Source organism: Hypanus sabinus, chromosome 12 (genome assembly GCF_030144855.1).
Source record: "Hypanus sabinus isolate sHypSab1 chromosome 12, sHypSab1.hap1, whole genome shotgun sequence".
In the NCBI taxonomy this organism is placed as follows: domain Eukaryota; kingdom Metazoa; phylum Chordata; class Chondrichthyes; order Myliobatiformes; family Dasyatidae; genus Hypanus; species Hypanus sabinus.
The window spans coordinates 64,659,460-64,731,548 of NC_082717.1; the positions used below are offsets into that span (position 1 = coordinate 64,659,460).

General features: G+C 41.6%; 1 protein-coding gene and 1 non-coding gene across 4 annotated transcripts; both read right to left on the minus strand.

The window, feature by feature from the left end:
- Nucleotides 1–36,676: 36,676 nt before the first annotated feature.
- On the minus strand, nt 36,677–36,759 carry trnal-uaa (transfer RNA leucine (anticodon UAA)). The gene has a single exon. It is a non-coding gene; the product is annotated as a tRNA-Leu (tRNA).
- An 11,437-nt stretch (nt 36,760–48,196) lies between these two features.
- stx11a (syntaxin 11a) lies at nt 48,197–60,460 on the minus strand. Of its 3 annotated transcripts, none has more exons than XM_059986093.1 (3): nt 59,860–60,460; nt 56,134–56,303; nt 48,197–50,118 (listed from the first exon to the last, which is right to left on the minus strand). In XM_059986093.1, exon 3 carries the CDS (start codon nt 50,111–50,113, stop codon nt 49,256–49,258), a length of 858 nt encoding a protein of 285 aa, XP_059842076.1. In that variant the 5' UTR covers nt 50,114–50,118; nt 56,134–56,303; nt 59,860–60,460; the 3' UTR covers nt 48,197–49,255. The 3 variants fall into 3 exon arrangements, with proteins under 3 accessions (XP_059842076.1, XP_059842074.1, XP_059842077.1); XM_059986091.1 differs by having other exon boundaries at nt 56,134–56,306; XM_059986094.1 differs by lacking the exon at nt 59,860–60,460 and adding an exon at nt 59,768–59,831 and having other exon boundaries at nt 56,134–56,306.
- Nucleotides 60,461–72,089: the final 11,629 nt, after the last annotated feature.

Here is a 72,089-nt window from a genome sequence, read left to right on the forward strand (position 1 = left end):
TAAGATCACAAGATTTCAGAGCAGAAATTGAGTCATTGAGTCTACTCTGCCATTCAATCAAGGCTGATGATTATTTTTAATCTCTTTTTCCTGCTTTCTGATGGAAGTCCAACAGTCCACCTGGTCTACCCTGCTTATTCAGTACCCATTTACACTAATTCAATGCCAGTGCTTTCACAACATTTCCATCAGCTTCCATAGATTTGACAAGTTGCTTACATTCTACAATCTGCGCCTCTCTTAACCCCTTAACTAACGAAGGACCTATCAAGTTCTGCCTTATACACACCCATCACCTTGACCTCCCACAGCCCTCTGTAGAAACAAATTCCACAGGTTTACCACAGCATGGCAGCATAGCAGTTAGCACAAAGCTTTACAGAGCTAATGATCACCAATCGAGGTTCAATACCCGCTATCTGTATGGAGCCTGTATGACCCCCCCCCCCCCACCCACTCGTCACAATGACCACATGGATTTCCCTTTCCCCCAGGTACTACAGTTTTCTCCACCTTCCAAAACAAGATGTACAGTTAGGGTTAGTGAGATGTGGACATGCTGTGTTGGTGCTGGAAGTGTGGCAACACTTGCAGCCACCATGCTCTGACGGTGCTGGTCATTGACACAATAAACCTTAGGATAGGTTTCGATTTACAGTTGACAAATAAAGCAAATCAAATCATCTGTATCCTTTGGATGAAGAGGTTACTCATTTCAATTTTAAAGAGGCATCTCATTCTTAGCTTGTGCCTCAGATCCAAGACTCTCACACCAATGGAAACACCCTCTATCCAAACCTTTCAGTATTTCCTCCAGATGTTCACTCAAGCCGACAGGCAAATTCATCACTGTAAACTGCCCCTAGTATGTCACGATTTCTACCAATTACTTTTGTTGATGTGGTGCTTCCATTGGTTTACCAATTTTTAATTGTGGATTGGTGGTGGAAGGAATTAACAGCTTCAAATTCTTCTGAATGAACGTCTCCAAAGACCAGTCACAAAGATGACACCCAACACTTCTGCTTTTTTAGATCTTAAAAATGTTTAGCATGTCACTAGATCCTTCAACAAAATCATATAGATGCAATCATTGTACATGATATCCTGACTGGTTGCCTGGTATGGTACAGCAATTCCAATGAACAGAAACACAAAGGGCCATATATCTGTGTGCACAGATTGCTTCATCGTGGTCATAACCACTTGTACCAAAAACATTGACGTGGATCCTATCTCAAGTAAGGAGCATGCATTTCAATGAACCCTGATTTCCAGATCATGCACTCTTCCCACCGTTACTATTAGACCAAAGTTACAGCAATCTGTAGAAGCATTGGAAAGGGTACAGAGGAGATTTACCAGGATTGATTGCTGCCTGGATTAGAGAGTATGCATTATAACCAGAGATTAAAGGAGCTAGGGCTTTACTCTTTGGAGAGAAGGAGGATCAGAGGAGACATGATAGAGGTGTACAAGATATTAAGAGGAATAGATAGAGTGGACAGCCAGCGCCTCTTCCCCAATACAAGAGGACATGGCTTTAAGGTAAGGGGTGGGAAGTTCAAGGAGGATATTAGAGGAATGTTTTTTACTCAGAGAGTGGTTGGTGTGTGGAATGCACTGCCTGAGTCAGTGGTGGAGGCAGATACACTAGTGAAATTTAAGAGACTACTAGACAGATATACGGAGGAATTTAAGGTGGGGTATTATATGGGAGGCAGGGTTTAAGGGTCGGCACAACATTGTGGGACGAAGTGCCTGTACTGTACTGTGCTGTACTATTCTATATTCTATGTTCTAACCTGATGTCCCACATCACCAGGTTCTGGAATAGTTGCTTTCTTACAACCATCAGTTTCTTGAATCAATCAATACAACTCTAGTCCAATCTCAAAAATGTAACATTACTGACTACTGACTTGTTTCTAATTGTGTTTTTGCACTAATGACTTACTTTGAAGTCTTTTTTATTGTCTTGTATAATTTACAGTATATTCAATGGTGTTGTCTGAATCTTGTGCCTATGACAACAAACTCAAATTTAAACGTGGACTGAGTTCCAAATAATTTATTAAACAAATGCTGATTCTATGTTGGTGCTTTTGGCTCAGATCAGCTTTACCCCAAACAATTACTTACACCCAATATGGCCCTTCTTTATCATAATCTACTTCTCCATGATTACATTAAGCCTCTCCCAGAGTTGTGAGACATTATAAATTTTCCTAAATTCTTCCAACACTTGCAACGTAATACCATAATTTTCATTTTAATTTATTAAAATTATTCAATTTCCACATTTTGGAGAAAAAATGCAAAATCTCTTCGCAATTTTTAAAACTTACATCACCCTCTAAGTGATTCCTCTTCGCAACCCAAGATTACTCAAGCTTTGCAAATTGTTGTACCCCCTTAATTCTGTCACAATTGCAGCAAATTGTTCTTGCTCTTTTGACAATGCTTCAACCATCTATGGTAAAGAAACCCACAAAAAGTACATGATAATGAGAGTAGCACACACAAAATGCTGGAGGAACTGATCAGGTCACACCGTAAAGAGGGTTCCTGATGAAGGACTTTGGTCTGAAACATCAGCAGTTTATTCCCCCTCCATAAATGGTGACAGACCTGCTGAGTTACTGCAACATTTTGTCTTTGTCATTTTTGTCATTTCCAACATCTGCAGAATTGCTTGTATTTTTTTTCTTCACAATATAAAGTATATTGTGAAGAATAATTATTGAAAAATAACAATTCTTCTCAATATAAAACATATTGAGAATAAATTGGACAATAAAGTGGGCAAAATTAAATACAACAAAATTTGCATTTAAGTATCTACCACAGCATCTCCAACACCATCACACTGAGCACAGGGGCCCCCCAGGGCTGTGTGCTCAGTCCACTGCTATTCACTCTGCTGACCCACGACTGTGCTGCAACACACAGCTCGAACCACATCATCAAGTTCACCAATGACACAGCCGTGTCATCAGCGAGAATGACAAGTCAACACACAGAGAGGAGGTGCAGCGGCTAACGGACTGGTGCAGAGCCAACAACCCGCCTCTGAATGTGATCAAAAGAGATGGTCGTTGACTTCAGGAGGGCACGAAGTGAACACTCTCCGCTGAACATCGAGGGCTCCTCGGTAGAGATCGTTAAAAGCACCAAATTTCTTGGTGTTCACCTGGCGGAGAATCTCACCTGGTCCCTCAACACCAGCTCCATAGCAAAGAAAGCCCAACAGCGTCTCTACTTTCTACAAAGGCTGAGGAAAGTCCATCTCTCACCCCCCATCCTCATCACATTCTACAGGGGTTGTATTGAGAGCATCCTGAGCAGCTGCATCACTGCCTGATTCGGAGATTGCACCACCTCAGATCGCAAGACCCTGCAGTGGATAATGAGGTCAGCTGAGAAGATCATCTGGGTGTCTCTTCCCGCCATTACAGACATTTACACCACACATTGCATCCACAAAGCAAACAGCATTATGAAGGACCCCACACACCCCTCATTAAAACCCTTCTCCCTCCTGCCATCTGTGAAAAGGCATTGAAGCATTCAAGCTCTCACAACCAAACTATGTAACAGTTTCTTCCCCCCAGCAATCAGACCCCTCAATACCCAGACCTTGGACTGACACCAACTTACTGCCCTCTACTGTGCCTATTGTCTTGTTTATTATTTATTGTAATGCCTGCACTGTTTTGTGCACTTCATGCAGTCCTGCAGTCTGTAGTCTAGTGTAGTTTTTGTGCTGTTTTACATAGTTCAGTGTAGTTTTTGTATTGTTTCATGTAGCACCATGGTTCTGAAAAACATTATCTCATTTTTACTGTGCAATGTACCAGCAATTATGGTCGAATGGACAATAAAAAGTGACTTGACGTGACTTGAAATATCTGCTCCTCACTTTGTTAATTATTTTCTGAGGATATACATCTTGGTTTTATACACTTTGCAAGAGAACAAAGATGTTCAAGATATCAAGCAATTTGCCTGCCTGTTCCTCAAGCTCAATTTTGTCTTCTGTATTTGAGTGCAATTTTCCACATTATGAGTCACATCCTTCTAAGTTGCCTTGTGTTCCAAATTTTAAAATCATACCTCCAATCTTCAAGTCAACCATAATGTCAATATTAAGCTTCAGTAATCACTATACAAACACTACATCCCATCTTTAAATAGTCAATGAAGTTTCCCTTCATTAATATCATATGTTTTGGTACAGCAATTGCTTCTTTTATCCTTTTTATCTGACACCCAACTCAAACCACTGTCTTACACAGTAATTAGCTGATTTTACTCAGTTTGCTGAAAGCAAGATATGACCAGGCCATGGTAATGCTCTACCAATGGTCCAGTTTCAAATAATCAGGATCCTATGTGGGGAAAACAGACAAAAAGCAAAATGTTCTATCAGAGAAAACTCAACCCCTCAGATCAGAAATGTTAAAGATTTTGCAATATATTCAATCTAATTCCCCTTATTTTGGACCAACTCTCTAATTCCATTTAACACCATCTGGGTTCTGCAATCCAGCACTTATTTTACCAGTGTGCCCAAAATGTAGGCAAATATATTAGAATAGCTGGCTGGAAAAGTGGCAGGCTTATCATTCTTGGTATGGTCAGTACCCAAAAGACAAGAACAGTTTGTAAAAATATTCTGTATTCAAATGTATTTGTTTTAGATTAATACGAAATCAGTCCTTAACTATTAGTCACTAGTGACAAAGTCAAAATTACTTAGGCACAATGTAACTGAACAAGATCAAACTCTGCTTTTGGGTTAACACCATTTGAGTTCCCACCTTCTCTAGCCAATAAACCTAAGGGTAGTGAGAAAATGCTGCACTAGAAAGAAATCCTGTCTTTCGATGATATATTAAACCCAGGCTCCGTCTCAAGTTAAAAAATAACAGATCCCATGGCACCAAAGATAAACAGGAGTTTATCCTGATACTCTGACCAATGCTTAAGTTTGTGCAATTTTGCAGTGGTGCACAAATTGGTTCCCACACAGTTTACAATATTCATTATGCTTGCAAAGCACATCAGTAGCTCCAAAGTTTATTAGGATGAACTCAAATTGTGAAAATACTAAGAAATTTCTTTGACTCCAAGTGGAGGTAGACTTCTGGCAGTATCATCCCAAGCACTAAAAAACTGTGGTTTGAAACACTGAGCAAGTTTTATTTCTCCCTGCAAATGGAGTAATAAGATTTCATGTATTGTGAGAGGTTTGATCCAGCAGAGAATTATACACAAGTACTGAAAAAATACTTAGACTTATAAACACAAATAAAATGAGTATATTAAAAGAGTAGTGAACAATTAAGATTTTAGGAAATTTGAAGTTTAGTTTCATTAAAGCTATTTCTTCTCAAGCAATTCTTCTTCGATATGTCTAATGACAACATTGTTTTATTGGTACCACGATGGGGACAAACCCTGCTGGTGGTCAGCATCTTCAGAATGAATCTTTCGCCTGCCTGGGATTCACCACACAAAGCAGCTCTTGAATCTCCACTCACTCAAGTCTGCCCACCAACTCCGAGTAACAATGACTTGTCTCGGTTAAAACCTGTGCCTTAATATTAAGAATCAATCCCAAGTCATTGTACCAACATCTCTCACAGACAAAAACAAAGCAGCAAAATATTCAAGTTGACAGAGATAGGGCTGTCAAACAACCCAGGACAATTGAAAATTGATGTTGACACCATACCCTGAAATATACTTTGCAATGTAAATGAATTCAAACCAAAATATATTTGGATCACCAAGGCAGAAATCTTACTTCCCCAAACACAGCAACAGTGAAATAAAATATGAGAAAACGCCTTTCGTAGGTCGCAAAATTGTTAACAAGCCTTCAAATGAGGAAGTTGAGCAAAGTCTTAAGACTGTGTCTGTTTAATAGTTCAAATGGCAAAAAACACAAGCCCTTCTAAAATATGAAATCTACTGCAATGATTTATGGGCTGCTCGTACTATTCTACAGTTCACTTCTCAGCTTATCTTCACTCGTCGCCCCAGTCCATACAGTTTTCTTCAGTTTATCAGATCCTTAGCTAACCACTGCTCTCCACACTACTGAAGTCCTGTTCTCAACTTGCATCGAGTCTAAACCTTAAACACGAAAACACTTTAAAAACTCAACACTGTCTCTTTAAACTTCCAGATCTGGGACCAAGGCTGCTCCCCAAATGGATATCAATGACTGACAAAGCACCAATCAAGAAGCAACCAGCATTTACTCCCCCTACAAATTAAATGGCCAGGACTGGAGAGAAAGTAGAGATCAGGTGGAAATTAGTTACGTTCAACTATAAACCATCAACAAATGACCTCTGCCAGAAACAAAACAACATCAACCACAAGTTGCTTCAAGTATTGTCATCACTTACATCACAACAAAAAGGAAATTCAGTACAAAGACAAAGTGTTTCCACAGCTCCAGGAACCTAGGTTCAGACCTGGCTCTGAGTATTATTTGCAGGTTTGCTTCCTCCTCCATCCCAGGGCTGTGCTGATAACCAGACACTGCAAATTACCCCTCAGTGGCAACAAGTGAAAAAGAAATTAACGTAGAGTTGATGGGCAAACAAGAGAACAACTTGCAAGGGTACAGAGAAGAGATGGGAATGGGACTGATGTGATTTCTCTATTAGAAGGTGCCATGGACCTGATGGACGCAATGACTTTCTTTGCGTATCGTACTAGTACGTTCACCATTAAGTTGCATTGTTAATGTGTTCAGGCATCAATTTTACATTATTAATCTCAACTGAGTTAAATAAACCCAAGCTGAAATGGTCATATACAATCATTTCTGAATGGCTACCTTTAATCATTTCCCCAACAGTTTTCTCACCATATCTCAACAATAAACTGTAGGCAGAACAGAACGACAGATCAATGTCTTCAAACAACATCAGCTCCACTCCAGAAGCATGAACAAGCCATCAATCTACATGCAGAGATGACACGTGCACTCATGTACATCATGTAAATCATTATCTTCACAGAGTGTGCCATACTTTAAGACATCCACAAAAGATGCTTTACCAATATGCCCACTACAGAGCATAAGGCCAAATGACTACCTAGAGCAGCATTTGGTCAGCTCTATTGGCCCATCACTAGATTCTCAAAACAGGCACTGTATATGGAGTTCTGTCATAGCAAAGGATTAAATGGATAGAGAAATGTTTCGAAAACACTCAAGGCAAATATCACACATTCCTTCTAATTTTTTGCATCATTTCACAACCAGAAACATTTTCTTTAATGATAACAAAAACTTTTTATCAATTGTATAAAGTCATGCAAATCAGTTAACAGAGCACAAAACAAATATGGTCATTGTCAAAACCTTGGTAACATTACAAATCAGCAAATAATCTTTGCCCACACACATTCCCGCCAACACCCGTTTCTAAATTAACTTTACAGTATTTTCTTTTGTTCGTGAATATGCATACCTTGATGAGATACGATATAACCAGTGTAATGAGCATTAAAAAAAACACTACTCTTGTGTTTCAATGGCCAAATCCTTATTCTGAAGAGTAAATGGAATTTCACAATCAGCAATCAAAATGCTATGACTTAAGCTCTGGCTGTGTACCCAGGAGACTTCAAGCCAGTAATACTTCCTGAGAACAAACTATGTGGAACATTAAAATACTCCACCACTTTGATGCAATTGAAGAGCTGTGAATTAACTCCATTAACAGAGCAGGGGGTATTTGCAAGTTCTGTACATTTTCCAAACTTTGGTTAGTTCAGCACATCTCTTCTAACTGCAGAAACACATTAACTATCTACACAAAAAGACATGGGGGAAAGTCATATCATGAGTTAAAATGAAATCATGACAATTCCACTTGAAATTGAATATTTATATATTTCACATGGTAAAACTAAACTTTATATAAACATTTTCTTCTTCTTGAGATGGCCAACCGCCAGAACCTAACCAAGTCACCATATTAATACAGTTAGTAGCTGCAAACCTTAAAAGCATGGCATGACAAAAACTAAACCATATACACAACCTATCCACACACTCATTTCCAAAAGAAACCATGGAAAATCTGGAAACCAGTTTCTTCTCTCTTCTAGTCCAACAGAACAAAGCCCCACAGAAGCAGATCAAATGCAAAACTATTCAAACTTAACAATACATGCAACAACACACACAAAATGCTGGTGGAACACAGCAGGTCAAGCAGCATCTATAGGGAGAAGTGCTGTCGACATTTCAGGCCGAGACCTTTCGTCAGGACCAAGACATGTATCTTGGATTAATCTAGGCATAACTGAAATCTGCGCTTCAGCTTCGTTGTACCCTCTGACTGGCATCCAAAAAAAATCCTTATACACTCACATCAAACAACCACCAGCCCAGCACAAGCAGTTTTGATCCATCATTGTCTCTGAGACAGCACACAAAGAACTTGATAATTCTGCACTGGAGGTCTGCGTACACTAGTATAAGTTTGATCTGAAGTACTTAATTTCTGCCACTAGGTTGCACTTTGAGCACAACAATTACAAACAGTGAAGTTACTTTTCTTTTAAAAATACCACGCCCAAGCCAGAAAAGCTCCAGTTTGACTTAATACAGAACTGTTCGACTTCAGAAATCAAACATTAAGGTCCTTGGACTTGTTCCAAAGCCTATGCACTGCTTTTTAGCTCTCAGGAGATGGCATGATGCCAAGTATAACTTTCACCAAAACTTCCCTCACCCATCAGAAGCCAACATCTTGAAGTCCCAATAAGAAAGGGGTTGAACATCACTGCTCTCCTGCATTCCAAGGCACTGCACAGATAGGCTGACCACATACGCTTTAAACTACAAGCTTTATTACTTGGCATATTTAAGTTACTTGCACATTTTATGATGCACTGGATCTCGTCCAGTTATTCAGTGTGTTTACTGTATTCATTAAATACAGCTCAATTTAGTTTTCTCAAATTTATTTTTAATTCAATTCTGATAAGAAACTAATTATTATAATGAGTGACTACTTCAAAGACAGTGCTAAAATATTTAAATCCATGCATTTAACTGTCGTAAAATAGCCACTTGCTTTCAGAAATCCAAGGCAGATCATAATAAAACATGAGTAACAACTCAAAGTTGCTCAGTTATCTGATTACAGATCTTTAATGTCTTTAAAGAGCTATTTTAAATTGTTGGATAAATTTGTCAAAACCAATACTATATTTTTGGCTGTAGTGATTTAAACATTTAAAAAAAAGAACTGATGAAAAAATTAAAAGTATATGACCAGTCACTTAACTACAACCATACATGTTGGAAATTATCTCGTAAAATTGATCAAAGGTTGTGGATACTGGACTAAAACATACATGCAAGACAACTCCGCAAGAAAATAATTCATTTTATGTTCGACAGAACTTTTTTTTAAAATCTTAATAGGTGAAACTAATTGTCACAATGTTTCACTCTGCTCAGCCACACACTCCAGTCACATAAGTTCAGAGTGATTTTGTCCTAAATGTGGCTGAGAATCATTAACTTTTGAAGAACACAATTGAGTAAAATAAAAAGTAAAACATGCTTACTTCAACTTATTTTAATTTTCAGAAACCAAAAGTAAATGATGTATTTTTTGATCCCCATCTTACAAAGTTTACATTGTGACAATTCAAAGGACAACATCTTGAAGAGGTTGCATGTAATATAAAATTGAACTTATATAACATGTAAATGTGAAAAACAGACAAAGCACCTAACAAACAAAAATAATGGGAAATACAAGGAAGTCTGCAGATGCTGGAAATTCAAAGCAACATACAAAATGCTGGAGGAACTCAGCAGATCAGGCAGCATCTTTGGAAATAAAGATAGTCTGACATTTCACACCAAGACCATTCATCAGAACTGAGAAGGGGGAAAGATGCCAGAATAAAAGGGGGGGAGGGGAAAGATGCCAGAATAAAAGGGGGAAGGGGAAAGAGGCTAGCTGGAAAGGTGATAAGTAAAGCCAGGTGGATGGGAAAAGTCAAGGGCTGGAAAAGAAAGAATGTGATAGGAGAGGAGAATGGACCATAGGAGAAAGTGAAGTAAGGATAGGACCCAGGGAGAGGTGATAAGCAGTTAAGTAGTAGCAAAAGATCAGAGTAGAGAATAGAAGAAGGGGGATTTGTTTACTGGAGGAAAAAAAATCGATATTCATGCCTTGGGTGTTACATGCAAGTTACGGTTGTCGCCCAAGTAGTGAAATAAGAAGCCACTCACATAGGCAGGTTACAAGACCATAGTCAACAGGGAACAGAGGATCAGCACAATTGTTGTCTGCAGTGAATTAATGACGAGGAGGCTTACTTTAAACAGTGCCACAGATGAAACCAGGGTCAAACACAGCAAACTAAATCTGAAACTTAGTGAATTTTTGGGTTGAGGGAATGCATCCCTTTTTACTTTAAACTTTTGTGTTACTCTCATCCCAGTTCACAATTTTGTTTTAAAAAACTGACTTTCTCAGATTAAATATTGCACTTTTAAATCCATTTCTGTACAAAGTCGATAACCTCAATATGCTGCGATCACAGAAACAAAGTTGGCCTTAACTGTCCTATCTCCTACATTATACAATCCAGATCAGGTACGAGAGATAAACCAGCGCACGGTCCTGGAACAGCAAGGAGTCAAAGCATGCTGAGCAGCCGAACCCTGACGGTTGTTTCATAGTCCCAAGAAAAGTTGAAACGGAACTATTTTGACACTTTGGAAAGAGTGTCGGCGTTTTGGTCTGCAATTCTACTATGTCCTCTACTCATTGCGAATAAAATGCAGAAAACATTGAAATACACAGGCAAGTTAACAAAGAGTTGGCCTCTTCCTGGGGGGAAAAACTTGCTCTACACCAGAAAACAGGCTTTTCTCTTCGCCAATAATTTTCCCTTTCTACTTCAGATCTTAAACCTTAAGAATTTATTTTCCTTTAGATCAACACTGCGGCGGAGTGGAAAGGGTTTGGGGGTTGATGAAACGAGATGGCAAGAGGCCAGATGTCGGGTTTATCCCGGTGCCCGGCGACTGACCGACCACAAAGCAGCGGAGCGCATCCCGGAGTCGGCACGGCTCCAGCATCACCCCGCTCCCCAAACCGTTCGGTCCCACGGCGGCTGGCGGCTGGCCGCTGGCCGCTCCCCGGTAACCTCACGCACACTTACCTGCCGCTGCACCGCCAAGTATTCGAGTAGCAAGCGAGCTGCGCCGGACGTAACCCCGCCTCCCCCGGCTCATTCTCCGGCCGCAGTACCAATCCGCAAACCCTGGCGTCCTTCCGGCGGCCACGGTTCCCAACATGGCGTCGGACTTCACGTGACTGTCCCTTGTCAATCACCGGAGGGGTCACCTGCCCAAGTGCGGGGTCGTCCCAAAACCGGCAATTCTTCCAACCCAGCAGCCCCAGGCAACCCCAACCAAAGGTTCCCCTGCGATCCTGCACCCTACAAGCCAATCCAGAGGTTTCCTGCAAACCGAACCCCAGCTCCTCCTTGAATCCTCGCCACACTGAAACAAACAGATCAGCCAGTAACCACAATAAAACTGGAGGAACTCAGCGGGTCAGACAACATCTACGGAGGGTATTCTATTTCAGCACGAAGTCGCTACTTTCCTCCTGTATTTTGCGTGTTGCTCTAAGTCCGGCATCTGTGGGGGAACCCTCCCTAGTTCACCCACAAACCCAGGGGACAATTCGAGAACCAAAGATCATCCTTAAACCCAGTTGTCTGCTGTCAAGCCAAAGGTGAAAGAAAATTTTGTTGTCATATTGTGACCAAGAGTCACACTATAATCCAAGTGTCACTTCTTGTCCTGTCCTCAACAATTTGTCATTCATTTGGGTGCAAAATGCTCGAGATGTTAACATAAATTTAGAAAATGCAGGATCTACTTAGCAAATCAGATCGTGCCTGTTGTGAAAGAAACATGGATCAGTAAACAAAAGTATTATTAATTCAGCTTCCATCCAGATGATGCCTGACCTGCAAAATGTATACTATATTCTATTTTTAATCTTCATAATCTTTCATTCTGAGTCATTTCATTCTCAAATATTAATCTAAATTAGCACTATTCAATGTCCTACTGGAATGCACACAAGAAACCCTGCAGCTGTTGAGACAAAAAGATGCTAAGAATCTTAAACAAAAGCCAAAAATGCAGAAATTGTGCAAGTCCAAAAAATGTAAGGTAAATCAGGCTGAGGTTCCAGATCTGACTGTGAAAACTATATCACCAGTTCCATCAAGAGCCTACAAATTCTGACAAGCAGTAACACACCTTTTCTCTTTATTTGTGATGTTTTTACATGCCAAATATTTTCGTTCAACAGCATCAACTTGCAGTGATGTGTAACCCCTTTGAAACAAGAGAAAATTGCTTCTGGTCTTCTGCACCATTTTCAAGCTGGCTCAGACATAGTATAGAGACTGACTGGGGGAAGGCACCCACCTGTAACTTTCTAATTTAGTTAGCTTACAACTAAGCCCTAAATTAGTAATACACCAATGCTCGGATGACTGGGATCCCAAGGGATGAGGGTTAATAAGAGTGGTAAAGTTAATAGGGTGGGTGCAATTATAACAATGCTATTTTTTCAGTTTTTATAAATAGAAGAAGGGAGGGAGCAGAAAAAGACAAATTCCTTTTGATTAGTGAAAAATATTCAGTATAATGCAGGACACGCATATGTTTCTGTTCCCAGTACAGAACACCTTCATTATGCGCGGCACACCAAGTGCACTCAACAAGAAAGTGTCCCTTAATACACCCTTTATTATAAATAGCCCAAATTCAAAAATATGGTTTTTTTTCCTCTCTGAAAACATGCCCTATCTGTAACATTTGCAACTTGGTAGCTTCTGCACAAAGCCAGAACTGAAACATGTCAGGTAAAGTAGTGCAGCAAGTCAAATGTAATGGAACACAATTTTCAAACAGCTATTCTTTATTGAGGGCACACACTCAGCAATTCAGGAACAGTTTCTTCCATCCTGCCATCAATTTCTGAATGGACATTGAATCCATGAACACTATCTCATTACTTTTTTTTGCACTACTTATTTTATCTTTACAATTTAATGGATATATCTATCTATCTATCTATATATATTTATTTATTTATTCATTCATTCATTCATTCAGTTTTTTTCCCTATATTTATTTATCATGTTTTTCCTTGTACTGCTGCCATAATGTTATCAAATTTAATGACATATGCTGGTGATATTAAACCTGATTCTGATTCTGAATAATAAGTTCAAAACTTGAAAAACATACTCATCGTGGTTGGAAGTTAAACTGAAGAGTATCTACATTGGGCAGGCCCAAATCATTGAAAAGCCTGCTGTTAATTATTATTTAGTGATTCTTCTCACAACATTTGGATGTGTCTCACAACAGATCCGAGAATAAAACCACTTTATGCAAAGTGTGTTGTTGAAAATATGGTACCAACAGCTTCAGAGGGCATGGCTGCTGAGTTAGTTAGATGTTTAAAATGAGGGTGAATATTTATTTGGTTGGCAGATTTTTCTCAGTTATGAATTCCTAATGCCCACCAATACAATGTTCCTGACAACACATGAGATACAAGATAAAATAGTGCACAAACTACCATTGATTGTGTCATCAAAGTGTGATAAGGTCAACAATCAAAGCCTCTTTTACTAACTGAATTTTGCTATGTGACTGAGCATTATCTCCTGATTATGATAACATCCGTTTTCATTTTATGTAATGCTGGAAAAACTTGTGATATTACCATGAACATTATGCAATATGTCTTTGAACTTCTGTCTATTAATACTCCACTAACAATAAGTGGCTTTACTATGCAGTTTTTCATTCCAACCATGTAAGACACAGATCATCAGGAAGCTGCAGAAGTTTGTTTTATTTTCACACATTGGCTTTAGCACCCAACACTATAACTATTTTCCCATTAATCCTTAGCTTTGGGAAACAGAATTCCCACATTTCCTCCCAGCTTTCCTGTGGCTGAAGATAAGGATCTGATGATTCACACAGAATTGGCAATAGATTTTAGTTTTTTGATTCATTCTAAGTATTTTAATTCTTCAAATTTTCCACTGAGACTGTGTGAAAAGAAACAGCAGGCAATAAGAGCAAATAGCCAACAATGCTCATTGCTGGCGCTAGCATAGAACGAATTAGATCATGTAACCATATAACAATTACAGCACGGAAACAGGCCATCTTGGCCCTTCTAGTCCGTGCCGAACGCTTACTCACACCTCGTCCCACTGACCGGCACTCAGCCCATAACCCTCCATTCCTTTCCTGTCCATATACCTATCCAATTTTACTTTAAATGACAATACCGAACCTGCCTCTACCTATGTATAAACTCAGGGATTGATAAAAAGATAAAATGGATGACATTAACTTGTGAATTATGCTGATGGTTGAGGGAGTAATGTTGGCTTAGGTCTTCTTAGATAGATACTTTATTGATCCCAAAGGAAATTACTATGTCACAGTACCATTACAAGTGCACAGATGTACAAATATTGGAAGACAAGTAAGAAGAATAAATAAAAATAAGTTATCTTAAATGGTCTACCAGGAGGGGTCATCACTTCCCCGGCTATAGGTTGACTTGTTATAGAGCCTAATGGCCGAGGGTAAGAATGACCTCATGTAGCACTCTTTAGAGTAGCACAGCTGCCTTGGTCTATTACTAAAAGTGCCCCTTAGTTCAGCTAAGGTGGCATGCAGAGGGTGAGAAACATTGTTGAGAATTGCCAGAATTTTACAACAGGTCCTTTGTTCTACGACAACCCCCAGTCTGACTAGATTGACTCCTATAACAGAGCCAGACTTTCTAATCAGTTTATTGAGCCTGTTGGCATCACCCCCATTGATCCATTGCCCCAGCACACCACCACATAGAAAATTGTACTGTTGTCAACAGACTGGTAGAACATGTGAATACTCCAAAGGACCTCAGGAAGTAGAGACAACTCTGGCCCCTCTTTTACATGGCCTCTGTGTTGGTTCTCCACTCAAGTCTGTTGTCCTGCTGCACCCCCAGGTACTTGTTGTCCTCACCACACACACATCCTCACCATCAATGGCAACAGGGAGCAGTGCAGGCTTAGTCTTCTTGAAGCCCATTACCATCTCCTTTGTTTTACTGTCATGAGCTGCAGATGATTCAGCATGCACCATTCGACAAAGTCCTGAGACAGCGTCAAGAATTATTTCACTTGAATCAAAAGAATTAAGTTAGGTGAAAATCTCAAAGATCAGTCACATGACACAGGTAAAGTCAGGTTGACTATGTAACTCAGAGTGGGTCAGAGACTTATTCTGGCATCTGATGCAAGTCATCAGCAATACCTTCCAGTCTACCTGCGCACAAGGACATAAAAGGACAAGGACATCAAGGTGCCAGAAACAACATAAAAGCTCCCACCCAACCTGCTCATTCACGTTTTGCCCCACTCTCATTGTGGAAGGGGCTAGGTAGCATCCACACCAGGACCACCAGACTCTGAAACAGTTACTTTCCCCAAGCAGTAAGACTGATCAACACCTCCACCCACTAACCCACCCTCCACACCCCCATCACCATTAGTATATTATTTTCTGTCAGTCACCTTAGGTACAGTGACTTCTGCACCTTCTATCATCTCATGAACATGTAGTCAATCTTTGAAAATAAGCCGAGTAACAATTATTCCATTCTTTTTTAGAAATGTGTACAGGAAAAGACATTCATCAATCTTGAATCCTGAATCTTGAATAATTCAAAATAGATTTAAAGATAGCTTAGTAATTTAAGTCAAGTAACTGAAAGGTGCTTCAATAGCATTGTGAGATTCATGCTCTGATGTAAGCTACACTTCAGCAACACTCAAGTAGTCTCTTTATTAGGTACAAAAGTACATCTGCTCATTAATGTAAATATCTTTCTTTTCAGATATTTTTATTATTATTATTATTCAAAATTAGTACAAGTACATCGATGCCTCAAAACAGAAAAAAATTATCTTAAGGATTGAAAATTTTTGTGATTTAAAAAAAACCCTACTAAGCAAGAAAAGTGAGGAAAAATAAAGAAACCCATTGGAGGTACAACCCCGGAGCCATGTGTCATACAAAAAGCTTCTAAAAATAAACATCAAACCACCAAGAAAAAAAGATATATCAAAAAAAATTTACATTTAGATCATGGAGGAAATCTATCAATTAACTGAAATGATAACGAGCAAACGAGCCCCATCTCTTCTCAAAATCAAATAAAGGTTCAAAGGTTCGACTTCTAATTCTCTCCAAGCTAAGACAGAGCATCGCTTGAGAGAACCATTGTGACAAAGTAGGAGCTGATATATCCTTCCAATTTCAACAAGATAGCCCTCCTAGCTATCAATGTAACAAACGCAATAACATGTTGGTCAGACACAGAAATACCATGGATATTTTGAGGAATTATTCCAAAAAGCACAGTCAATCTATTAGGTTGTAAGTTGATTCTGAGAGCTTTAGAAATTATCGAAAAGACTGACTTCCAAAACTGTTTTAATACAGAACATGACCAGAACATATATATCAGTGTAGCTATCTCAGTTTTACATCTATCACAATACTTGTCAGCATTGGGAAATATTTTAGAAAGTCTCTCCTTCGTCAAATGGTAACGATGTACAATTTTAAATTGAATCAGTGAATAACTAGCACAGATCGAAGAGTTAACCAGCTTCAGAATCCATGTTCAATCCTCCCATATAAAAGTCAAATTGAGTTCCTTCTCCCAATCCTGTTTAATATTAAGTAAAGGACACTTATCCCATTGTAATAATAAATTATAAATTCTTCCAATAGAACCTTTCAATGAGGAGTTCATATTCATAATAGTATCTAACAAGTCAGCCTCCAATATGCAAGGAAAATTACTTAAATATTTTTGTAAAAAATGTCTAACTTGAAGATACTGTAAAAAGTGTGAATATGAGAGAGAATACTTATCGACTAATTGTTCAAAAGACATCAATCTGCCTTCTTTAAATAAATCCAAAAAAGAATTAATACCTTCATTTTTCCAAAGTAAAAAAATCGGATCACTCCAAGAAAGTTTAAAAAAGTAATAATGATAAATTATACTACAAAGTTTAAATTTTTTAAGATTAAAAAAACTGCAGAACTGGAGCCAAATTTGTAAAGAGTGCTTAACCACAGGATATAGGTTTAAATTAGCAACTTTAGCTAATTGTATAGGTAGAGCAACTCCTAATAATGAAGTTAAATAAAACTGTTTCACAGCTCTCAGTTCCAGGTCTACCCAAATTGGCCGATCATTCCTATCACCATTAATGCAAATATCAAATCAACCAATCATGAGGCAGCAATTCAATGCATAAAAGCATGCAGACATGGTCAAGAGGTTCAGTTGTTGTTCAGACCAAAATTCAGAATGGGGGAAAGAAATGTGATCTAAGTGACTTTGACTGTGGAATGATTGTTGGTGCCAGACCAGGTGGCTCGGGTATCTCAGAATCTGTTGATCTTCTGGGATTCTCTTGCAAAACAATCTAAAGAGTGTACAGAGAATGGTGTGATAAAGAAAAAGCATCCAGTGGGTGTCAGTTCTGTGGGCAAAAATGCCTTGTTAATGAGAGAGGTCAGAGGAGAATGGCCAGACTGGCTCAAGGTGACAGGAAGGCAAAAATAATTCAAAGAACCAGACATTACAACAGTGGAGTGCAGAAGAGCATTTCTGAATGCACAACACATCAAACCTTGAAGTGAATGGGCTACAGCAGCAGAAGACCACACCAGGTTCCACTCCAGTATCTAATAAAGTGGTCACTGAGCGTATATCCTTCATATATATCTTCGGAATTGCTTCAACCTTCCTTCTCGGTCTCACAGAACAAACATTTCTCGGCATACATTCTCTTTCATCTCAGTCTGTGTTTCTGTTTATCTATCCACTAGAAAGTACATCAGCATTTCCTAAGCTGATTTTGATTCTGTTACATCCGTGGTTAACTAATTTCAGTGTTGTTTCCCATAACCAAAACCCCAGCACTGAGGACCCAGCCCATAACCCACTGGTGTGAACACTGAATTTTCGAGTTTCAGTTAACCCATACTCCCAGTGTTCCTTCTCCACTCTTCCAGATCCCCCTTATTTCACCCTCCCTTTATCCACTTTCTCAATGCCCCCTCTCATTACATGGATTTCTTATCTTCCCACCACCAGGTTCCATTCACCATCATTACTCCCTCACCTGTCCCACTTACTACTTGCCAGCCTCTATCTACATTTCCCCTTCCTCACCCCTCCACCACCTGACTGCATTTGCTCTCATATTTCTTTCCTTGTTCATTTTCACAGCCTGTCACAAAATCCTCCCACCTAGCTCCGCATTCCACTCAACTCCACCTAACACCTACCTGTCTGACTCCACCCTCTCTCTCACCTCTTTATAATGGCTATCTTCCCTCTGCTCTCTCAGTCCCAATGCAAACTCTTTAACCCAAAATGTTGATCTTCCTTTGCCTCCACAGAGGCTGTTCAACCCACACAGTTCCTCCAACAATTTGTAGGGTGGGTGACAGGGATGGAAAGGATAAAGTAAGCACCTCTGATTATAGGTGAGGCCAGAGTAACTAGGGTGACATAGAATTTACATTGAAATCTACTTGAATTAATGACGATGGTCTGGGAGAGAGATCACAAAGGGATGCATAAAAGCTCTGGAATGTAAATCCGAGCTGTTGCAGGGAACCAAAACCAAACGAAGAATGTTGGAAATGCCCAGCAGATCAGGCAGTACTTGCATACAGTGGGAAGCTGACAATGTCACAGATGGATCAGTGGCCATTTCCAATGCATTCGGAGCCACCCTTATGATCATACACACAAGTACAATGAAAAGCTTCCCTGCCACAGAATCATTTGCAGTAGCATTCTATAAGCAGTCTGTGGACCCCAGGCTGGGAACCCCTGGTCTCAGAAGACGACTAAAGGAAAATTATTTTTATTGTATTGGCATGTTTCAACACAAAGGTGACAAGGATTCAAATTATAAATCATCAACTTTGGATCACAAATATTCTCCATTAATATACACATTACTGACAACTTTTACCTAAAAATTGAAAGCTGAAGTTGTTGAAAATACAGAGATATGATCAGCATACAACACCAAAAAGATTGTGATCATTTTTCGGTTCGAGAATCATGATTAGTTCAGACAATGGATCACATCACAAAACCTTCCTGCATGTTCCCTCTTTCCCTACGTTGGATATATTCAGAATTTTCTGTTTTAATTTCACATTTCCTCTGTTCACAGCTTCCCTGTGAATTCTGCAGTAAATTTTGTAGATTAGCACCACTAATGCAAAGTTCTATAGGCTCGGACAGTTGAAGGAACTAGAGTAAGGGGAGAAAAAGATAGACAAGGTAATTTGCCTTCAAAGCAGAGCAGACTATCATCTGGAATCACTGCAGACCTTGTGCAGAGAGTGCTCCCAGAATGATATAAGGTGGGGATTGAGAATTTTGTTTCATCAGTAGTGAAGCATGATATTCCCAAAGATAAGTGACACAGACAGTAATACAGCACAGAAACAGGACCAAAGGCCCAACAGGTCTATTCCGACCAACGCTACTTCCATTTGCCTGCATATGGCCCTTATCCCTCGAAATCTTTCTGTCCACGTACAGTACCTCTGCAAAATAGGGACATAGAGTCCAGGACAGACAACTGATGAGACTGAGAATTCAATATATGAACTAAACCAAAATGGGTTTTTCTTAATTCAGACAGAAGGTGGTCAAATGTATTCATATGGTTAAATTCCACAACCCCCATTTACACAGGCCATTTCTCTCCTAAACTTGTGAAACGTGAGCAGTATAATGCCAAACTTTACTGATCAGGAACAGAGCAACAGCTTCTAAGTTTAGCTTCTCCCATGACCTTCTGTCATAATAAGTGATTTGATTTATTTCATAAATTGTATCACTCATGTGTCAATTTCCACCTTATTGGTTAAAAGTACTTAATCAGACTGTGCACATTTAGTACATGCATGTGATAAATGAATGTTATTGCGATGTTAAACCATCACTGCCAAACCCCCACCCCCTTAGGCTGAGTCAGTGAGACACAGGGATTAGAAATATTTATCCCTACAGCCTGTGTAGCATCTGCTGGGCTCATGCAAAGCTTGCTGCAACAGGCGTTGGAAAGGATCAAATCTGAATCGTGGTCTCCTGAGAAGCATACTTGAGTTTCATCTCTCTTTCTCAGGTATAGGACGTCAGCAAGAAGTCAGTTACTTTCAGCGTGTAGAAAGAAGTCAGTCGTTTCCGAAGAACAGTATTTCCATTTTCTTCGGGAATAAATGCACAATTTGCTTCAATAGACATGAACCATCTTGTGAGAATAATGCATCACAACATAAATATTATTTTTTTCTTCCACCTATCCTTCTGTAACAGGACATGAATTACCTAGGATGGCATGGTTGGTGGGGAAGGTTCTTCAGTGAGCGATGACAATTAATTCACAAAAGAATGCTTTTACTCACTCAGAAACGTTGGAGATCAAATTCTACTGATAGTCTATCTGGGTTTGTTGATTTGTATACATCAAGCCGTGGTTTTGCAGTGGGGGGTGGGAAGTGGGCATTGCGACTCTTATTACGTGATTGTGATCTTGTCTGTGCTTACTCTCTGTGACTGTTGGTCATGTGTCTTTGTGCCTTGACCCCATGGTAACACTGTCTCATTTGGCTGTATTCATGAGTATTCATATATGGTTAAAAGACAAACTTGAATTGAACTGCAAAAGTTAGCATCCGTTTGCAAAATAGAAACGTATCGCAGGTTATCAGTATTTTCAACTTAATTTTGCTGAATTTAAATAAAGGTTTTGTTTAAGATAAATATTACCTGAGATCCAAATTGCTAATGTTCAGTGTTTATTAATTTTCATTTTCAACATTGTTGTCAGTTTGTTCAGAGAGAAAATAATAGATTTCTCCCTGTCTCAATTTAAAACTTCAGTCACTGTGCATTAGAATGGTGATATTTCCTCCTTTAAATTTGAAATTAAAGGCAGCTCATTCAAAGCCTTGTTGCTCTGATAACTTTCACCTACGTTAGAACAGCATGGTCAGCATAACACTATTACAGAGCCAGTGACCTGTTCTGGAGCCAGTGATCCACTCTGCCCTGGATTAAGATTGAAAAGAGTCAGTGTGCAGAGACCATGGAATGCTGAAATTTAGCATGCAAGACAATTAAAGAGGCAGCAGCAGACTGAGGAGAGACACCCCACTCCAAGCAAAGGGAGTGTGCAGCAGTAGTTCACCAGGTTGATTCCTGAAAGAGCACTTTGGTTTGTATCAGAAAGTATTGAACAGAATCGTCCGTTCCTTTTCCATTTTGTCATGCAAGAGGAGGGTGTCAGTGGGTTGATGGTCTCTTGAGTTCTGTTAGTTTTTTTTTGTGTGAGGGAGGGATCGTTTTTTGGGGGTCGATGCTCCTGGTCTATTTTGTGTAGGGAAAGGGGGGGGGTTAGGTTTGATGATCTTGTTCCGTTTTGTGTGAGGTGGGCAGCTTTGCGAGTTGATCATTGGGATGCCATTCTTTGTTGTGCAGGGGGGAGCGGGTTTGATGTTTCTCTCTGAATGACTCACATTCTTTCTATGTTCGTGGCTATCTGGAGAAGACGAATTTCCGAGTTGTAAATGGATACATACTTTGATAAGAAATGAATCTTTGAAAACCCTGTATTGAGGAGGTAGTGAAGCTTTGGGTTTCTCTGCTCTAGTAGCTTGTGGAAATTCAGTCCCTGAGTATAACTTGGGCAAAGTTATAGATTTTGAATTAAAACTTAATTAAGGTATATGGGGTTAATGGATGAAAAGACAGTTCAGGAAAAGATCAGACAGGATCTTATTGAATGGCAAAACAGGGATAAGGGGCTGAATGGCTGAATCCCACAATTTCTTCAGCACTGTTCCAGTCTCACTTTGAACAGTCACTAACCACAAGGTGTTATCTTGTCTGTAGCTTCATAACCGTCTGAAAAGAGCCAAAGTTCTTCACAATGAATGAAGCACAGGTGCAAGTGAAAGTTTGTCCAAGATAGTGTCAACACCCTGAGGGAGATGTGAGGGAAAAGAGTCATTGAAGAATAGCAAGACTAATATTGATAATGAACAAAGGATCGTATTTATATAGACATAAAATAAAATCTGACATGTAGGCTGTAATTTGATTAAGATCTAAACTTTCCAACTTCTAATGACATCTAAACTCTCTGATGAAATTACAACCTTGTTACTCTTACTCAAAGGCCCACTGTTTTAGAAATAATAATTTGCTGTTCTCTGGAAGCTAGAAAATGCATCAACAGCCCCAGGATACAATGTATGGGCAAACTGACAATGTCACTGTCTTGGCAAAATGTCCAGATCTGCAAACAATGCAGTCCAGGCCCAGGAAATCACTCATACATCTCTCCCCAAATATCACTTCTCAGTTCTCCCCGCTGGAACAATGAAACAAGGGATCAGAGGAATGCAGGAAGAAGTAACAGCGACTCAGTTCTTGCATCTATTCCACTTCTGGTGAGATGCAGAATCTGTCTTTGCTTTATATGCCTTAATCCATCTGGTTTTCAAAGGTCAATGAATCTCCCATTTAAAATTATCAACTGACATGATATCAATTGTCATTTGCAGAAGGAAAAGATCCAAATTTCTACTTACAAACTGACATCACCTTTATAAAATGAAAGAAACGTGACCCATGTCAGTTTAAAAATATAGGACAGAGGGGAGCCAGTTTTTCTTTTTCTGCTGTGGCTTTTTTCGCATCTACACGCATTATCCAAGGGATGTCTGCTCTACGTGGTCCACAGCCAGATTGCCAATGCTGGTGGTGAGTGGGCACCTGCAGTTTGGGAAGCTTTTGCAGGGCTGATGATCCCAGTGACAACAGTGCAGCACACAGTCAAAAGTGGCAGAACACCCACTCAGAAAGGGAGGTCAGCCCAGATGAGGCAGAGTGGATGGTAAATCCCATAGCCTCCATCTTGCTGACACAATATTTGCTTCCCTCCACAGCCTCTCCAGTCATCAGCTCATCACTGCCTCCAGCATCTCCATTCTCCTCCCCCTCCCCTAACCCCACTGACAACATAACGCATGGGCTTGTCAAGAAGGACTTTCCTAACCAAAAAGGGTTAGCTTATCACCCTGTTTCTACTTCCCTTTGTTACTAAGAGTGTTCCCTAACTTCATTCCACAAAAACCTATCTTTGACTTTCAGAATACATTCTTGAACCTCCAATCTGAAATTTTTCATTTATTATTTGTCTGCCTTTGTCAAGATCATCTCGAAAATTAAACTGCTTTGCCTTCTAATTTCTAGAGAATACAACAGTTTGGGTGACTTCTCCAGGCATTATTCTGGTATATCTATTCAACACTATTCATACACACACACACACACACACACACACACACACACACACACACACACACACACACACACACACACACACACACACACACACACACACACACACACACACACACACACACACTCCCCGCCCCAAGACATATAACATTCCTGAAGCAAAATGTCTTGTACAGCTGACAGTATTTCAAGTGTGCCTTATCAGAACTTTGCAGAGTTCCAGCATAGTTCCTATGCCATTGTATTCGTCTTCCAGTTATAAAAGGGAATGCTCACAAGCCTTTTTTTTTACTGATTATTTTTGTGTAACCTGGACAATGATCTAAATTATGTTAATCCCACTACAGTTGGTGGAAACTAGAATTTGGTTAATGGAGTGAATTCCGGAATAAAATGTTCATAGTTGATTATTTGAGCAGTTTGTACTTAAAATACAAAACTGTACAGGAATAGGCCCTTCAGCCCACGATGTTGCACCAGACTAATATAACTAGTAGTTAAACACCAAAACTAGTCCCTTCTATCTGCACAAGTCGTTAGGCCCCCATTCTCTAAGAGACTCTGAAATGCCTCTATCATAGAGTTCTACCATCACCCTCGCAGGACATTCCAGACACCCACCACTGTCTGTGTTAAAAATAAGCTTGCTCCGCACATCTCCTTTGAACTTACTGCCTCTCATCTTAAATGTATGCCCTCAGGTTTTAAGCACTTTGACCTGGGAAAAAAAGTCAAAACACACAAAATGCTGGAGGGACTCAGAGGTCAAGCAGCATCCATGGAAATTACTAAACAGTCGACACTTCAGACCAAGACCCTTTTCAGGACAGGAAAGAAAGGGGGAAGATACCCAAATAAAAAGTTGGGGGAGGGGGAGGTGGATAGGTAGAAGATGATCGTTGAAGCCAGGTGGCTGGGAAAGGTAAGGGGCTGGAGAGAAAGAAGTCTCATAGGGGAGGAGAGGGGACACCAGGGGGAGGTGATAGGCAGGTCAAAAGAGGTAAAAGGCCAGAGTGCGGAACAGAAGAAGAGGGCTGGGGGACATTTTTTTTATTGGAAGGAGAAATCGAAATTCATGCCATCAGATTGCATACCACCCCGAGGATGGCCTCATTGTGGCACAAGAGGGGGCCAACATGGACCAACATGTTAGAACAGAAATGGAAATCGGAATTAAAATATTTGGCTACTGAGAAGTTCCACGTTTGGTAATGGAGGGGAGATGCTCGACAAAGCAGTTCCCCAACTCACAACAGGTAGAGGAGGCCCCATTAGGAGCACCGGATATCATAGAGTACCCCAACAGATTTGCAAGTGAAGATTTGCCTCATCTGGAAGGACTCACCTGAATGGAGGTGAGGGAGGAGGTGAATGGGCAGGTGTAGCACTTTGGCCACTTGCAGGGATAAGTACTGGGAGGGAGATTAGTGGGGAGAGATGAATAGACAAGGGAATCACAGAGGGAGCGATCCCTGCAGAGAGCGAAGAGGAATAGGTAAAGATGTGTTTAGTGGTAGGATTCCTTTCGAGATGGCAGAAGTTTCAGAGAATGTGGAGGCTCTCGGGGTTGTAGGTAAAGATGAGAGGAACTCTATACTATTCAGGCAACAGGAGGATGTGGTGAGCACGGATGACAGAAAATGGAAGAGATGCAGGCAAGGGCATCGTCAATGGTGGAGGAAGGGAAACCCTATTCTTTGAAGAAGGAGGATATAACCAATGTCCTGGAAAGGAATGCCTCATCCTGGGAACAGATGCAGTGGAGACAAAGGAACTGAGAAAAGGGAATAGCATTTTTACAGGAGACAGGGTGGGAAGAGGTATCAGCAAGATAGCTGTGGGAATCAATAGGTTTATAAATGATGTTGGTCAACTGCTTGTCTCCAGTGAACAAGACAGAGAGATTGAGAAAGGGGAGGAAGGTGTCAGAAATGGTCCAGTGAATTTAAGGGCAGGGTGGAAGTTGGAGGTAAAGTTGATGAAATTGACGAGCTCAGCATGGGTGCATGAAGCAGCGTCAAGACAGTCGTAGATTTGTTGATACAGCAGAGGAAGAACTGAGGAGTATTACAGGGGAAGACTTGGGACATGGACTGTTCTACGTAGCCAACGAAAAGGCAGGCATAGCTGGGCCCCATGGCTACCTTTCAAATCTGGAGAAATTGGGAGGAGCCAAATGAGAAATTGTTGAGGGTGAGGAGCAGTTCTGCCAGACAGTGGAGGGGAATCGACTGTTTCCTTTATTGAGAAAGAAGTGGAAAGTTTCAAGGCTGTCTTGATGGAGGATATAATTGTATAGGGACTGGACATCCATGGTGAAAATGAGGCAGTCAGGGCCAGGGAATTAAAAGTTATTGAGGAGATTGGGAGCATGAAGAGTGTAGGTGGGAAGGGACTGAACCAAGAGGGATAGAACAGTGTCAATGTATGAGGACTGGAGTTAAGTGGGGCAAGAGCAGGCAGAGACAATGGGCCTACCAAGATAGTCAGGTTTGTGGATGTTGAAAGAGTTACCATCTATCTATGTTTTCCATAATCTTCTATTTTAAGAAATTCTAAATGTGATTCAGAGGAGGAAACCTAACATTCCTAAACAGCCTTCAGACCCACAATGAAACATTTAATTCTCAAATACCCCGAAACATGTTGGCCATTTCAAGGCCTATTAGCTTTGACAGGAAAACACATTTCATGAGTAACAAAAACTGAATGATCCATATTTATGAACATGAACATCTTTTTCCAGTTACACGATTTCTAAGTATTCATAATTTTGAGGATACATCCCTCTAGTCTTTCTGGATCCAAAGTCCAATGTGCGTACTGAATTGTCAGAGTTTGCCTGCTTATTAACACATTGTTGAAATTTAATGCTCTCACCAAGAGCAGCATCACGGAGACACGTTAACGCTGAGCCTACAAGGATACATCAGAACAGTCAGCCAAAGGGCTCTGGGTGACACAGGCTGAACTCCAAAAACTCTTGAGATCTTGTCAGCTGAAAGCATGGCTGACAATGCAGAAGCAACTGAATTCATACATAATCACAGGACCAGTGTGGGAGTAGTGCAACTCTCTCAGAGGAAGGCCGCAGAGGGATGTGAGAACAAAAGCAAGCATTTTATCTAGAATGTAATGTCGATCCAAAAGCAGATGGCTGATGGGCAAGTTCATTCTCAGGCAAAGACAGCAGATTTTATTTTTGTGATCTCCAGTTTACAGAGAGTTGAAAGAGGGAGGTGGGACAAGAGGGCACTGAAAGTCAAGTTGAGAGGAACAAAGGCAGTGAAGTTTCACATGCATTTGAGCTGAGGCAGCAATGGAGTCAGCTGGTGCAGGACACTGCATCAATATTTACCGTAATCACTGGCAAATCAGGAAATGGAATTTTTCACTCCTGTGGAGTATGTATAAATTCCTTGTTATAAAGACAGAGAATAATTAATGGCCAACAGAAATCTTAACAGGGCACAACTAGGCACTTGCTGCTAATTTTAGTACCTGCCCATTATCAATGTTCTCTGTGCTCCGATCACCATTTTACAAAACAGGGAAATCATTAGTTTGCTTTCAAATTATTTCCATTGGGTCCATAAAACACAACCTGTCCTTTGGCTCCCTCTGGTCCAAATTTTCAAAATAACACACACAAAATGTTGGAGGAACTCAAACAGGACAGACAGCATCTATGGAAAAGATTCGGGCCGAGACCCTTCGTCAGGACTGTGAAAAAAGATGGGAAGTTGGAGGAAGAATGTGGGGGGGAGAGGAGGAAGTACAGGTTGTACAGTCACTCCAACCATAATTTTTTTCAATCTCAAAAATAGACTTTATCTATAAAATATATACAGAAGTAGAAAAAATACAGTAAACAATCACACTGTCATTCAGACTATAAGTTCATAATGTTATCAGTTCTTTTCATTGGTATCGTTTACATATTTTCCCTCTGATCTTTTTCACAGTGGCATGGGCTAACCATTGCTCTGAGCAGGAAGTTTCTACATATCCTGAAAAATGCACAGCTCTTTAATATTAACATGATATAAAAGAAAATTCTGCAACAAAGGCTGCGTACATGTGAGCATTTCAGTTAACGTGCAGCTTCAAGGGAGCAGTGTTTGTGTACATCGCCCTATTGCCACTCACGTGGTCTCCTGGGATTATACAAACTTCAAATATTGACTGAGCCTCTCACTGTCAGCAGCAGAAGGATCCTAAATGGTGGAAGTGCACCACAGATCCTCTCGGTATCAGGCTTCAGTGCACCCCTCGGCACATAATCCTGAACTATGGAACATGCCAGTCAGCAGTATTCCCTCACAGGCATCTAACTCTACAGGAAGACCAACATATGAGCAGTTCTGGGCCCTTTATCTACGAGAAGCTGTGTATTGGAGAGGATCCAGAGGAGGTTCACGAGAATGATCCTCAGAATTAAATTGTTAATATATGAGGAGTGTTTGATGGCTCCGGGCTTGTACTCACTGGAGTTAAGAATGGGGAGGATCTCATTGAAACCTATTAAACATTGAAAGGTTAACATAGAGCTGATGTGGAGAGGATGGTTCCTATAGTGAGTGAGTCTAGGACAAGAAGGCACAAAGGGATATCCCTTTAGGGAAGAAATTTCTTGAGCCAGAGGGTGGCGTGTTTGTGGAATTCATTGCCGTAGATGGCCGTAGAGATCAAGTCATTGTGTATATTTAAAGAAGAGGTTGATAGATTCTTGATCAGTAAATGGTGTCAAAGGTTACGAGGAGAAGGCAGGATAATAACTCAGCCATGATGGAATGACTGAGCAAATTCAATGGGCCAAATGACCCAATTCTGCTCCTATGTCTTATGGTCTTCAGTTTTAGATGGATCGAAGAGTATCTTTCACCAAGTTGATGGTTTTCTAGCAGCATATGATGTCTGTCTTGGTATGCATCCCTGGGAACAGCCCTCTGCTGCCCCAAGGGATTCTGACCGTACAGGAAGGACCTGACAGAACAGTTCTCACCCCAGCATTAGAGAGAGGTCTTAGTGCTTTTTGGTAAGTTCTGGCGATGAGACATTCTACAGTCTGCTCAAGGAGTCACTCCTCAGGATCCATTGTATATCCACCTCACAGTGGTTGCAGGACATTTCATGCTGATCACTGCCTGTTAGACACAGAGCAAAATACTTTTATTATCAAAGATTGTATTCTCTACAAATTGAGATTCATCTCCTTTCAGGCAGACACCAACCAAAGAAATCCAATAGAACCTACTAAAAACACCCAATGTGCAGAAAAAAATTATCCAAATGACCAAAGCAAGCAAACACAAAAGTGAGTCCACAACCACGGAGCCCGTCTTCACTGCAGCCAATCCAGTAGCCCGTTAGTTGCAGGCCAAATCCTCAGTTCAGTACAGAGACGACTAAGCCTCATACAGCAGAGAGCTGAATCCCTCGCCTCCAGCTCCAACACTCTGATCTTTTCAATCTGTCCCCCCACTTAAATAGTCCAAACCCTAGTCATTCCTCACTCTTGGACCTAGGCCCTGCTGCTTTGCTGTGCTCTTGGACTTAGACTGTGCTGCCTCAATTTGGCCTGTAGCCAACCTTTCCAATTCAGTCTGTGTTTAAATTGATCAAACCTTGAGTCATTCCTGTCCAGCACCTTTGAGACTTCAGCTTACAGTGCAAAAATGCCAGATCGTGTGGGTGGTTAAAAAAGGGAAGTTACAGGCTATTGATTATAGTGATCACTTACCAGAAAAAGTGTGATTAATAAAGTATTTTGTAGTTTTGTTTGCAACCAACAAGAAGTCGCTGTGCTTCACCAGCGCCGTCTGAAAGAAATTATCTACAAATAAAAGGTAGTGCAGCAACGTCAAGCTGACTGCAGCATTGTGTGGGAACACGGCCAGGACTATCCTTTGCAATACCAAGGACAGGTCAAACCTTAGTAGCTGTATACTTAGGTCCCATGAACAGCCTAATATGGCCACATACAGAGGAGGTGGATGATGCTGTGTCTGCTTTTGCCCTCGTTGTCCAGGGACTTGCACACTGCAACTCATCTGACCTATTCCATCTCGGATCCTCAGATGAATTGGATGGTGTCTTGACTGATTGCCCATGCAGAGATTGGGGGAATGGGCCACAACTGCAAGTACAGCAGCACAGAGAGTAACTTCAGCAGCAGGTGACCAGGTTGTTAACAGTCCTTGGGTCCATGATGCAGAAAAGGAAGAGAGAGGAGAAGGAGAGGTAGTGATAGGGGACTCAATAGTGAGAACAGACAAGAGATTCTGGGGACATGAACAGGACACCCGGATGGTATGTTGCCTCTCAGGTGCCAGGTTCAGGGATGTCTCAGATCGTGTCCACAACATTTGGAGAGGGAGATGTCTCAGTACACATTGGTACCAATGATATAGGAAGGAAAAGCAATGAGGTCCTGAAAAGAGAATTTGGAGAGCTAGGTAGAAAGCGAGAAAAAGGACCTCCCAGGTAGTAATTTCTGGATTGCTACCCATGAAACATGCCAGTGAAGGAAGAAACAGGCTGATTTGGCAGATAAATGCGTGGCTGAGAAGCTGGTGCAGTGGTCAGGGTTTCAGGTTCTTGGATAGTTGGGGTCTTTTCTGGGGGAGGTATGACCTGTTCAAAAGTGATGGGTTGCACCTGAACCCGAGGGGGACCAATATTTCCGCGAGCAGGTTTGTTAGAGCTGTTGAGGAGGGTTTAAACTAACTTGATAGGAGGGTGGGAACCAGAGTGAGGGGACTCAGGATAGGATGGACGGTAAAAAAGTAAAGATAGCGTGCAGTTAGATTGTCAGGAAGGGCAGGCAGATATTGGGATTTAGTTGCAGCCAACAGGCTGACTATCAAATCATTAGAGATGCAGAGTCAGAAAGCAAATGCAGCACTCAAGGTGTTGTATTAAAATGTGCATAATATAAGAAATATAATATCCAAGGTTGCCCATTATATCGGAGGGATAGGAAGGCAGGCAGAGGGAGTGACATGGCTCTACTGGTAAAGAATGGCATCAAATCAGTAGGAAGATTTGACATAGGATTGGAAGATGTTGAATCCTTGTGGGTTGAGTTAAGAAACTGCAAGGGTAAAAGGACGTTGATAGCAGTTATATACAGACCGCCCAACAGTTGCTGAGAGGTGGACCACAAGTTACAGCAGGAAATAGAAAAGGCGAGTCAAAAGGACAATGTTATGGTATGTTATGGTATGAGAGAGGAGTCGACCAAAGTAAATTGGAAGGAGCTGCAGGCAGTGATGTCAGCAGAGCAGCAATGGCGTGCGTTTTTGGGAAATTGAGGAAGGTGCAGGACATGTGTATTCTAAAAATGCTCAATTGGTAAAATAGTACAACCGCGGCTGACAAGGGAAGTCAAAGCTATTGTAAAAGCGAAAGAAAGGGCATACAACAAAGCAAACATTAGTGGGAACATAGAGGATTGGGAGGTTTTTAAAAACCCGCAGAGAGCAACTAAAAAATCATTAGAAGGGAAAAGATGAAATATGAAAGCAAACTAGCAAGTAATATCAAAGTGGATAGTAAAAGTTTTTTCAAGTATGTTAAAAATATAAGTGAAATGAGAGTGGATATAGGACCACTAGGAAATGAGGCAGAAGAAATAATAACGGGGGACAAGGAGATGGGCGCTGAATTAAATGAGTATTTTACGTCAGCCTTCACTCTGGAAGACACTAGCAGTATGCCTGATGTTGTAGTGTGTGAAGGATGTGAAGTGAGTGCAGTCTCTGTTACAAGAGAAGGTGCTCAAAAAGTTGAAAGACCTAAAGGTACATAAGTCACCCAGACCAATGAACTGCACCCTGGTGTTCTAAAAGGGGTAATGTTAGAGATTGCGGTGGCATTAGAAATGATCTTTCAAAAAATCTTTGGACTCTGGCATGGTGCCAAAGGACTGGAAAATTGCAAACATTACTCCACTCTTTAAGAAAGGAGGAAGGCAGCAGAAAGGAAATTATAGACCAGTTAGCCTGACCTCAGTGGTGGCGAAGATGTTGGAGTCAATTGTTAAAGATGAGGTGATGGAGCACTTGGCGACGCAGGACAATACAGTACAAAGTCAGCATGGTTTCCTTCAGGGAAAATCCTGCTCTACGAACCTGTTGGGATTCTTTGAAGAGATTACAAGTAGGATAGATAAAGGGGTTGCAGTGGATGTTGTATATTTTGACTTTCAGAAGGCCCTTGACAAGGTGCCACACAAGGCCGCTTAAATTAAGAGCCCATGGTATTACAGGAAAGTTACTAACATGGTTAGAGCATTGGTTGATTGGTAGGAGACAGCGAGTGGGAATAAAAGGATTCTTTTCTGGTTGGCTGCTGGAGACTAGTAGTGTTCTGCAGGGGTTGGTGTTGGGACCACTTCTTTTTATGCTGTATGTAAGTGATTTAGATGATGGAATAGATGGCTTTGTTGCCAAGTTTGCAGATGATACGAAGATTGGTAGAGGGGCAGGTAGTGTTGAGGAAACAGGTAGGATGCAGAAGGACTTAGGCAGCTTTGGAGAATAGGCAAGAAAATGGCAAATGAAATACAATGTTGGAAAATTCAGGCTCATGCACTTTGGTAGTAGAAATAAATGTACGGACTATTTTATAAATGGGAGAAAATCCAGGAATCTGAGATGCAGAGGGACCTGGGAGTCCTTGTGCAGAACATCCTGAAGGTTAACTTGCAGGTTGAGTCAGCGGTGAGGAAGGCAAATGCCATGTTAGCATTCATTTCAAGAAGTCTGGAATACAAGAGCAAGGCTTTATAAGGCACTGGTGAGGCCTCACCTTGAGTACTCACCTTGAGCACATCTTAGAAAAGATGTGGTGGCATTGGATAGGGTCCAGAGGAGGTTCACAAGGATGATTCCAGGAATGAAAGGGTTATCATACAAGGAACGTTTGATGGCTCTAGGTCTGTACTCGCTGGAATTCAGAAGGATGAGGGGGGATCTCATTGAAACCTTTCAAATGTGGAAAGGTCTAGACAGAGTAGATGTGGAAATGATGTTTGCCATGGTGGGAGAGTCTAGGACAAGACAGTACAGCCTCAGGATAGAGGGGTGCCCTTTCAAAAGAGAGATGTGGAGAAATTTCTTTAGCCAAAGGTGGTGAATTTGTGGGATTTGTTGCCACATGCAGCTGTGGAGGCCAGGTCATTGGGTGTATTTAAGGCAGAGATTGACAGGTTCTTGATTGGACATGGCATCAAAGGTTACAGGGAGAAGGCTGGGAAATGGGGTTGAGGAGGAGATAGAAAGAAGGATCAGCCATGATTGAATGGCAGAGCAGACTCGATGGGCCAGATGGCCTAATTCTGTTCCTATGTTTTATATTCCTAATTTTTGTTTGACTGTGTCTGTCGGCTCTGGGAAGATAAAGAGGGGCCTCATCATTTTCTAACCTGCATTGTCACTCTTCAGCTCTTTGATCTTTTCTGGGGTAATCAGAATGAGAGTTAATTTCTACATCCCCGTCTGCCTTGTGGTCCTCCTGGAAGTAACAGGAGATCTGAAAGAAGCAGTGGCCAGAGAAAATAACTGCATGATATTCATGAATTGGGCACTGACTGCCTTAAGCACAAAGAGGAAGACTATCTGGGACTGAGCTGAGCAGCCCAGCCTTGACTGGGTGGATCACTGTTCTGTTGCCAAAGCCATAATCACAGAGACAAGCTACTGCCCAAAAGGAACAGGTGCATTTCAGTTCAGTCAGGATTTTAGGTCAGGCACTTTATTGTCAATACTCCTTAGGTACTACACAGCAGCTCCACTGGAGCAATGTGATCGTGAAATCTGGTTTGTGGCCATCGACTGCAAGTTCTGTAAATATTGCTACATTGTCTGCTTTCTTGCAACGTAAACACCCCCCCCCCCAATTACACAGGGGCTGTGGTAAATATTTCTCAGTCATATTCATTCCTTCTTAAAGATTTCATGTTCATATGTTATCTCTCTCATGAACAGTTTTGATCAGTTGGCCATGGAGGCCTTCTCCTCACGTCTTCCCTAAAACTAAACTCTAAGCTGCACTTCTCCCTTCTGAACATTCCACTGAGTTTGAGGTGAAAATAGAAAATGCTGGAAATACCCTGCAGTTCCAGAAGTCCATTTCAAAAGTCTACCAGAAAAACAGCACTCAGCCCAGCATTTGGCCTCTGCATGAAACAAACAACTATTTAAACCCATATTCATAACTCACATCATCTTTTTGGCACCTGCAAAAAGAAATAAATCTAAGAATTTTGTTTTGACTTTTCTCCCACCCGGAAAAAAAGTCATCTTCTGTAATGAAAGACCACTGCAAAGCTGAGCCACAGCTTTAGTGCTTACGTTATATAAACTTAAACAAATCCTAAATTATACTTCCTGAATCCTAACTGTCACCATCTTTAGCAATCCCATTGTCTCTTTCATTGATTTCTGTTGAATTCTTCAAAGTTGTAACTTTAAAATCCAACATTTGCTTTTAAATCCACCTGTGTCCTTGCTTTCCCTTTAATCTTCTAGACTTTGGAGAAATCCATGCTTCACCAATTCTAGAGTTTTTATCTTTCCAACTTGAATTGAACTACATCTGCCAGTCGTTGCGACCCTAAACTCTGCAATTTCTATAAATATTTCCCTCTTCCTTCTAACATTTCCAAATTTAAGACATTTCTTAAAACCTACCTCTGACCAAATCTTTGGTTATTTGTCACAAATTCTCCTTCTGCAGCTTTGGTAGTATTTGGCAAGGTCCCTCTGAAGTTCCTTGGGAAACATTAAACAGTTGTCATTAATAAGACCATAAGAGATAGGAGCAGAATTAGGCCATTCAGCTCATCAAGTCTGCTCCACCATTTCATCATGGTTGATCATTTTCTCTTTCAACCCCAATCTCCTGCCTTCTTCCTGTAACCTTTCATGCCCTGACTAATCAAGAACCTATCAACCTCTGCCTTAAATACACGCAGTGAACTGGCCTGCACAGCTACCTGGGCACCAAATTCCACAGATTCATCATTTTCTGCCTGAAGAAATTCCTCCTAATCTGATCTCTGTTTGAAATGGACATCCCTCTGTTCTGCTGCTGTGCCTCTGGTCCTAGACTTACTCACTATTGGAAACATTTTCTCCACATCCACTCTATCCAGGGTTTTCAACATTCAATAGGTTTCACTGAGATCCTCCCTCATTCTTCTAAATTCCAGTACCGGCCCAGAACCATCAAATGCTCCTCATATGATACCCCATTTCATTCCTAGAACCATTCTCGAGAACCTCCTCTGAACCCTCTCCAAAGTCAACACATCCTTTCTTAGATAAGGAGCCTAAAACTGCTCACAATACTCCAAGTGAGGCCTCACCAGTGCCTTACATCCTTGCTTTTACATCCTAGACCTCTTGAGATGAATACAAATTCTCCACCAATTCTCCTTTGTCTATCCTGCTTATTATTTTCTTTAAAAATTCCAACAGATATGTCAGGCAAGATTTTCTCTGAAGGAAAGCATGCTGACTTTGGCCTATTTTATCATGTACCCCCCCCCCCCCAAGTTCCCTGAAACTTCATTCTTAACATCAACTCCAACAACTTCCCAACCCCTGAGGTTAGGCTAACTGGCCTATAATTTCTTCTGCCTCCATTTCCTTCTTGAACAGTGGAGTGACATTTGCAACTTTCCAATCTTCCGGAACCATTCCAGAATCTAGTGATTCTTAAAATATTATTACTAATGCCTCCTTGATCTCCTTAGCCACCTCTTTCAACCCCCTGACGCTCTTGAACTTTGGGACATACTGCTTGAAGGCAAGAGAGTAGCTATACTTCATTAGGAGTTTGAAGAGATTTGGTTTGTCACCCAAAATACTAGAAAACGTCAATAGATGTACCATGGAGGGTATTCTGACAGGCTGCATCACCATATGGTATGGGGGTGCTACTGTGCAAGAGGGAAAGGACGGAAAGTTGTGAAATCAGTCAGTTCCATCATGGATACCAATCCCCATAGTATTCAAGACATCTTCAAAGAGTGACATCCATTATTAAGGGCCCCTACCACCCACCTAGTCAACACTTCGAGCTGAGACCCTTCAAGAGGACTGCGTTGCTTGAATTTCCAGCTTCTGTAGATTTTCTTTTGCTTGCGATTGGTAATATACCAGCCCTCTTGCTGCTATCTGAGGCCCTCTACTGCTTTCTGTTGGAAGTGACAAGCAAACAAGGGGTTGTAAAATGAATCCATGAGCACTAGATGTCACTGTGATGTAACAAGAATATACAAATGAGGCCATTCGTTCATCCGGACTCTGTCAATGATTTATTCAAGTCATTCCTATATATGGACAAACACTTTAACATTATCATTGTAATTTACTTACCTCAAAAATAACATTCATTAACACATTCTCAAGCATTCTAATTCTTAACATCTCAGCATCTTATATCTTGGACATGGATTTTTTTTCCATGATTCACCTCCTTCCCTTTCTCCTATGGTCCACTTTCCTCTTCGATCAGATTCCTTCTTCTCCAACCCACCTGACTTCGCTTATCACTTTCCAGCTAGCCTCTTTCCCCTCATCCCAACTTTTTTTTATTCTGGCGTCTTCCCCATTCCTTCTCAGTCCTGAAGAAGGGTCTCAGGACGACACATTGACTGTTTCCTTCCATGGATACTGCCCGACCTGCTGAGTTCCTCAAGCATTTTGTGTTGTGTTGCTTTGGATTTCCTGCACCTGCAGACTTTTTTTGTCTTTACTAAATATTCCTGAACATTTTTCAATAAAATAGATACTTAAGTTGTACTTCTGTTATATTCCCATTGTATAAAAGTGTTTTGTGTTCAATGAAATTTGAAAAAGTACACTTGTGAAATTTTACTGTTTTAACAAATCTTTACAATTTCAGATTTAAAGTATTTTAATCAACAGTCCCATGATTATTTAGCTAATTTCAAATATGTTTGAAAATATTACCTATTTATATTTTACATCAGTAATTACGTTAATACACTGCTACGTAACAAAATGAAGCTGAATTCAACAGGAAAAAGATCTTTCATGAGCTGAACAGCAAATTATCACAAAAGCAATTCACTTGTGCTGTGAATGACGCAAAAATCCTGATACCAGGAGTGGGGTTCGAACCCACGCGGACATATGTCCATTGGATCTTAAGTCCAACGCCTTAACCACTCGGCCATCCTGGTTGGAGATAGCAGCAGTACTAAAACATGGACCCATGATACTATTAAGCACTCAGTGACTTCTCACCTGTTGCTTTTTCTTCTACATTTGTTCATCCGACGGTCTGCTTCCCAAATGCCCCTTCCATATTTCGCCGCCCCGCGCCACGGAGACAAATGACGCCCGAAGGACGTCGCCCGGCGTCACTTTACGCGGCGCAAACTTTATTTCTCTTTCTCGGAGCTTCCGACGCTCCCGCTTCAGCCCCGTCCCGTCCCCTGGAACGGGTCCGGCGCTCCTCGCGCCCTCGCGCCCTCGCGCCCCGGCTCCCGCTCCCGCTCCCGGGCGGAGCTGGGAGAGGCGCGAGCTCAGCATTCCCCTCCATCTGTCTTGCAGATGGTGCGATGGGGGCCCCTCTTTCTTGAAACATTGTGATTTCCAGAGAGTTTCAGGAAATGATGCGATATACTTAGCACAAGAAATATTGCAGATGCTGGAAATCCAAAGCCACACACACAAAATGCAGCTCAGGCAGCATCCAAGGAATTGAATAAACAAGGCCGATACCCTTCTTCAGCATTTTGTATGTGAAGTACTTGCCATAGTAACTACACAAAAGCAATGCACACAATACTGGAGTAACTCAGCGAGTTTGTGAGCATACATAGAGGGAAATGGATAGTTAACCTTTCGCGTCGCTCCGTAAATGCTGCCTGACCCGCTTGAGTTTCTCCAGCGTTTTGTGTGTTGCTCCAGATTCCTGAACCCTCTTGATTTTTCCAAGTACCCGAAAGGTTCACCAAACTAATTTTTGGGATACCAAAGGTTCAGTGAAATGAAATGCTTGGCAGATTGGATTTCGCAAGGTTGCTTCCCTCGCTGTGTAAGGAGTAAGGGATCAAGATCGGCAGTCAATATGATAATGTCGCACTGCAATAAACATAATTTCCTTCACATTCAAGATGGTGAGACTTTCAACCTCGAAGTCAAGTTGCTGAAATTGCTAAGGGTGTGGAGAAATAGAGCCATGATCTGCCATGATTTTACTGAACAATGGAACAGCAAATGGTCTAATCCTGCTACCATGTTTTCTCTGCATTAGTGAGACCAAGCACAAACTGGGCTCCCAGTTGCAAGTCCAGTAAAGTTTCCTTCCATTCCCACATTAACCTCTCCTCAGCCTCCTCTACTGCCAGAATGAGATCAAACACAAAGTAGAAAAACATGACCTCATACTTCACTTGAGTAGTCTACATCTCAACAGAATGAGTAGAAATTCTCTAATTTCAGATAACTTGCTCTCCCCACACCCCTGCCCGCCATCCTTTTCTCTCTCTCTGATCTACACAGGCCTTCTCACACACATAATACCTTCTAAGTATCTCCTCAGTCCCCATATCTATCAGTTTTACCCTCCCCTACACTTTCTTCCCATTGGGTCACCTCAACCCCCACTGTCCCCATCTGGTCACTATACATTCCTTATTTGGTTCTTCTTCACCTTATCAGATTACATCATCTACAGTTCTGACTTGCCTCCCCTATTCACCTTCCAGCCTCTACCACAATCTCTGCCATCCCTCTCCCACCTGACCACATTGCCAATCAATCTATCCTTATTTGGTTCCACCTATCGCTTTCCAGCTCTTGATCCAGCCCTTGAAAAGCCACATATCTCCTCACTACACTTCCAGTCCAGTCCAATGTGTTGCAATACTTCCCAGAAGTTTGACTCATGGATAATAGAGGACGACTGATATGTCTTAAGGACAAGGTATGACTGGAAGGTAGGATGATGTAATGATCTTGCTGCCCTTACCCTTCTTGATGATGAAATTCAAGTGATTTTAGAACTTAAAGGGATTAGAAATAAGATCATGAGTAGGCTTGTCATCTGCAACGCTATTCAATAAGATTGGGGCTGATTAACTTCATTTTTCGGCTTGTTCCTGATGCACCATCAATAACTCTCGGAGGCGTGAGGCGAGATATAGGCTTGTATTGGCTGGCAGAGAGAACAAGCAGCAAGTGACCGCCACACAACATCCTGGAGACTGAGGCCAGGGCTGTGCCTCCAATCGCCTTTATACCAGGGTCTGTGGGAGGAGCCACAGGAGCAGCCAGCAGACGGGCGTGTCCAGACAGGTATATGTAGTTCACCACAGTTCCCCATAATCCTTCACTGCCCAGGAAACTGTAAAATTGTCAATCTCTGACTTGAATGTATTCAGTGATTCAGTCTCCATTTTTAAATGGGGTGGAAATTTTTATGATTTCACAGTGAGAAATTCTTTCTTGTTTCCATCTTAAATGGGTAGCCCTTTATTCTGAAACATTTCCCTTTTAGATTTGGAAAGCCTGGGAGGGGAAACGTCCTCTCAACAATAAAACCCTCAGAAATCTGTGTGTTTTCATAAGATCACTTTTCATTCTTTTCACCTTGAATGAGTCCAGGACTAATCTACTAGATCTTTCCTCAGAAGATAATCCCTTCAGCTCAAGAATCAACAAAGTGGGCTTTCTCAGAACTGCATGTAATTGAAGAATAACAATATAATAATTCTTAAATAATGAGAATAAACCTTTGTTTAAAATTAATAAAAAGATTTAAAAAGAAAGAAAAAAGAGAGTGAACCAGTATATCTGATCAACACCTGTAACCATAAGAATCAAAATGAGAATCACATTTAATATCACTGGCAAATGCTATAAAATTTGTTGACTTGTGGCAGCAGTACATTGCAATACATAATAATTTTTAAAACTATGAATTTTATATATATATATATATAAAATAAGTAGTGCAATAAATGAAAACATTGTGAGATAGTGTACATAGGTTCATTGTCCATTTAGAAATCCAGTAATGGAGGGATAGAAGCTGATCCTAAAATATTAAGTGTGACCTTCTGGCTCTTGTACCTCCTCTTTGACAGTAGCAACGAGAAGAGGGCATGTCCTGGGTGATGGGGGTCCTTAATGGTGGATACTGCCTTTTTGAGGCATCACCTTTTGAAGATGTCTTTGATGTGCCATGATGAAGCTGGCTGAGTTTACAATTTTCTGAAGCCTTTTTTGATCCTATGCAGTGGCCCCTCCAGACCAGAAGGTGATGCATCTAGTTAGAATGGTACATCTGTAGAAATTTGCAAGAGTCTTTGATGACACATCAAGTCTCCTCCAACTCCTTAAGAAATTTAGCCACTGTCATGCCTTCTTTGTATCAATCTTTAGAGATGTTGACACCCAGGAACTTGAAACTGCAACTAGTGTGTGTTCCCTCAATTTGCCCTTCGTGAAGCCCTTTGTGGGCTTTACGAAGTGGTAGAGGCAGGTTCGGTATTGTCATTTAAAGTAAAATTGGATAGGTATATGGACAGGAGAGGAATGGAGGGTTATGGGCTGAGTGCGAGTCAGTGGGACTAGTAAGCATTCGGCATGGACTAGAAGGGCCGAGATGGCCTGTTTCCGTGCTGTAGTTGTTATGTGGTTAATTAATTCCTTAGTCGTATTAATGTTGAGTATCAGGTTGTTTTAGAGGCTATCTACCTGCTAGATTTTATGTTTTTTTCTATATTTGTCACCTGCACCAACACAGACTCTAACTATACCTGCTCCCCTCCAAAATGTCATGCAGCTGCTCAGTGAAGACCATGGCCTGGGTATCATGGTGGCAATGCACCAGCCTGGAATCATGTCCACCAACACATGGAATGCCCAAGGACAATACTCATGGCTAATGCACCACATGGTCACCAGCATCAGTCAGACTCTCTTTCCTCCAGAAGTATTCTGAAAGCCAGCCACTGTGTTCAGGGCATTTGGCACTGGTAATATCGTTACATTTCTACGTGAAGTGATTAGACTATTGTTTGTGAGAGGAGGCTATTGCTTGGTATTTGTATGTTTCCGATGTCACTTGTTGCTAATCAGATGCTGAATGCCATCCGGGTCTGCCTGCTTACAAACGTGGACTGCTTCAATATGTGAGGAATTCAAATGGGGCCAATCCATAATCACCAGGTATTTTCTTATAATGGAAAAGGGGTCATTCTTGAGGCAGCTGAAAGTGGTTAGGCCTAATACTCCCCTGAAGAGCCTGCAGTGGTATATTGGACTTCAAAGACCAGGTCTCACAACTATAACATCTCCCTTTGTGTGGAGCCTAAAATTGTAGAAAGAATTCATCTTGCATTGTCAATAACTTTCCTTGATGTCATCAAAATGACATCAAAATAGTGACCAAGCGCAGTTGTTTTCAATTCACTTCAGTAGTTTGGCTTGTACTGTAGTTCTATATTTTGACAAAGGAACCAAGGAGCTTATGCAATGTGAAGGTAAGAGTTCTCCAGGCAAAACCTACAATGGACACCAATAAGCAAGTCCTATTGGGGGTGTTGTGGATAGTCCAGAGGATCGTCAGAGGTTAGAGCCCGACAACAATAGGATGCAGAACTGGGTTGAGAAGTGGCAAATGGAGTTCAACCCAGGTAAGTGTGAAATGGTTCATTTCAATAGGTCAAATTTGAAGACAGAAAACAAGATTAATGGTAAGACTCTTGGCAGTTTGGAGAATCATTATGATCTTGGGGTCTGTATCTATAGGACACTCAAATCTGCTGTACAGGTTGACAGTGTTGTTAAGAAGGCATATGGTGTGTTCGCCTTAGTCAACCATGGAATTGAGTTCAAGAGCCATGAGGTAATGTTACAGCTGTTAGACCCCACTTGGAGTACTGTGTTCAGTTTTGGTCACCTCACGACAGGAAGGATGTGGATACTATAGAGAGGGGGCAGAGGAGATTTACAAGGATGTTGCCTGGATTAGAGAGCATTCCTTATGAGAACAGGTTGACTGAACTTGGGCTTTTCTCCTTGGTGTGACAGAGGATGAGAGGTGACCTGATGGAGGTGTATAAGATGATGAGAAGCATTGATTGTGTGGATAGCCAGAGGCTTTTTCCCAGGGCCAAAGTGGCTAACATGAGGGGGCACAGTTTTAAGGTGTTTGGGAGAAGATACAAGGGGGATATCTGAGGTAGGTTTTTCACACAGAGAGTAGTGGGTGTGTGGAATGCACTGCCAGCAATGGTGGTAGAGGTGGAGACTCTTAGATAGGTACATGGTGCTTAGAAAAATAGAGGGTTATGTGGTAGGGAAATTCTAGGCAGTTTCTAGAGTAGGTTATGTGGTTAGCACAACATTGTGGGCCAAAGGGCCTGTAATGTGCTGTAGGTTTCTATGTTCAATGTTCTGTGTAACTAAGTGCCTGTCGATGTGCCTCCCTAATGGAGCACTTAGTGGATTGTGTCCTGTATTTCGTCAACAGTATACATTGGAGTAATTTTCCTTGTTACAGCTGGGTTACTATTGATTGAAATGGGTCAAGATACTGGCTCACCTATATCTTCTCAAGATCACACATGTCCACATTCATAAAATTATCTTAAAAGACTGTTATGTCTGCTAAAAGCTTCCTCACTAAGGCTAATATTTGACTGTGATCCTTTCACAGTACAATAGTTCAGACCTGTTATGTTAGTCACTAACATATGAAGAAAATCTGCTGGGGTAAGGAACCAAAAAAAATGTAATGTCTGAAAATGGAACATTGGCAGAAATTAGCAGCTCTAAGGCCAGAGGACAAAAATAGGAAATATTATGTTCATCTGTTGTATAAGTTCTGTTGCAAAACATGTCTTTTAAAGGAAAGGTAACTCTTGCAGCAACCTCTGAAACTGCAGGCCGCATGCAATTTCATATCATAACCCACAGCTGAGCCACTACTTACATCAGATGCATAGAGGAGTGGAAACCAACACTTCCTGCTCCTTCCTCATAGTTATTTTTCACTGATAGTGATGCACAGAATGGCTGTTACAGATACATACCCACCGGCATACCTGTACAAACTCAGTTCTCACAATCCGAGGATCAACATCCTGTTTTCCTGTAGCTCCCTTACCTCCTTGAACTATCCCATTCAGTCAGTGTGAGGTGCTTTATGGAATTCTCTTGATTATCCACAGTGTGAAAACATGTCAACACAAACACCAGTGGTACTTCTAACATGACAGACAGAGTACAGTTCCCACCCCTTCATGGGGAAGGTAGTGGGAGCTGCATTCTGTTCTGTGACAACTAACTTCATGCACCAAGGAAGATGAATAAATGGCAGGGTAATCTACTTCCGGCGGTACCAGTTGAGGCCAAGAGATTAGCCAAAACCTCAGAGAAACACCCTTGAATGGAGCCATGGATTTTTGATGAATCTTGAAGTGAGTTTCAAAACTGAATGTACTTGAGGCCTTCACATCTTGGAGAAAGCTTTCTTAAATAGAGTAAATGACATATAAAAAAGAAGCAGTGATCAAAATGTTTCAAGAAGGAGATACAGAATGACACTGAACAAAGAGCAGAATGAGCAATAGAATAGATTTTACATTCCAACTTACCTGGGGGAAAAGAAAGAATACAAAATATAATCAGTTCAATACAAAGCATTTTATTAATCAACTTAGAACACTCAAATTATAAAATATTTATAAAATTTATTTATTCATTTTTATTTACAGATACAGTGTGGAACAGGCTCTTCCAGCCCAAAGAGCCACACCATGCAGCAACCCACCTCCTTAATCCGAGCCTCAGTACAGGACATACAATAACCAACTAACCTATGAATTGGTCCATCTTTGAACTGTGGGAGGAAACCAGAGCACCAAGAGGAAACCCATGTTCTCACAGGAAGGATGTACAAACTTCTTACAGATAGCGTCAGATTTGAGTTCCAAACTCCAAATGCCCTGAGCGTAGCCCCTATAATTGTGACAACAAAATTTGACTCACTGTGCTGCAAAGTATCTGTTGGGTCCTACTGTTAAATTATTCTGTTTAATTGCTATTTTCTTTTCAGTTTAACAATTAATTATCTGCTTGTATTTTAAGTAGTTCTTGTATATATAACGGTTTAATATGCCTCCAGTAACTGTACAAAGTATAATTCTGGCAAGCTCTGGGAAATTTCTTTGTTCTGCATAACTTGAATAAATACTTCCTCGTTGGTTAACTTGGTACTGCAGGACTGAATAAGTATTTTCTTATTGGTTAATTCTTATCAAGATCTGAATGGATTTCCTTATCTTGGTAGTGTAAAAATAGTTTTATGCTGGAGGCCAGCTTTAGTTTCTCTCTCCTCTTTAATAGCTTTCTCTATCACTGTCTGTTCAACTTTCCTCTGTTCTGTCAACTCTTAATAAAATGATCAGGAAGCAACACGTTTTGTGCCTCTTCACTGACTTCTGAAATAACAGCCACAAAAGACAATGACTGTAAAACATGAGGCTGTCTTGAAGGTCTTTGTTTCATTTATTGATTTATCCTTTTCGGATAAATCCTTTATCCTTTTCACTAAATTAGCTATGATTTTAATCAGGGCTTTATTTGACTATTGTGATTTCCCTATAAACAAGGATTCCATACCAAAATGTCTGAACCTATTCTCTACGGGTAAGTTGTACTTTGGAAGAATGGATTTTGAAAATTAATCCTACTTTAAGGATTTGCAGTGATAGGTTTGAGGTTTATTAATAAATTGCCAAGCCCTCTATCAAATGATATTGAAAGGGCAAATCATTTAATCTCCTGGCTCCACATTTGGCCTAAACTTTTTAACTTCTTGAGAAGAAAATTTGATGTGATAATGATCTCCACCAAAAACTTGGCCGGGTTTCCAGATCCATCGTTGTAATGCCACCAGATACCCCATCACACCCCACTGAAGTGATACCGAATGGATCGCAAGGCTGTTTCAGCTGGCCATGCCAGCTCTGTTTCATTCACATTAACATGGTTGAGTTTCCCCCATTGGATGCCGTTAGAAATCATCATTAATAATACCAAGTGCAGTTCACAGTCAAAAAGAATTTTAAAAAAGAAAAGCTTTTATACTGCATCTTCCTCAGTGTCTTTGAAGTGTAGACATTGTTTTAACCATGGTAGCCAACCTGCACAACACAATGACACTATGACTAAACTGCATCTTTTAGTCTTTGATTGAGAGATAAATATTGGGTAGGACATGGGTCATGAGCTTCTTAAAAACAGTGCCTTCAGATTTTTAAGAAATTTGAGAGGACTTCAGTTTACCGTCTTGAGCAATGATGGGACAGCTGATTGTGCAAAACTACAAAACTACTCAGGAATTTCTGCCTCAAATTTTGGATAATAATATAAAAATGATCTGCAGAAATATCACCATCTTTAATTCCCAGCAAGAGTCAGGGGAGAAGGTTTAGGATGGAGATAGGAGAAACTGTTTATCCCAGAGAGTGGTGAATCTGTGGAATTCTCTGCCCAGGGAAGCAGTTGAGGCTTCTTCACTAAATATATTTAATATACAGTTAGATAGGTTTTTACATAGTAAGGGAATTAAGAGTTATGGGAAAAAGGCAGGTAGATGGAACTGAGTTTACAGACAGATCTTATTGAATGGCAAGGCAGGCTCAATGGGCTGGATGGCCTACTCTTGCTCCTATTTCTTATGTTTTTATGTTATATCAACAACAACAGTTCTCAGTTAGGAGCGGGAGTCCCAATTAATTTTCCACTTCCTTACTCAAGGATAAATCTATCTCAACTGCTTTGGAAGCTCAGAGAATGATTTTGAGCTTCTCTGCATTAACACCCAATCTTCAAATTACATCCTCTTTCAAATAGTGTCTTCACCTGTAATCTTAAATCCCTGGTACTTCATGGGTCATCAGCAAGCCATGGTCTCTCATATTGCCATGTCTGGGTTTTTATAACTCCGCTTTTGCAAAGCAACCCTGTTACTTGTTTATTTTTTTAAATATATTTTTGATTAAATTTTAAAGAAAATTACATACAATGAATAGAATAATAGAGTAATGAAAATTAATATTAGCCCTCCCCCTTCCCCCCTTAACATCCCTGTCTAAAAATAAGAAAGAAGAAAAAAAAGAAAAAGAAGAAAGAATTGCCTGGATATCGGAGGATCCCCACATGCACCATGGAGTTCAAAATAACTTTAGTATATATCTTTATTTTTTCCCCCCAAATAACAAATAATTTTATCTTCAAAGGACCTATATATTTAATCCTGTCTTTTGTAGATAGGGGTGCCAAATTTTCAAAAATATATCATATTCATTTCTTAAATTATAAGTAATTTTTTCAAGTGGAATGCAGCTATATATTCCATTATTCCAACGGTCCATAGTTAAGTATGAATCTGATTTCCAAGTAACTGCAACAGCTTTTTTGGCTGCTGCCAATGCAATTTTAATAATTTTTTTCTGATATTTATTCAATTTAGGTTTCGGTATTATCCCTTCTATCACCTAATAAAAATAATGTTGGGCTATGTGGAAGTTGTATTCCAATAATGTGTTCCAGTAAAAGTCTTAGATTTATCCAAAAAGGTTGAATTTTAAAACAAGACCAAGAAGAGTGTAAAAAAAGTACCAGTTTCTTGATTACATCGGAAACATTGGTCAGATAAATTTGGGTTTAATCTCTTTATTTTTATATAACTGTTTTCAAAAAGGGATCAGATATATAGGTGACTGTTTTGAAGGAGGTATATTGATGTTGTTTGATCAATTAAAGAATAAATATAAAATATCAAATAACACTCTTTTCTGTTATTTTCAATTAAAGGCCTATTCAAGAGATAAACTGGGTCAAACAATGTTGATGCCAAAACCTAATGAAATAGAAACTTTAATTCAAAAAGGAAAAATTAAAAAATTTACATCTTGTATGTATAATTTGATTCAAAAACAGACAATTAAACCAGAAATTCATAAGTCAAGACAAAAATGGGAACCTGATTTGAGTATTAAAATTGATGAAAAAAATTTGTCAAGACTATGTCTTGATAGTATGACATATACAATAAATGTCCGACTTAGATTAGTACAATACAATTTTTTGCATCAATTATATATTACACCACAAAAAATAAATAGATTAAACCCAAATTTGTTACTTGTTTACTGTTAAGACTTGTTACATTACAGCAGTAATGTGAACTATGTGTCAACCAAAAAAAAATTGCCGAGCAGATGCCCTGGGCAGCCAATTAGATAAATTCATGCAACTGCACTTTCAACACTTTCCAACCCTTTCACACCAGTTAGAGACAAAGAACTATAAAAAAGATGAAAGGTTCGTTCAATAACACTGAATGGAAAGGAAACTGAAAGCAGTAAGTTAGAGGAATAAAGTGAGAGATTATTTGAAACTAGCTGCAGAGAGAACCCACTCATGATACGTATCCCTCCTTGGCACTGACTTGCTGCATAGAATGTGGAAAATACTTGAATTGCCTCTCCTTATTTGGCTCAAGGGATCGTGTGATCCACCTTCCAATTTTGGAGAGTGGTTTTCATTGGAAATTTCAATTTATTGCTGAGGTTAGCTGTGAGGTTATCAGCTCTCCCCACACTCAGCAGAATCTTGGCCACTGTGTTTGTTGAGTGACTGTTCCTGAGTCTGGGACCCTATCTGTATAGACCAGATGCCCAGTTCAGAAGAAACTGGGCTTCATATGCTGGAACTGAGTCAGGCAGCCAATTTCTCAGATAAATATAGAGTACTTTGTCAATACATGACTTGACAATACTGTTTATACCAATATCCTCTTTCTTTCTCTTCTCTCCTTCTTTCACCACCACTTCTCTACCTAAACTTCCTCTATCCCCTCCTGCTCTCTCCTCAGCAGTAGTTTCTGCAGTCAAAAGTCACTCCCTGGGCTACTGGATTGGCTTGTCTTGGTGGGCTTCGTCATGAGCAATCCAGAACTTAAAGGCAAGGCACCATTACTTGGAAATTGGATTTGATTCACTTTTGGTGCTAAAGGGGCTCTTTTCCTCGACCCATTACCAAATCCAGACTCAGCTGTCAAAACAGACACTTCAAGGATCTAATTGTGACAGCCTCACTAGACACCAAGTGCCTGAGAGTAAATGGGAAGAGGGTGGGTGCTGGAGAAGGTGCAACAATTGGAGCAGGAGAGAGGAAATTATTGGGTGATGGATGAAATTGGAGAAGGCACAGTGATGCTGTAGCAAGCAGCATGGCATGACTTGGCTGCACCCAGTAGCATAATCCCACTCCATTGTGGTTCCAGTGTGAGGACCCTCCATTGCAGTCACTGGACCACAGTGCTGGTGGTCTCCAGACCAAAGGGATGATAATACACAGGATGTACAAAATATAAAAGTAATGTTCCAAAGAGAGCACTTGAAGTCACACATGATGGTTTACTTTCACCTTCGTAGCTTGCAACATGATCTCTTGATCCTTTAATTGTCGATTTTAAAAATAAGTTATGGATATTGTTGCAATGATATTATTATCACAAGCACAGGGAAGATGACACTTGTGAGAAGACATACCCAGACAAATTTCCTGATTGACAAGACTTCAACAACAGACATTTCAAAACATGTTTAATGTACCAGTGATCTCACAAAATATATGAATTAGTACTTATTCGATTCTAAAATACTGGTCGTAGGATCTTCCCTGGCTTGGAACTCAACTTCTGTAGATTTGATACCCAGGGAGGGGCATGATAACAAGATAGCCTTTTCTCCCTAACATGAGGGAAGACCCATTTGACAAAGGACATACATGAACCAGTTGAACTGCCTAGTCATTTTCATAGTTAGAATCCTCAAATTAACAGATTTATTGTAGTCACTTTTGTGTGTTGCTTCTGGATTGTTCACCCAGAACTGGACTCAGGAGCTCGTGAGCTGTTACTTGTCAGGAGGAGACAGCATAATTTACCTTTCTGTCTACTTTGTATGCCACAGTGCAGAGGGTAAATCTTCTGGGTAGATTGTAAAATGGATACAGGCACCTGAACAGATGTGGTCCTCACTCTCCCTTCCACCACCCTCCTCCTGCTCCTACCATCTTCTTCTCCCCACCTCACTATCCACCCCATGTTACCCACTACCCCTGAAACAGCCACCCCAATCCCAGCAACCATCTTTCAACTGAGGGTACAATGAGCAATGAACTGAGGAGGATAGGGCATTTGTATTAAATACCATAGCACCAGAGTACAGAAACCCCACCTGCATTATCAAAGGATCAGCAACCACATAATAAACAAAGCTGTGTTAATCCATGGATGCTTTACATATGTCATTCTGTCACCATTCAAGATTCTGTCTGTGAAATACCTGTCTGCATTTTAATAGTTGGAAAAAGGAGTAGGCCTATGTTGTACAGAAGTAGGGGGGGTCTTCAAACTTAGTTTAGGGAATGGGTAGAGTGAAATGGGGATGGGATACAAAATTAACCCCATAATTCAAACTCATCTCTCTAACTGGCTGTAGGTTTTGAGACTCCCACCAACAAAAGGACCACATAATCACTAACCCTTCCACTTCTTTGGTGAGGGTATCATTTAGCTTTGTGGTGGGATAGTGAAGCAACATCCAAGCAGAGTAAACGATGGTGGGCAGGAAGAATACTGGGTCAACAGCAGCAACTGCAACAGCAGAAGATCTGTCGGCAGATGTTTTTCCTTTTGTGCTCTACTGCCTGATTTAGTTGGGTCCTGGCAGCCCCAACATAGTCTTGCACCTTCTGTACCTGTACCTCGATGTTGTTCAGAGTCTCAGACTGTTGCTCAACAAGCAAGGCCATTTGCAAGAAGAGCTCGTGGATGTCCCGGACCCTGGACTCCAGCTTCAACAGTTCCTGATGGCGCTGCTCAATTTCTGAAAGCGCAGTTCGTGCCCCTCGCACCTCGCTCAGCAGGTTCCCTGAGAACACGTCCCACTTACCCTGTTCTATCATTTCCTCCATCTCTTTACTGGACACATCCTTTCCCATGATCTCCAGCTGCCGCTGGATCCGTGTCTTACAGTTTTCCCGCTGCTTCATCTCCTCCATGTTGTACTCCGACATGGCATTGTGGAAAGCGTGAAGAACGGCATAATGTTGTGCGTTGGCAATGCGAACAATGGCCGCATTTGGCCCATGAGTCTCTGTTAGTTCCTCTGTGAAATTGTTCAGGCTCTGCAACCTCTGCTGAATCTTCTCGCCTTGGCTTTTTATGGCTTTAGCAATTGAATTTGAATCCCGCTTAATGCTGCTGAAACGCCGCATTGAAGTCAAGAAGCGGGTGTTCTGTTTTCCCAGGCGCTTGATGTCTATCTTTAAACGGCCATTTTCCTCCATGATCTGGTGCACCATCTTATAAAGGTTCTGTAAAGTGAAGTCACATTCAAACACGTAGCTCTCCTGAGGAGAATCAAGCTTATCATGAGCCTCTGCTGACTGTGGATGAAGTTTTGAAAGTTCTATCAATTCCTCGAGTCTGTCCTTCATTGTCTCTGAAAGAAGACAGGAAAGCAAACAGTAAAATAAACCAATGTCACCAGGACTAAATTACTAACAAACCTTCAATGAAAAGCATGTTCATAAATGGCACTTTTCTGTACCACAGGAAATGCCAAAAAACGCATTGAAAGCCAGCTAATTATTTTTGAAATACCTTGTCATTATGTTCGAAATGTGGCAATCAATTATTGCACAGCTAAATTTCACAAACTGCAATATAAATAATCAGATAATATAATCTATTCAACCGGTGTTGGTTGATGGGTAAATATTGACCCTGAAAACTTGCTTCAAAATCTCAACAGAAAGATTGAACCTCAGACAATGCACTGCTCTTTCAGACACTGCTCGTAGTCCTCAGGTTTTGCAGTGTTCTTTGAGGATTGTCCCTCCACTGATTCCTTAGAACTGTCCTTTCAAGTGTGCAGTGATACCATCACACTTGCCCCTGACAACACATTACTTCCTTAGCAACTCTCAGCTGCCATACAATACTCCCTTCATTGAAGTCTGCTAATATTACATCGCTCTGTCAGCACAGTCTCTCCAAAGATGCAGCACCCTGTCAATTACTCCAGTGCTCTTCACCTATGTCCCTCCAACAGTGAATATGTATCCATTATCTGTACTTTACTCTTCATTATTTCCCATCAGACTGTGCAGCAGTCTCTCCAACAATGCAAACAGAGTTCCTTTGGTATTGGCTTGAGGTGGCAACTATACTACACATCAACCCCACAGTTGTAAGTGCAAGCTCCACATGAATCCAATTTAACCTGCTGTGAAAACCAATGCATTGACACTGCATGGGAGTGAGAAATGTACTGGGCTTTGTCATGACAATAGCTTTTGGGATCTAGATGATAAATTCTGAAGAAGGGATTGGATGAAGGTTCATATCAAATGTAAGCATCAAAGCAGACCAATTGTGTCAGACAGTCTCATTCTACACCATGACCTCTCTGTGCTTCCCATGTGATCCAGGGAGAATTTCTCAGAAGAGATCTTGGTTTTCAACCACAAGCAGCAAATGCTTCATAAAAATAATCTGAAGAGTTGCATGGAATAATTTCTTCCCATTTTGATCTTTCCCAATCTTGAATATAATCTTCCCATCCCCATCTGAGTCTCTTCCTTCTGTACAACATACTGACAATACAGTACTCAATAAAGTACCCTTTCAGCACTGTCCCTCCAAAAGTAATAATCTCAGTCACAATGGCCCAACCATGAATGTTCTAACCTATACAGTACCTCTAATCCACACCAAGACTGTCTCAGGCCCTCTGATTTTTCCTTGAATTAAGGTCAAATTACACCTTCACCACCACCATTGTGTGAAATTGTTTTCATATTAAGCAACCTCTCCTTCAACTCCACTCACTTCTTCTAAATACAAGAAGTTTAAATGGGATGTATTCCTAACAAAGCTTGCCCTTTTGAGGTATATACAGGCATATCCTTTGCTTCTATCAGTTCAGGATTCCTCCTTTACTTTCCTCTCTCAGACACTGATGTTTGTTGAAGTTTCTTCTCATCCCAAACTAAAACATTTCACCCAGGTTGCTGCTAATTTCCATTGTTACGAAGGATGAACAGCTCTGATGGGCAGAAAGGTGCAGAGTTGCCCATGTCCCCCCTCCCCCAGGAGAATCACAAACCGTTACTGTTGCTATGCTGCTAATGAGAGAGAGAGAGGTGTAAGAGAAAACATGCTGGAATTGGAACATCTGCTACAGGTAAGAGAGAGATAAAGCAGGGAGAGAGACTTGTTGATTCACCATATTATGACTTCTGAAAGACTTCTGGCTTCTGAGAGGGTTGTTTTTCTTAAACCATTCTGTTCATTAAAATTCCTCAGTGGTCAGCCGGAGTGGGCTGGTTTGATGGACACAGCCATTCAAAATTGATGGACAACTGAGGCCCCGTGAGTAGGGATAAAAGTGAGGTCTGGGGAGACACACCAGGAGACACAATATTGAGCACTGGTTGAGTGTTGGAACCCATGGGAAGGTGTGGGGCATCGGAGACTGAACAAGGGATCGGTCAGTTTCACTCACAGTGTTATAGCCGGGCCAGTGGGGGCTTGTGTGTGTGTCCACTCATGCCAGAGTGACGTCCACCACAGAAGAATGGTCTAGCTGAAGGACAGAGGGGTCATACCTGAATGGCCACAACAAAATGATGGATCAAGAACGTAAAGGAAGGTTTGCCTGCCTGTAGTTGTTACTGCTCGCTCTCTCTCTCTCTCCAACAATTACAACACAACAACCAACATCTACCTCAGCCTGTATGAACTGAACTGAACTTTATATTCACATATGACAATTCATTATCCCCTAGACATCGATAGAGCTTGTTTATTATTGCTTATTATTATACCCACACTTTTAGGTTTATTATTACTAACATGTATTATCTATATATTTGCATTATTGATATTGATTTGTGTATTTTACTAATAAACACTTTTGAAAATAGTACCACCAGACTCCAATGGATACTTCTTTCTCTGCTGGTTAGACACCCAGTTACGAGGTACGTAACACCATCTAAAGCCAATGCATTAACTATCACACCAGTTATTAGTTTTGAGGTCCTGGGTGTTACTATAGGCAGCTGTGGAGGCAGGTCATTGGGTGTATTTAAGACAGAGCTTGATATGTCATTGATTGGACATGGCATCAAAGATTATGGAGAGAAGGCTGGAGAGTGTGGCTGAGGAGGGGAAAAAGGATCAGCCATGATTGAATGGCAGAGCAGACTTGATGGGCCAAATGGCCTAATTCTACTCCTATGTCTTATAGTCTTATGATGATGTCCATCGGGACTGCAGGGGTCTTGCCAGTCCCAGGCTCCAGAAATCTAGTCAGTTTTATTGGCCTAGTGTTTGCAATTTCCCTGACTTCCTCCTTTCCTTCCATTTCCTGATTTACAGCCATTTCTGCCATGTTATTTGTATCCTCTTTAAAGGAGATCAAATGCAAAATACTTCTTACACCTAATGCCTACTTATTTTTCATTACTAATTTCTGAGGCTCACCTTGTTAACACTTTTTTTAAATTTAAAGTTTATATTAACTCTTACTACCAGTTCTCAATTTCTTTCCGGTTTGTTCACCTACTGGTTACTCATTAGCGATTTGAATTTTCCAGTTGTCAAAATTTCCACTCAGCTTTGTGTTTTTTCCTTAAGTCTGATGTTACTTTAAACCTCCTGAGTTGACTACAAAGAGTGGGTTTTCCCCTGGGAATTTTCTTTCTTATTAGACTGTGTCTTGTGTGTAATCCCCTCATCTATATGGCAGCAGTCATTTTCACCCACAGTAGGTCCACAGCCTTCTAGGCCAAGGCGATTCAAGTCAAATACTTCTCCAGATATTTATTAAGTGTTGCAACAAAGTTCAAAGTAACACGTCATCTTTTGACTTGGCAAATTGCAGCTTCAAGACTGCACAATGAGTTCAACAATTTCATAATTTCATGAGCTCAACAACTTTCTCTGTAACTTCTTCCTTCAAAGGGTAGTGAATCTCTGGAATTCTCTGAGGGTGATGGAGGCCATTAGATATATTTCAGCTGGAGACAGAGTAAGTGAAAGATTGAGGAATTGAGGGTGAGGTGGAATTGGCGAGCTAAGATTAACCATAATCATATTAGATGGCTGAGCAGGCTTGATCTTATTTTCATGTTCTTGTGACCTCTGATGTTAATTCATCTCTCCCCAAATCCTGTTCAACCTGTTCAGTATTTGTTGCATTTTCTGCTTCTGTTACTCGAAAACACTGCCCCGATGAGCATGAACATTATTCTAAAATGAGGTGAAATTCAACTTTCATTCTTAAAGGGATTCTGGTGTGTTTACACCAACTGAGGTTGTTTTACGCTCCCATCTAATTTGCATGAAATTTCAGCAAACTTGGCTTGGCAGCGTACTACAGTTTCCGGTCTAATTTAACCAATGGTCTTGAAAAGGAAATTCATCGTAGAATGACACTGACCCATTCCCTTCACCTTACAATTTCTATTGTTGGCAAGTCACATCACCTTACAAATTTACTTTAGAATTATGTTGTACAATTCAGGTCAATTTTCATTTTTCCAATGTGATCAGAGGGAGAGTGTACAGAGGAGATTTGAAATGCAAATCCATCGCTGTCTGAAAGTTGCAACATGACGAGACTGTGGTAAAGAAGATACGGCATACAAAAGTTGTGAAATCATGTTGTAGCTTTTTAAAACTTTTTTGGTGCATTGCCTACAGTTCTGGTCACTGCAACGCGGAAAGGATGCTGAGGCTACGGAGAGGATGCACAAAAGAAAAAGATACTGGAGAGCCTGGACAAACATGGGTTGTCAGAGGTTGATGGGCAACTTGATATAAGTACTTAAAATTAGGAGAGGCATAAACAGGAATGATGGAGTTCTTCCCAGGATAGAAATGTCAAATATAAAAGGAAGTAACTTTAAGATGAGATGGGAAAACTTTTAAAGGGGATTGAAGAAGCACGGAGCGGTGGTTGCTTGCAGTGTGCTACTAAAGGGAGTAGGGAAAGTAGTTATGTGTTTCAGAGGCATTTGGACAGGCACGCAAACAGACGGCGAATGCAGGGACATGGGCCACGTTCATATTAGCAGCATGGTCGGTAAAGGGGCGGTTCCTGTGCTGTATACTGTTCTATGTAAAAATTATAAACAGTTAACCTTGTTCTGATTCCTTCAGCATCAGGGCGTGCTGGGAAATATATAGATGGGTGGGTGGATGATTAGAGTGGAAGGGGATTAGAGAGAGTGGAAATAAAAGGAGAGAGAGGAAGAGAAAATGCATTGAGGCAGATGAGAAAAGGGATGAAGAGGAATGAAAGGGGGCGTTTCAGGGAGATGTAAGGAGTTCCCAACCTGGGGTCCACGATTAACGGCGAGGCTCCATGGCATTAAAAAGGGGAAAACCGGATTGGCCGAGCACCCGCTGAACACCGTCCGATTCTTCACTTTAGTCAGGCCGACATTGGGATAAATTTGAAGAGAGGCTACAAGTATAACTTCATCTTCCAGCTGTGCTTAGATGAACACCAACATCTATCAAAACCAGCACCAGGTGCAGTCATTCAAATGCTAGTGTTATTTATGTCAGCTCCTCGCAGAGACCGCCCAACCCTTGGAATCACGACCCGCCCTGCCAGGCTTTGTCTGCTCTTAAAACGAACGCACATTCCCTGGCACCCACGGGGGGTGCCCAGCTTACCTGATGTGGGAAAATCCGTGCCAATCAGAGAGGGAAAAAAATAGCTTTGAAATCTCCTCCAAAGCTTCGACAGAATTTTAACGTCAGCAATTTCGTCATATCGGCTCCAGTCTATTTCGCCTCCCGCAGGTTTTCCACCTTGGCCAGATAAAGTTATTTCACAGACACTCGCTCTGAACGTGACAGACTCGAATACTTCTGTCATGAGTATGGGTCGTAGAGCCGGAAGGGAAAGCCAGCAGCGGCCCTCGTTAATCAAAATAGCCTGACATTCCTATACTCGCACTTCCCCGCGGTCTTTACCTCTGATCAGCTTCTCAGCCAAGGCCGACACGAGAAGTCGGGAAAAGGGAGGGTGGAATAAGTGTAATTAAAATAATGAGTTGAGTTTGGTCTCCAAGCGCCGATTTCGGAAAGACTCTGACCCTCCTTTCTGTGAGACGAGTCCAGTTTTAGTGTGACCCAAGACCAGCATCAATTGACTCTTCATTCCACCCCACTGACGCGCGTTCCTTTCCTGCACCTTCCATACTCGCGATGACTCTGCCCCTATATTATTAACCTGACTCTACAAATCTTGTCTAACCGGCTAAATATTTCCAGCATTTTCGGTTTTCATTTCTTGTAAATACTCTATCTGACTGGAATGAGCGTTATTTAATTTTCATTCTTAAAGGTTTCTTGAGCCCAAATGTTTCCACTGACGGGAGCTCATTTTGGGTTTCCACTGTTCTGGTTTGATTCAGATGAAGTTTGAACATACCTTGATCCGTGGAATAGTGTAGTTACAAGTCTAACTTAACAGTTGGTCTGTCGGAAGAGATGCCCACCGGTAGTGCTGATCCCCGCTGCCTCACGGTCCCAGTGACCCAGCTTCGATTCTGCCCTGTGGTAGTCGGCACTTGCGGGGGTTTCTTCCAGTGCTCCCGCTTCCTACTGGAAATGACATTAAACAATCATAAACCATTTCAAACGTGTCTGTAAATTCACCCCGACTTAGGCCGAGGAAAAACGGGATGGGGGGGGGGCTGTTTAATGTAGACGCAGGAGGAATAATGCGACTGATGCAAAAGCTCAGCACGGAAAGTGTGGGCTGAATGGCCTGCTCCCTTGTGATGTGATTCTCTCAACGGGATTGAGTGGGAAAACGGAGCAATGGGGTAAAGTGAGCAATTCTATTAAAGTTCTGGGTCATAAAATTAACTACTTTAGAGACTGTTGATTCAGAGAAGGCAACTTTTTTTTACCCGTGTTTCACGATAAAGTCTTTGCGGTGCTCGGACGCCGCTGTCCTGCGGTACTGTTACTCCCCGACCAGAAATATCTAATGATTAAGTGCCAACCGTTCTACTTACCAAGTGAATTCTGCTCCGTGATCCTGGCCACAGTTTACCTGCCGCCAAAAGCCAATATTAAGCAGGCACTCGATATATTGAATGTCGATATCAGGAAGCAAGAAACGTTTAACCCAAAGCCTTTCAAATCATAGTCCGGGATTTCAATCAGGCTTGTTTGAAGAAATCTCTGCCCATTTATCATCAACAAATCACCTGCAGCACCAGGGGTCAAAATACACTCGACCACCGTTACACTACCCTCAGGAATGCTGCCCATTCCTCGTCCCGAGCGCATTTCGGGAAATCTGATTATACTTCGGGCTGTCCTCCTCGTACGTGCATCGAGTACAAGGCTCCAGAGATAAGGACAACAAAGAGGTGGTCGCGGGAGGCAGATGAGTGGCTGCGGGATTGCTTTGAGTCGGTGGACTGGGCCGTGATCAAGGACTCATTCGAACATCTGAACCAATACACCACGGTAGTCACGACTTTAGAAGGACTGTCAAAGATGAGTGCGTCCCCACAATATCATTCAGTCCTCCCCAACCAGAAGCCCTGGGTGACCCAAGAGTTCCGCAGGTGCCGGAGCAGTGGCGTTCAGGACTGGCGACCAAGTAAAACACCAGAGGTCTGGACAAAGCCACCTCACGCGCAAAGTGGAAATTCCGGACCACTGAATACTATCACCTCCTACAGTGAAACCAAGCGACACTGGTGACAACAAGGCTTCGCTCCCAGGTGAGCTCAATGCCTCTCATGCTCGCTTTGACCGTCAAAACATGGAGGCACCTTCACGAATTCCCACAACTCTGATGATCCTGTGATTTCAGTGTCTGAGAGCGGCGTGCGGGCATCCTTCGGGAGGCTGAACCACGGAAAACACCCGGCCAGAGGCCGAGTACTAAAGACCTGCGCTGATCAACTGGCTGGAGTGTTCACTGAGATCTTTAACCTCTCGCTTTGGCAGTCTGAGATACCCACCTGCTTCAAGCAGGCTTCAATTATGCCGGTGCCTAAGAAGAACGTGGTAGCCTGCCTCAGTGACCATCGTCCAACAGAAATTACATACACAGTGATGAAGTGTTTTGAGAGGTTGGTGATGAAACTCCTGTCTGAGAAGCGAATTAGATACGCCTCAATTTGCCTACCTGAGCAACAGGTCCACGGCAAACGCCATCTCATTGTCTCTGCACTCAACCCTGAAGCATCTGGACAGCGAAGATGCAGACATCAGGATGCTCTTCATTGATTACAGCTCGGCATTCGATACCACCATCCCGTGAAATGTAATCAATAGGCTTCAAGACCTTTGCCAGTATAGCTCCTGGCGTAATTGGATCCTCGATTTCCTCACTTCCAGATCCCAGTCAGTTCGGATTGGCAACCACATCTTCACAATCTCTATCAGCACAGGTGCACCATAAGGGTGTGTATCTAGTCCCCAGCATCCAGCACAGCTCCAACGCCATATTTAAATTTGCCAACAACACCACTGTCGTTGGTCGAATCAAAAGGTGGTTACAAATCAGCATATGGGAAGGAGACTAAAAATCAGGTGAGTGGTGCCACAATAAATTCTCACTCAACGTCAGCAAGGCCAAGGAGCTGATTATTGACTTCGGGAGATGAGAGGTGGACAGGGTCAGCAACTTTAAGTCCCTCGGTGTTATCCTTTGAGAGGCTTTTCCTGGATCCAGTAAATGCCATTACAAAGAACGGTAAGCAGCACCCCTACTTTCTTAGAAGTTTGCAAAGATTCGGCAGGCCCTCTAAAACCTCGATAAACATCCGGAGATGTGTGATTAAGAGTATATTATCTGGTTGATAACGGCCTGGTATGGAAGCTTCAATGCCCTTGAACAAAAAACCAACAGTAAGCACATTACACTGAACGCTGTCACAGGAAAGCAGCATCCAGCATCAGGCCATGCTCTCTTCTCGCTGCTGCCATCAGGAAGGAGGTACAGGAGCCTCAGGACCCACACCACCAGGGTTGGGAACAGTTATTATGCCTCAACCATCAGGATCTTGAACCAAAAGGGATAACTTCACTAGGTCCATCATTGAAATGCTCCCGGTCTCACTTTCAAAGACTCTTCATCTCATGTTCGCGATATTGATTTATTATTATTTCTTTCTTTTTTAATTTATTCTCCTTTCCCCTTTTTGTATTTGCAGTTTGTTGTCTTTTGCAAATGGATTGTTTGTCCGTCCTGTTGGGGGCGGCCTTTCATTGATTCTGTTGGGTTTCTTAAACTTACAGTGAACGCCCGCAAAAAAATGAATCTTAGAGTTATATGTGGAGGCATATATTTAGCTTGATAATAAATTTACATTGAACTTTGAGAGATCTCGCCGTCCTGTTTGAATTGCGGGGCGGTCGGTCTGTGACTCGTAATTCCCAAACACCAAACGTCAGTGAAACTTTCAAAAAGACATCCGCCTTTCAAATGCTCAAAAGGAGTCGATACGAATGCAATTAAAAGAGTGAGAACAAAAGAAATGAAACGACAATCGAAGAAACACTCAAAACGATCTCAGGGGGACACCATCTCCCCAGCATCACACATCATGCTGGCTTGGACATAGGTCGGCATTCAATCTTTCATATAAATTTCCCCTAAACTCTCAAACACCATCGCGGGAAGATCAGTTCGCGAAACAAACCCACCACCTCTCCGGGGTGTCTATGGATGGGCCATGAATGTACCAGCTCAGACAGGCTCCCATAGACATCACCCTGCCTTCATTCAAACCATGAACTGGTCTGATTACAGCCGAGAGAATCCGGACGAAACTACAGTACCTGTTTCCGCGCCCACCTCACCGCACCCGTACCTTCAGCCCGGTGTTTCGGAATATTGAGTTTGAATTTAGGATGGACGAATCCTTGAAGCGACACTCAGGCGAAATTTACCCGAGTCAGCTGGTTGAACTGATCCATTTAATTTTACAGCCCTTGAAAGTGCACAGTTTAGTCGCTCAGTGGTTTCAGTCGTCGGCCATTAGCGGGGTTATTGTGAATTTTACAAGCAGTCGGCAGCTAAAATTAAAACTTACTTTTCTGGAGCGAAGCGGCAGTATTATGAAAAACACCGCATCTTCAGGCTGAGCGATAGTTATTCAGAGAACAGGAAATGATAGTCACTCACCGAGATAACCCTGCTCGAGGAGCGAGAAAGCGAGTCGGTTTCTCGGAACAGAATGACGACGGGCTGCTCCGTGGTGAAGAGTTTGTCGATCAGTCAATCTGGGCTTGTGTCGGAGTTTTGCGGCACCTGGCTCTTGCTCTCTTTGTGCTTCTGATTAAAAGCAGATCGCCCTTCAAAGACTCTCCAAGTGTTTTTCACACTCTGCGTATAAACATCAGCTCAGACTGTTCTACCTCTGGTTAACTTGGGCCATGTACAGCCCCCTTATTGACTGGGATCTCCTGCTGAGGCTGAGGAAGGTATCGACGACCAATCGTTGTGACAGAGCGCTGTGCCCATTAGCGGAATGTGCTTTATCCTACCATGTGATTGAAGTATCGTTCTGGGAAGTGACACCTAGAAAAGAAACCGCTTCCTCTCTTCCGAGGGCTCTGAGGTGAAAGTCGGAGGTTGAGGGGGTTGCGGTGAGGAGTGAGCAGAGATGCACCCAGTGCCATTTAAAAACAGCTCATAAAAACCTCTTTTACTCAGAATGCGTCCTCTCCATTACAGTTGTGCGTTCAACCTGCAAGTTCTACGACCGGGATTTAAGTCAAGACCTGCTGGCCGTTTCTCGGAACCCATGACGGTTCACGTTTAATTACTTCATTAAGTTCAGAAACAGAGCAAATCCAGTGCCGCCCCTGCAATCAGCATCTTTAATTTGTTGTTGTGAAAAAATAGCAGCTGAGAAAGGAGCAATTTTCAATTTCAAAAATAGATTTTATTTATAATAAAACTATATACAGAGGAAGAAAGAGCAAAAATTAAACTTAAACAATCATCTTTGATATATTTAGTGGTGTAAATCTTTTTTAGAGGAAAAAACAAACATGGCACATGGGGCCCCATGGGGTGATAGGCCCTTTCATTGTTGAGGGGTTCCCCATCCAGCTCACTCCTTCCATTTGCAGTAATAGAAGCCCAGACCTTGTCCTTCTCCACAGAGACTTTGCTTTGGGCTTCAGTGCATTCTCCACATACTCCTGCAGCCTGGTCTGTGGCGTTCTGCGGCATTCCCTCATGGACATCTCACTGTGCTGGATGATCAACAAGTTTTGGGCAGACCAAAGGGCATTCTTCACTTCCAGTGGCATTTGATATCTGTCTCAGTGTGTCTGTTTGAGAACAGCCCCTAAATCAGAGAGCCCTCTGTTACGCAGCTGCTGGGGATGAGCTGGGACATGGACCATTGCAGCCTTCTCCACACCCTCATAGCACTTCCAGAGTCTGCAAAGACGTCTGCGCAGTCTCCCAATACAGCCGTCCCAAGGGCACTGTACGTTAGGGGTGATATGTCCTCCGTAGAGAAAGGCTCTGGCTGGGAGGGCCCCACTCACTACTAGCCAAGCAAAGCCTTGGTGGTTATTGGTCAGATTTGGTTCTGAGGCATTTGGCCAGATGGTTTGGCCAGTCTGCTCAGGGACCCCATCATATCCATAGTGTCCCTGTCCTGCAGTGTCTTCAGGACATATTGCACTGACCACCGCCTGATGGACAAATGGTCAAAAGAGTTAACTTATAAGTACTCTTCCACAGTGGACAGGTAGTGAAGCAATATCCAGCGGACTAGAACATTGAGTCTATCTTCTGCGATGCCAGGGACAGGTAGAACCTCAGCATGTAGTGACACTGGGTCACCACATATTTCGGGTTCATTCACCACCTGATGCTGCAACACACAAAAATAGTCATCAGCATGAGGGAAACACTGTGTCCACCTTTGTTCCCATTCCCTAGGAACTTGTGTGTCAGACCTACTCCGCCCTGGACCTCCAGTTAATCTGGAAGACATCCAGGGTGATTACCAAGGCAGGGGAGTGAGCAACAGTCACACCAGCCCCAAGTACAGCAGCCCTGAAAGCATATCATACCTGATAACCAACAGTATTTCCACAGACCTAGTTTTTGTTTGACTTTTCCAAACTGCTCCAGCCAATTCTTGTTACACTCTTCAGCTCCTTCTAATTAAATCCCTATCAAAATAGCAGCTGAGAAAGGAGCAATTTTCAATTTCAAAAATAGATTTTATTTATAATAAAACTATATACAGAAGAAGAAATTTTGACATTGGGAGGTCAGGCCATTTGCTGAACAGTGTGGCCTTGTTCTTCTATGGTTTACTCTGGCCCTTGATGCCAACTGTAAATGGTTGCTGATGTTGATCATTTTGCGAACTGATTGCGCATTTGAGCATAAGATGGCAACATGGTCCATATTATGGGAGGTTTTAACTTAACGTGCTTCCACTGTCTAGCAATATCACCTCTCCTATGCTGTCAACTTTCCTGATGGTTTTGACAAAGGTGAACAGGTCCTGATGGTGCAGCACACATACAAGAGAAGAGAGAGTAGAGAGCCCTGTCTGACTCCAAAATTGAAGGGGAAACCATCTATCTTATTTGGACTGCACTACAAATGTCTGTGTAGAACAGTTTGATCCAATTTCTTGTTCCCTCTTCAAAACCCATCTCAGAAAGCACAACTATTATTAATGGGTGTGATGTCCTGTCAAAGGCCTTACTGTGGTCTACGTTGACCAAGTAGGCATCTACCCTTCTACCCTGCATTCAGACAATAGTTCCCTGAGCAACACGAGGCCATCAGAGATTTTCCTGCTAGGTTTGGTCTGAATGGATCGCCTGTCCCAGAACCCAGTTAGTGATGGCCTTGGGCAGGATCTTATAGTCCACATTCACCAGTGAAATGGGTCTCCAATTCCTGATGCCCTTCTCTCACCCCTTTCTGCTTGTTGGTGAATGTAATGATACCCTTCCTCATGGAGGAAGCATAGTGTTGTACTCTTCCAACAGGTCTGGGCCCATTCAATCCCACAGGGCCAAGTACAACTCTGGCAGCATATCATTGCCTCTGGGAGTTCATTTGTGCCTAGGGAATGAATGGAGTCAGTCAGCTACTCCAGGGGAGTGGCTCATCCAGAGTTGCTCGATTCTGGGAGGCTGTGCTGTTTGAAGCCTTTCTGTCATTCAGATCAGCAGATTCTCAGTATGTCTGACTGTAACACTGTTACTGAGCCATCTTCTCCCTTAAGGCTGTGGTTCTGGAAGAAGACACATAGACACATTTCATCCTGCTCCACATTATATATCCTGAATGGGAAGATGACCCTGGAAGATTCCAAGGCAAAGAGTGCATCTTACTGGTTCTTCACCGCTCTGAGTTCTTCTCTCACATCTGCCCCCAGTGATTGTCAAAGAAGAAACTGCTGCAGTTCTGGCTGAAATTGGTACAATTCTCTCCAACTCTGCCTTGTTTTCTGAACACCTTTGAGGATGTAGTGCCTTTTGATGTTCTGTAGGAAAGTCACATTTGCCTTGACCTTGGCAAGATATCGCAAACTGTTAACCTGTTACTCTTCACACTGTGCATGTTTAGAAACATCACTTCTATACTCCACAATTACTGGAATTTAGAATCAATTGGAAACAGGTTTAACATCATTAACATATGTAATGAAATCTGTTGCTTTGCAGCACCATTACATTGCAATACATAACAATAAAAACTATCAATTAATATAAATAAATAAACAGATAAATAAATAAATAAATAAATAAACAGATAAATAAATAGATAGATAGATAGATAGATAGATAGATAAATAAATACATAAATCAAATAACTAAGTGCAAAAGGGGAGGAAAAATACTGAGGTACTGTTCATTAATGATGAATTCAGGATCCTTAATGATGGATTCACGGTTTGTAAGTAATCCATTGTCAATCAGCCTGAGCCCTCATACCCATTCCCTGGTGAAACGCCTTGCTGGTTTTAGGCTCAGGAACTGGGAATGGTCCCTCCCCCAGGATGAGGGGTCCCTTGTGATGATGCTGGTGGTGTCAATGGGGGGGGGGAAAGATGAGACTGTGTTCCTGCTCTGTTTGCTCAAAACCTTCCATCTCTCGGAGGTGGGATGCATAAGAATGATGTCAAGATACTTCAGACATGTTCAGTGGCTTGCGTGCAGCAACAGGATTACAACAGACAGTAAGAGTGGGGTAGTAGGGGTGACAGAGCATCTGAACGTATAAATTCTTGGTGCAGGGAAATCACTGACAAGGCCAGTAATTTCTGACCAACACTAGATGCCGTTGACCATTGGTGAGGTTCTGCCTTCTTGAATCCTGCTCAGGAGGTCTGACACTGAAAGTATCAGCAAGACGAACATAGTGAGAAAATAACTGGCTTGTTAACAGGGCAGTTCAGGAGGAGTAGCATAAAAAGGCTATTTTATCAAGTACATCAGTGATAGCATCTCAGAGAAAACATAAGATCGGATGATCAAAATCATATGAAAGATATATTCACAGTTTCCTCTAAGCTGCACAGTAACTGAGATGCTCCTGCACATACAAAAACAGAATGGAAGTCAGTAGTTTATTGTTAATAAACCACCAGCCCACTGAACACCAATGCCATCAAGTCATTATTCACAGTGTGCACATTACAGAAAAGATCATTTAAAGAGCCGCACAGTTTTCAGGCCGAGTAAAGTACTTCCTGCTCAGAGCACAGCTGTAAAAGAAAATTATAGGGAACATTAGAAATATTAGTGCCTGAGAGAATCAACAAAACAGAAAGTGCATTAGAGGAAATAATAAAACAGGGTGTCAAAAAGACTGCCAAAAATTACCCGAGTAACCAAGAGTATCCAGGAGTTGCAGGGAGCAAACTGGCTTGAAAACAGGTCATAGATAGCATCAGAGAATCAGAAGGAAGAACAGAAATTATATCATAGAGAGTATCAGTAGCATTAGAAAAGTTAAAAGATGGACTACGAGAGATTATCAAGTAATAGAGAAACACACTAAAATAAAATTGAAAGAGAGAGAAATGCAGACACAAGGTTAGAGCAAGAGGAGAGATTAATAGAGTAACATCACTGATTCTGACAGCTGTTATTATGGTCTCCATTTGGAGAGTGGGCTAGGGCCAATCACTGTGAATCGTTGACAAACAGAAATAAATTGATAATTATGACAGGAAAATAAACACTAAAACTAAACATGGGGCTGAATTCTTAAAACAGTGAACATCACAGTCATGCAGTATAGAACACCCCTCACACCAAAAATAAATATTCAAATGAGAACAGATTTTACGCATTGAATCTACAATTAGTGAAAGCCAGTAGAGCATTTGTGTGTGGTGGGCAAGGGGATAAACTGCTGGCCATGAGAAAAGGATTTCAAATGAGTTCGTTGCTGAGGCTCAGTGACACCAGAATCATGGCACTGGGGGGGGGGGGGGCTCTACGATCAACCACACTGTCCCATGGCAATTTCTCTGAGCTTGTGGGGCTAGGAGAGAGAAAGCAAACAAGAGAAAGCTCCATTACTAAAGCCAACCCTGATCACTGTCTAATCGGCTGAGTTGGATGGTGTGTATGAGGGAGGGCTCAGGGCAGGCTTGCAGTTCAATCACTCCTCACCCCTGCTCACTTAACTTCAGTATAGCGTTGTGTCTGTACTATTGGGGAATCCTGCCGATTGTTACTTGGAGTTTTGTGAGCAAAGAGAATCTGAGCTTGCCCTGTATTGAGCAAGACTGTTCTTGCAACTGCTGCAAAATCAGAACTCCCTTTGGCTGGATGGCTGCTTGTCTTTCTGCTGCCATTCCCCTGTGTCCAGAACGTGCCCTGCAAGTAACTGAGTTTGAGCATGTTTGTGCAGCGAGAGCAGAGGCTCTTCTCAGATTGAATCATATTGGGGGTGGGGGTTAAACAGAGCGTAATGAAAGGAGTTAAACAAAACTGACCACATCACAACATGCCACTTCAAACTGTTAGCTGCTGTGTGCCAAAGTGTAGATCCAACCATCAGTTTCAATCAGTCAGGTCACTCATTAGGTCAGGTAGTGTGCATACAGAGAGAAAACAGGGAGAGGAGGTTTCAGCTGGTCGACCTTTCATTAGAGCTGAGGAAAGAGAGTGGGAGGGATAGATAGGAACAAAGGGAAGGGCAGAAAAAAAATCTGATAATATTGGAGCCAACTGAAAGAAAGGGGTATGGACAACAAAAGAAGAACAACAACAAAAGCATAAAGCATTAAAGATAATTTAAATCTTAAATCTCAGTGCACAGTTCCCAAGAGGCTCTGAAGTAGTAGATAATTAATATATATAGACAGAGTGAATGTTTTTTTTTCTGCTGGGAAGCCTGGAGACTATCTTAGTAAATGTGTAGATTGCAGTCATAAGTAACATTATGTGTAAAAGTGCCTTCTGAATTGCACAGAGTAAAAGACATTTGCTAGTAACATGTGGTTTTGGGGAGCTCAGGGGAGAGTGTCTTCTGTGAATGATAAAACTCTCTGGAGGAAATGAAACAAGCACCTGGTGTGAGGGAAAACACCTACTGAGATCTAATTTTATAAAGCAGTTATCTCTCTCATGGGCTCAGCCAGATCTATGCAACCACTCAGAGCAGGTGGTTTAGATGCATAAAGCTGTGAAGTGAGAGACTGCACATCTTTAACCTGAGAAGGAATCTGATTATGCTAACAGGAGACCCACAACTAAAATGATTTTCTGTCTGGGTACACAAGTCACAAAAACTAATCGTAGTACACACGGAAGAGAAAATAAAGAAAAGTTGGTCTCTATCTGAAGGGTGCTGAATGCAAAGGGATTAATTAAAGCTTCAAATCTACAGTACGGTCACATCTGGAGCGCTGTATCCAGTTCTGGGTAATGCAGGCGATCTGCCTTGGAGAAACTCGACAGAGAAAGAATGGAATAGCAGCAGGAATCAATCATTTGCCAACTGCTTTATTTAAGAAGTTTGTGACTGGTCTGATATCTCAACACCACTGAAACTGCGGCCTCTTGATTCTTGACATCCTATCCAAGGGAAACATCACCCCTGCATCCACTGAATTGAATCCAAAAAGAAACTTGTAAGTTTGTGTGAGATTACATCTAGACAATCTCCCATTCCAGCAATCAACCTGGTGTACTTTTGTTATACTTCTTGTTTTTGCAAATAAACACTACCTTTCCAATAGCGAGGCCAGACCTCCACACAGTTATGCAAGCATGATCTCCCCTCGGGTCCTCAACCATGCAAAAGAGTAGCAGAGAAAAATCAGAATAATACAATCCCAAAATAAAATTCGGAAGCATGTTTCCACACAGAAGGTAACTCCAAACTGGAAGTCCCTCTTCAACATCTGTGGATGCGTCAGGTCAAATGAGAGGTTAACAGACCTCTCAGAAACAGAAGATGTTGAAGACAGTTAGGAGATCAGGTTAATTTAAGTATATGTTAACTTAATGTTTGTTGTCATGTTGTATAATATGCTACTGCTGCAAAAAATAATTTTCATGTCAGTCATATGTATGACAAAGATAACTTTGGACTTGAACTTAGCAGCACTTGTTGGAATGGAACCATTAATGTATCAGGACAATGACTTTTCATCTGATGAAACCAATTTAGTGGAATGATAGAAATATGGATAAATATCAGGGACAGCTTAACATTAGGTTGCCAAGAATAGGTGCAGAACTTCTGTGAGCATTGAGGAATCAAGCTCCAGATCAGTGAAGAGCTCTGTGGAGAGTTCAAAGCGTGTCTTTTCCAACATGGAAAAAGTGGCCATTTCCATAGACTTGCCAATGGAATGCAGCCTTCAAACATGGAGGGCTGAAAGAACTTCTGGTGACAAACAAAAAACTGCCTCTCTGCTGCTCCACCCTGGGGAACCAGGAGTGGCAAACAAAGGTTGATTTTGCCAATGACATCCACTTCCCAAGAATACATGAGATTTTGAACAATAATAAAACATCTGTGAATAAATGGCAGGATGTGAAACAACGAGGCAGTTTGCCCAAAAAGTGACAGAACTCTCTGCTGTGACAAGTTCAGCATTTTGCCAACTGAACCCAAACAAAATGCAAAGTCACCTCCCAGTGCAGTGTTTCCCTACAACAGATGTGTGTGTGTGTGTGTGTGTGTGTGAGAGAGAGATGCAAACTCACCCTTGATCTCAGCTGCAAACATTTACCCTCTGTATCCTATACCCGGTGATCTCTCTGACAGGCTGACCTTGAAAATCCTTTAAGTGGATGAGCCATCAGAAGGTATCAGGTCCAGACGGTATACCTGGCAGGAGATACTAAAAACCTGAGCCAACTAGTACACTGGAGTATTCCAGGACATCTGCAACCTCTCACTGCTGCAGGCAGAGGTCCCACCTGCTTCAAAAGGGTATCAATCATACCAATACCCAAGAAGAGCACTAATGAACTGCCTCAATGACTATCATCCGGTAGCAGAATCAGGCTCAGGTTTAACATCACTGGCATATGTCGTGAAATTTGTTAACTTTGCAGCAGCGGTACTACACATGATACGTATTGAGAAAAAAACTGAATTACAGTTAGTACATACAGTATACACAGTATATGTATATTAAATAGTATATACAGTATATGTATATTAACTAGTTAAATTAAATAAGTAGTGCAAAAACAGAAATAAAAAAGTAGGGAGGTAGTGTTCGTGGGTTCAATGTCCATTTAGAAATTGGATGTCAGAGGGGAGAAAGCTGTTACTGAATCACTGAGTGTGTGCCTTCAGGCTTCTGTGCCTCCTTCCAATGGTAACAATGAGAAGAGGGCAGGTCCTGGGTGGTGAGGGTACTTAATAATGGACACTGCCTTCATGAGGAAACTTTTTACGAAGCTGCCTTGGGTACTATGGAGGCTAGTGCCCATGACCTAATGTTTACAACTCTCTGCAGCTTACTTTGATCATGTACAGTAGCCACCCCTACCCCCACCCCAGACAGCAGGGCACCCAGTCAGAATACTCTTCACAGTACATCTATAGAAATCTCCAAGCATTTTAGATGACAAACCAAATCTCAAACTCCTAATGAAATATAGCTGCTGTCTTACCTTCTTTATAGTTGCATCAGTATGTTGGGACCAATTGCACTCACATCTATTGTGGCGTAGTGGCATCTGCGCTGGACTTTGGGGCGAGAGGTCCCGAGTTTGAATCCGGCCAGCTCCCTTGCACGCTCTCCATCCGTGCCTGGGTTGAGTGTCGAGCTAGCAACTTGACCTCGTAAAAAAAACCCTGGAGAGGCTTCAGAAGCCCAAGACACACTGTACAATGACAAAAAAGATTGGTGCGAAAAGCTTGTCATGACTGCGCCCCAATGACTCCACCAGGAGTTAAGGGCGCGCGTGCACACACACACACACACACACACACACACACACACACACACACACACACACACACACACACTCACACACATTGTGATGAAATACTTTTAGAGAGTGCTGATGCTAAGAAAGAACTCTGCCAGGACTTGGACTCACTGCAACTGGTTAACTACAAACAGATTTACAGTGAATGACTTTGGACCACATGGACAACAGCAATACCTACATCAGGCTGCTGGTTATTAGTTACAACTCAGCTTTCAATACCATCATCTCCTCAGTACTAATCAATAAGCTTCAAAACTTAGCCCTCTGCTCCTTCTTTGCAACTGGATACTTGAGTTCCTCATCAGGATACATTTAGGGACAGCGAAGAGACTCGTAAATGGGCACATAAATGAAAGAAAGCTGGAGGGCTGTGTGGGATTGATCTTGGAGTAGGTTAAAAGGTCAGCACAAATTGCGGACCGAAAGCCCTGTACTGTTCTATGCTCTTTTTCTATGTTCTATGAGACTGCAGTGATTGCAAATTGGTAATAATATCCCCTCATTGACAATCAGTACATATGCACTTTAAGGATGCATACTTAGCCCACTGCTCTACCCTCTCTACACTCATGACTATGTTGCTAGGCATACCTTAAGTACCCTCTACAAATTCACCGATGGCACCATTGTTGGCAGAATCTCAGATGGTGACATGGAGACAGAAGTGAGACAGATTGGCTGGATGAGTAGTGTCACAACAACACCTTGTGCTCAGTGCTGGTAAGACCAAGCTTTCGATTGTGGACTTCAGGAAGGAAAAGTTGGGACAACACACACCAATCCTCAATGAGGGCTCTGTTATGCTTTGTAACTTCAAAACGTTAAACTAATTCAACATGGGAGTCTAAGATTGTGGGTCTGACTTTAAGTTCGCTTTAAGCAAGGAACACACGTCACATGGCAGCGTGATTACATATGCAGTTCAAGTATTTATAAATTTAACCCGTAATGAATTATTGAAATGAATTATTGCTTAATCAAAGTATATACAAGATTACTCAAATATTACTGAAATATTAAATACACAACACTTCCTCCTGCTTAGCTATAAACAACACAATCTGGAATGCATCTCAGATATATACTACTGCTAAATACAGAGATCCCAAGCATAGTATTTTTTAAATTGTTCCATTCAGGCCTAAAGGTTTAATCGCTGTGGAGGATTGCTTACTCTTGTAAGTGGGGGGGGGGGGAGGGGGTGTCACTCTGCTTGGCAGGTGAGACTTATGACTGTGAAACAATCTCAGGTTTTGGGGCCTCCTCAGTGATAGTTGTAGGAGCTGAGGCTGCAGGAAGTGGTTCTGATAGCAGTAGCCAACTTTCTTCTTCTTCCTTTTTCTTCATCTAGCTTGTGCATCTTGATTTTGATTGTACATTTAGTTCACTGGAAGATTCTCTTATTTATCCTTCTATCATTCTGATCTCTCCTCTTGGTTTCCTCATCCGCAACATCCTCTGACAAATCCTCTTTTTTTTGTATATCCATTGAATCCTTACTTTTTCACCTTACATTCATCCATTTGGGCTTCGGTCTTTGCATTTACTTTTACAAGCAGCTTTTGTCTGCCACTTGAAGTTCATGCACGCAGAGTAGATTCTGATCCTTTATACTCACAAAAGCCAAATGCTCGCAACTTTCCTGAAGCTCCTTGAACTCTCTTCCAGCTTAAAACCAAGCCATATTCCACAAGTAACTGCCTGATGAACATATCAGAAGCTTTCTCAGATATGTTGCCTAAAAAAACTGTTGCAGTTGGACCACTGCTTTCATCACTTTCATGATCCTTCTGAGTGCATGGTCCTTCCTTGGTCCAATATGCTTTTCAACCAGAGACACAGAGGTTTGCACCAACACCTGTTTGTCCTCTGTTGGACAACACCTCATGGAGACAGTTGTGGCATCATCCAGTACCTTTCCCGATTCACTTTCAGTTGGCTTTTTTGCCAGGCATGTGCCAAACAAATGGTGGATAGATCTCCAATCAAGTTGTATTTGTCTCAGTCAATCACACCCCCACAATTCTGGTCCTCCTGCTTTACCACGTACAAGCTTGATGTGACTTGTTGGTTGTATTACACTGTTATGAATGCCATTCCCACCAGCGTTATTTTTTCTCCAGTATGAGTTCTTGGATACCTGCAGGCTTCAGTTTAGTATCTTTGAAATGCCATTCAAACTCATCCTGTGAATCAACTGAAACAGCTGAGTCAATGTCCAATTCTATTTTAATTAATTTGCAGTTCACTTCTGGTATAAGCCATATTGCTTGTTTATTGTTAATTTTCACATGGTACATCTCAAGGCTTTTCATTCCAGTGTCACTCTCATTATCATTGGCTTTTTCATCAACAGCAGTTTAGCGCTCTATTTGAAATTGCAAATTGACTTTTTAGCTTTTTCTCTTCCCTACACTGTCAATTATTTTTGTCTCCCAGCCATGTTCCTTGTATGTGTCCTACTTTATTGCATTTTCTGCAAGTTTTGCCTTTAAATCTGCATTTGTTTGGTGTGTGTGAGCCTCTGCCACAACAGTAACTCTATTTGTTTGGCCAGGCTGGTTTCTGTTCAGACATTGCAATTTTATTCACAGTCCTTTTCATTCCTGACTGCAACTCAATTGCATCTGTGTCTGCAGTTCCCATTGAAACAGTGATTTCAACTGCTCTTCTGCATGTCAGTTGTGCTTCAGTTAGGAGCCATCCTTGAATGCTTTCTTTCAAGATTCCACAAATTAAACCATCTCTTAGTGTATTGTTAAGTCCATGTCCAAATGGACAATACTCAGACAATCTCTTTAATTCAACCATGTACACTGAAGTGGACTCACCTTACTTTTGATTCCACATATGAAACGTAGTGCTCTGCAATCATCAGTGGTTTTGGTTCTAAATATTCCTGCATTACTTTTTCAACAGCAACAAAGCTCATTTCTGCTGGTT

Coding starts and splice junctions, on each gene's coding strand:
- stx11a (XM_059986093.1), bottom strand. CDS start 50,113: ATGAAGGACAGACTCGAGGAATTGATAGAACTTTCAAAACTTCATCCA.